The sequence below is a fragment of the Hyperolius riggenbachi genome, chromosome 12 (assembly GCF_040937935.1).
Source record: "Hyperolius riggenbachi isolate aHypRig1 chromosome 12, aHypRig1.pri, whole genome shotgun sequence".
NCBI classification, from domain to species: domain Eukaryota; kingdom Metazoa; phylum Chordata; class Amphibia; order Anura; family Hyperoliidae; genus Hyperolius; species Hyperolius riggenbachi.
Window position 1 is genome coordinate 110,234,605 of NC_090657.1, and position 72,089 is coordinate 110,306,693.

Consider the following 72,089-nt stretch of genomic DNA (forward strand, 5'->3'; position numbering starts at 1 on the left):
TGCAGAAACAGCTTGCTGGTTAACCCCTGTGATTCCAGGCGCTCTAGCATGTATTATAAGCAATGTAGATGTTCACCAGCAACAGGCCTGAAGTGGACATGCAATGAGCAAAACCTCTCTGGAGCTCTCTCTCTTCATACTACACTACTACACTAAAGCCTCATTCACAATGACGATTTTCAGTGTGGAAAACTGCAAATGTTTTACCAATAACAAAACTGTCCTTTGCACCTAAATAGAAACCCACTTGGCCTGTCCAAATGTGAGTGTTAAGAGGGTAGTATGTTTGACAGTGGCTTTGATGACCATAATATGATGTGATGAAGTGATTTTGTTGTGGTAAGCACTCTCAGCCATTGAGTGAATACAGCTGCTGATGGTATTATTATTATTATTATTATTAAGTATTTATATAGCGCTGACATATTACGCAGCGCTGTACAGTGTATATATATATATTGTCTTGTCACTAACTGTCCCTCAAAGGAGCTCACAATCTAATCCCTACCATTGCCATATGTCTATATTATGTAGTGTAAGTGCTGTAGTCTAGGGCCAATTTTATGGGGAGCCAATTAACTTATCTGTATGTTTTTGGAATGTGGGAGGAAACCGGAGTGCCCGGAGGAAACCCACGCAGACACGGAGAGAACATACAAACTCTTTGCAGATAGTGCCCTGGCTGGGATTCGAACCAGGGACCCTGCACTGCAAGGCGAGAGAGCTAACCACTACGCCACCGTGCTGCCCATTGGGCACTGAAGTTCACTGCACAGTACGAGTACAAGGTTTAGCTGCTTCATTACCACAGACAGCCTACACAACCACTATATGCAGCTTTCCAGATGCTTACCAAACTATCAAGAAAAAGTAATAATGTACACTTGTACAGAGGCCAATCATATAGTAAAATGCACTAAAACTGTTTAACCACTTAAGGACCACAGACCTAGTGACCAGGCTATTTTTTTTTACAAATTAGGCCACTGCAGCTTTAAGGGCTCTCTGCAGGGCAGTACAACTCAGCACACGAGTGACTCCCCCCCCCCCCCTCTTCTGCCACCGCACGCGGAGATGTGCGTGCATAGGATCGCACGATCACCTGCAAAACCCCGACCCAGGACTTCACACCAATTGTCGTGGAGCGGTCCTGGGGCTGCCGCCGCGTTCACGCCAATTGGTGTGGTGCAGTTGGCAAGGAGTTAAAAAGGGATGTAGTGGTGGACTTATTTCCCTAAAGAAGACACGATTTTGTTGAATTTCAGACAAAAATTTATTTTATCTGACTACTCCACAGTGCAATGCATTTTGCAGGTGTGACCCGCTTCATCAGGCAAAATAGGGAGTAACTGGAACAAGTGTAATTCAAACCAAACACCTCCGTCACTTTATATATATATCTCAAAACGTTCCTCTTCAAAACAGTGTTCTCTCTGAGCTCTCACTTATCACCTAGTAATAAATATCCATCACTTCCAGCCACCATCTCCCTTGTCTACTGTCAGGCCCGTTTCTAGGGCCGTGCGGCCCGTGCGGGCGCCCTAGGCGCCGAAGGAGTTGTGGGCGCTGTAATGGAGGGGGGAGTCAGCCGCGGGGAGGGCAGCCCGACCTCTCCCTCCCTTCCTTTCCGTGGGCCGCCCTCCGTGCTCCCCCCTCCGAGTCTGACTGCAGGGAAGGGAAGCGCTGTGTAGGGAGGGCAGTCACCTCCCTGGTTCCAATCGCCACCGGTCTCCTCTTCTCTTCATAGCCGCTGATACACACACTGCTTCCTGTTTAGCCGGAAGTAGCGTGTGTATCAGCGGCTGTGACGAGAAGACAGAAGATGAGACCGGCGGCGATTGGAACCAGGGAGGTGAGTTGCTCTCCCTAGACAGCGCTTCCCTGCAGTCAGACTCGGAGGGGGGAGCACGGAGGGCGGCCCGTGGAGAGGAAGGGAGGGAGAGGTTGGGCCGCCCTCCCTGTGGCTGACTCCCCCCTCCATACTGGGGGGCAGCTACCTATCTAACCTATACTGGGGGGCACCTATCTAATCTAAACACACTGGGGGGGGGGGGGCACCTACCTAATCTAACCTATACTGGTGGGCAACTATCTAATCTAACCTATACTGGGGGGCACCTACCTAATCTAACCACACTGGGGGGCACCTACCTAATTTAACCACACTGGGGGGCACCTACCTAATCTAACCACACTGGGGGGCACCTACCTAATCTAACCTATACTGGGGGGCGCCTACCTAATCTAATCACACTGGGGGGCCCCTACCTAATCTAACCACACTGGGGGGCACCTACCTAATCTAACCTATACTGGAGGGCCCCTACCTATCTAACCTGTATTGGGGGCACCTACCTACCTAGCCTATACTGGTGGCAACTATACTGGCTACCTATATTGGAGGCACCTACCTAACTAACCTATACTGGGGGCACCTACCTATCTAACCTAAGCTGGGGGCAACTATTCTGACTCCCTATATTAGAGGCACCCACCTAGCTAACCTGTACTGGGGGCACCTACCTATCTAACCTATACCGGGGGCACCTGCCTATCTAACCTATACTGGGGGCAACTATACCGGCTACCTATACTGGAGGCGCCGAAGGAGTTGTGGGCGCTGTAATGTAGGGGGGAGTCAGCCGCGGGGAGAACAGCCCGACCTCTCCCTCCCTTCCTCTCCGCGGGCCGCCATCCGTGCTCCCTCCTCCGAGTCTGACTGCAGGGAAGGGAAGCGGTGTGTGCGGAGGTCTCCTCTTCTCTTCATAGCCGCAGATACACACATTGCTTCCTGTTTAGCCGGAAGCAGCGTGTGTATCAGCGGCTGTGAGGAGAAGACAGAAGATGAGACCGGCGGCGATTGGAGACAGGGAGGTGAGTTGCCCTCCATAGACAGCGCTTCCCTGCAGTCAGACTCGGAGGGGGGAGCACGGAGGGCGGCCCGCGGAGAGGAAGGGAGGGAGAGGTCGGGCTGCCCTCCCCGTGGCTGACTCCCCCCTCCATACTGGGGGGCAGCTACCTATCTAACCTATACTGGGGGGCACCTACCTAATCTAACCACACTGGGGGGGCACCTACCTAATCTAACCTATACTGGGGGCAGGGGCGTAGCTACAATTCACTGGGCCCCATAGCAAATTTTGTGGTTGCCCCCCCGACTTAATCGACCCCACCCCATTCTTCCCAAGCCCAACTAACCCTCCCTAAATCCACAACCAAAGATGTGAATGAGTACTTTATCTCCCTGCCAATGGTTCCCTTTGTGTCCCTGTAGCTTTCTCCTCAGTAGCCTGGTAATTCCCTTGTTCTTCTAGAGTATCATCTCCCCGCCAGTGGTCCTCCTGTGCCCCAATGCATTTGGGTGCTGCAATAGCTCTCATGTTAATAGCTGTGAATAGTGGCTACAACAGGAAATATTGGCGGCCGGAAAAAAAATAGTGGGTGCTTCACAGTGGGGGCCAGTGGTGCCCGCTATTTGTAGTTGCCACTTTAGAGGTGACTGCTATTTTTTTTTTAGATGCCCAATTTTCCTGTTATAGCCAATATTAGCAGATCAGCACACATTGCAGCTAGTCTACTATCAGTACAGACACAGAGTAACAGCTTATACTGTATATCCTGGAGATCGCAGAGATCAGCACACGCTCCAGCTAGTTTACTATCAGTACAGGCTCAGAGTAACAGCTTATACTTGAAGTAGCAGAGATCAATACACACTGCAGCTAGTTTACTACCAGTACAGGTACAGCGTAGCAACTTATACTGTACATACAGGAGATAGCAGAGATCAGCACACCCTGCAGCTATTTTACTGTACATACTGGAGATAGCAGAGATCAGCACACCCTGCAGCTATTTTACTATCAGTACAGGCACAGAGTAACAGCTTATAATGAACATACTGGAGGTAGCAGGGATCAGCAGACACTGCAGCTAGTTTACTATCAGTACAGGCTGAGAGTAACAGCTCAGCTTATACTGGATGTAGCAGAGATCAATACACACTGCAACTGGTTTACTATCACACAGGCACAGGGTATCAGCTTATACTGTACATACTGGAAATAGCAGAGATCAGTGCACACTGCAGCTAGTTTACTATCAGTACAGGCACAAAGTACCAGCTTATACTGCACATACTGTAGGTGGCATGGATAAGCACACACTGGAGCTAAAATTGCTATCAGTACAGACACAGAGTATGTAAGCTATTACTCTGTACCTGTACTGATAGTAATCTAGCTGCAGTGTGTGCTGATCTCTGCTACCTAAAGCTCCGTCTACACGGGGCTGATGCGGCTCGATTGATAAGATCCAACAGGTCCGATTTCGCTGCCGCCGATTCCCTGCTCGTTCCCCACGAGCGGACAATGGCAGGGAATCGAGCGGAAGATAAGCAACGCCGGCAGGGACGAGGCGGATCAAATCAGATGCACGCACGGGCGAGCGGGGACGTGGAAGAGGCGATCCGGCGGCTAATCGAGCTGCTGGATCGCTACGTGTAGACCCGTACAATGTTCATATTGGAGGTAGCAGAGATCAGCACACAGAGCAGCTAATTTACTTTCAGTACAGGCATAGAGTATCAACCATCAGTAATACTGGAGGTGTCAGTAATAGTATATAGTATAGTGCATATATTAGATCTGTGCCCCCCAGACTCCTTTCCACCACAGTATAATAGCTAAATGTGTCTTCTACCCCCCCAAATACACACACAGTATAATAGATCTGCAAGACCACCCCAGTATGTAGCTAGATGTGTCCCCTGACACCCCCCCCCCCCCCAAAAAAAACCTCACACACTCTCTTTCTAGTAGCTAGATGTGTCCCAGCCCCCCCCCCCCCCCCCCCCCGCCCCAGTATAACATCTAACACACACAGCTAGAAGAGTATCCCCCTCCCAGCTCTTCCACCACCTCCCAGCATTACTGAGATGCAAAGTGTTTGGGGGGACAGGCAGGCAGCACTCACCTTCTCGTTGTTGCAGGGGCTGCAGGTCCCTCTCTCTTCTCTGTAGTGTAACTACTCTGCACTTCCTGCTTCTGACATCGGGCACTAGAGACCAAACGGAGGAGCAGGAAGTTCAGAGTAGCTACACTACACAGGAGACTGAGGACCTGCATCGCCTGGAACAAGGTAGAGGTGAGTGAGTACCTGCCTGCCTGCTGCCACTGCTGCAGTGGGAGAGCTGCAGCTGTCAGCCTGTGTGCAATAGTAGTAGGCTGATAGCCAGTGGTCCCTGCAACTCATACTTACAGGCTTGCAGTCTGTGGACCCTTCAAGGCAGCCCTAGGCAACAGCAGTGCAACACTCATCTTCTCTGGCACGGAGCTGCGGAGGTCGGACTGGGCGGGCGACATAGCATGGCATCACTTCTGTACTGCAGTAGCGGTACCCAGCTACTTCTTCCTGGCCAGCCCTGAACTAAAGATTAATTGTCGGGTGGCCAGGGAGTATTCATGCGCCGGCAGTAGGATGGTGGGAAAATAGTCCCCCCTCACCATCCTGCTGTTTGAAGTTGTGAGGGAGTCTGGGGGGCGGGCAGGTGGCAGATGCTTAAAGAGAACCTGTACTGAGTAAAAATATTTAAAATAAACACATGAGGTAACTTCAAATGAACATTGCATAGTTACCTTGCCATCAGTTCCTCTCAGAAGCTCACCATTTTCTTCTGACAATACTCCCTTCCAGTTCTGACAATATTTTGTCAGATCTGAAATATATCAGTTGCTGTCAGTAAAATATCAGTTGCTGTCAGTTATAGCTGAGAGGAAAACTGATGTACCAGGTAAGGTCTATGTTTCCCTATGGCTCAAGTGGGCGATGTTACAGTTTAACTGTGTGCTGACCAGGAAGCTGTTATGGGGTAATGGCCAGTTTCAAAATGGAGGACGGAAAATTCCATTGATCACAGAGGACAAATAGGACGCGGGACAGGAGAAAGACACTGAGGAGTAGACTACATGGAAGGTAAGTATGACTTGTGTATAGTTATTTTGACTTTTAATTTTCAGTTCAGGTTTTCTTTAAGGCGGGGGGGGGGGGGGGAGAAGGAATAATAAATTATATTTTATTTATAAAAAAGTAGTGACCTGCCGCAGGGACTGCCCCCCCCCCTGGCTACGGGCCCCATAGCAGCCGCTCTGGCTGCTATAGTTATCTCTACGCCACTGCTGGGGGCACCTATCTAATCTACCACCCTGGGGGGGGGGGGGGGGGGCACCGACCTAATCTAACCACACTGGGGGGCACCTACCTAATTTAACCACACTGGGGGGCACCTACCTAATCTAACCTATACTGGGGGGCACCTACCTAATCTAACCACACAGGGGAGCACCTACCTAATCTAACCACACTGGGGGGCACCTACCTAATCTAACCTATACTGGATGGCCCCTACCTATCTAACCTGTATTGGGGGCACCTATCTACCTAGCCTATACTGGTGGCAACTATACTGGCTACCTATATTGGAGGCACCTACCTAACTAACCTATACTGGGGGCACCTACCTATCTAACCTAGGTTGGGGGCAACTATTCTGACTCCCTATATTAGAGGCACCCACCTAGCTAACCTGTACTGGGGGCACCTACCTATCTAACCTATACCGGGGGCACCTGCCTATCTAACCTATACTGGGGGCAACTATACCAGCTACCTATACTGGAGGCACCTACCTGGCTAACCTATACTGGGGGCAACTATACTGGGGCACCTATGCCTGGCTACCTATACTATGCCTAGCTACCTATACTGGGGGGACCTATAGCTGGCTACTCATACTGAGTGCAACTAGACCTGGCTAACCTACACTGCGGGCATGTATACCTGGCTCCGCGGGGGGGGCACAATTTTAACCCTCGCCCTGGGTGCATTTTAGCCTAGAAACTGCCCTGGCTACTGTACCCCATATTCTTACATTCTAAAGCCCCATTCACACATTAAACCTTTGTCACACATAACTTGACAGGATATAAAAGGAGAATCCAAGAGAAGCTGAATCGCTAAGAAGTAAAGATGTGGAGGAGTACACCATTGTGCGAAACACTGCACTGGTTTATTGGAGGGGTAAAAAAAAAAAAGGATACTTTCCTATAAGAGAGAAGCCTTTGGATCCTGAGAAGCCATCCTCCAGGCGACCATTGCCACTCGTGGACCTCCACAACTGCGCTCCTCTCTATGCACAAGCACAGCCACACCTGCACAGTAAGCTGGAGCCGCTCATGATACTAAGCATGCACAGCTGTGCTCACGCAGATGCAGCAGGACCACACGTGTGTATGAAGAAAAGCACAGTCATGATCTTATGCTGGGCATACACAGACAGTTTATGCGCCGGTATTGAGCCAGTGGCTCGATGCCGGCGCATCACCACTCGTCTGCGCGGATCAATTCCCGCTCGTCCCTGCGGGCGCTGCTAACCAGCCGCTCGTTTCTTCCCACTGCGCTCGATACCGGCGGGGTATCGGACAGGTTGAATATTATCAATCGAGCCATCAGCGGCTCAATTGATAATATAAAACGTGCCGTGTATGCCCAGCATTATGCTGGGAATACACCATACAATTTTCTGTTAGATTTTCTGTTAGATTTACTTGCCAGATAGGATGTTGGAAATGATCTATCTAACCATCTATCTGCCTAGCAATTAAGCATTGTTCTACTCAGCAGGAGATAACCAGAAGACAATGCACCAGAGGTAATGACCAGTTTCTACACAAAATAATTAATTATGCATTCTAACAGAAAATCATAACAGAAAAATCTAACAGAAGAATCTAACAGAAAATTGTATGGTGTATTGCCAGCAGGTCCTGGGCAGCTGGGGTGGTTGGCAGGAGAGTGTGGGAAGCTTCTGAAGAATCCAGAGGCTTCCCTCTTCTTAGATAAGGATCTGTTATTTGACCCGAGGTTCACAGTTAAGGGGTCCATACACTTAACGATTTTCCCGCCGATATACAGCAGATTCGATCTGCTTTGAAATCGTTGCGCAAACGCTGACCGAACGATCGATTTCCGTCTGAAATCGATCGTTCCCGTCGATCCATCTATGCGGAAGATTTCGCTCGATCGCCGGCGGGTCAGGAGTGCGTCGATATCGGCGTTCGAATGTCCGACGACCGACTCTAGCGGCAATACGTTACCTGTTCCGCCGGCGCATGTCCCCGCTCTCTCCGCTGTCCCTTCACCGCGCTGGGCTCCGGCTGGCTTCACATACTTCCTGTCCCGACAGGAAGTTTAAACAGTAGAGCGCCCTCTACTGTTTAAACTTCCCCCGGCAGGAAGTAAAGTGAAGCTGGAGCCGAGCGTGGAGAAAAGAGAGCGGAGAAGAGAGAGTAGAGAACGGGGGAATCACGCCGGCCGGATCGGGTAATGTATGCGGGGGGGGGGGGGGGAGGGGGCGGTGGCAGCTCCACAGATTGTGAATCGGGTTCATAGTGAAATCGATTCAAAATCTGTTTGCAGTGTAGGCAGCCAATCGATCCCTCTTTGATCAGACTCGATCACAGAGGGATCTATCTACTGGTCGATCTTGTGGCAATCGACCAGTGTATGGCAGCCTTTAGATGTAATGAGATGGAGTGTAAAACTGTCCTGTGATCTGACAATGCACAATTTGAAAACAAAAAGGAAGAACCAAGAGCCCCAAATGGTGCAATAACGTTAGTATGTAAATCATTTTGTTTAAAAGAAAATTACTCACAAAGGTGGGTTGCCTCCACTAGCAACCACTGTATGTGCATATAGGGAAATTATCTTGTCCCCACTCAAGCTAAGAAGTCATTCTCCATAGACAAAAGAGGGGCTTATAATCGTCCTGACACTTCTAAAGGGACTCCTTTTTGTACTTTGCCTGTGGAAATGGACGTGAGACCCACGAAACACGTGGGAGATTTTTATTGGAGAAAGGAATAAGTGAATAAAAATTTCTATTGATTCAATACTGTTGTGTCAACTGTGGGGAGGTAAGTCCACCCTTACCTCTGCCTTTTAAATGTTTTTTAAACATTTTATTCTTTGTTGGCACCTCTGTTTTTAACACAATTCACAATTTAGGGCGCGTTTCCACTTATGCGGAAACCGCCGCGAATCCGCAGAGTTTCCCCGCAGGCGAATAGTGCTGGGAAACTCTGCCATTAGGTGCAATTGTAACGCCGGCCGAAGCGCTACCGCTAGCGATTCGGCCGGCTTTTCCATCCGAATCGGCACGGGAGGCTGCGGATCCCATAGCCGTGCATGGCACGGCTGATGGGATTCGTTTGCTTTCCCCGCAGACCCAGAAGAGCCAGCTTGTGTCTAGCAGATGCGCGCCGCTCAAGTGGAATCGTGCCCTTAAGGTTTTTTTTTTTTTAAATCATTTGAAATATTTTTTTCTTAACTCTTCTGAGTTCAAAAGGCAAAAAGTAATCCACCTCGTCAATGCTCAGTTAAAAACAATATCTGGGATGGTATCTACTATAAGTGTACTAAATAACACATGACATGAGTATATTGCACAACTGTGAAGGCATCATTTATGCAGAATGAAATATAGCTCTCTCATCAGCCCTAGAGAAAGCTGCTCCACCAATATTCCGCCGCAACCGCCCCCCTAACCCCCAGCCCTGGCGCACTACCCATACTCGCAACCTCCGGAGGGAAACACTTGCCACTGAACGGAAATGGAGGAAAACTCGACTTAACCAGGATTTCCTATAGTACAAGACTAACCTGCTGCAGTTCCACACTGCCCTTGCTCATGCGAAGCAGGAATGCTTTACCAAGCTCATCGGAGCACAATTTTCCAATCCCCGGCGTCTTTTTGCCACTTTCAATTCCCTGCTTAAACCCACCCCCACACCCTCCATTTCCTCCCTCTCTGCCACAGATTTAGCCACCCACTTCACCAACAAAATAGTCTCCATCCGTCAGGAAATATTGAATCTTCAATCTTCACCTCCCACCCCCTCCCAACAAACTCCTCCTCCACCCTATCCTCCCCTCACCTCCTTCACTCCTACTACCACTGAGGAAGTCAAGCACCTACTGCAGACTTCCCATACCACTACCTCCCCCCTTGACCCCATCCCTTCTGATTTACATCAGCCTCACTTCACGGATTTGGCCCCAGTCCCCATTACCCTGTTTAACCTCTCCCTATCCACAGGCACCTTCCCCTCAGACTTCAAGCAGGCCACAGTATTGCCCCTGCTCAAAAAACCGTCCCTCGACCCCTCGCTACCCTCCAACTACCGCCCTATCCCCCTCCTCCCCTTTGCCTCAAAACTCCTTGAGCGTCTTGTTCACAAACGCCTGACCCAGTACCTCAATGCCAACTCACTGCTAGACCCACTGCAATCTGGATTTCGGCCTGCCCACTCAACCGAAACTGCTCTCATCAAAGTGGTCAATGACCTTGCCTTAGCTAAAGCTGAAGGTAAATACTCCATTCTCCTCCTCCTTGACCTTTCTGCAGCTTTTGACACAGTAGATCATCCCCTACTCCTCCAGTCCATGGGCATTCACGACCTCACCCTGACCTGGTTTTCATCCTACCTCTCCAACCACTCCTTCACGACCTCCTTCAATGAGTCCTCGTCCACCCCCAACCACCTCTCGGTGGGAGTCCCCCAAGGCTTGGTCCTTCGTCCCCTACTGTTCTCCCTATACACATCCTCCATTGGCAAGGTTATCTCCTCCATGGGTTTTAACTATCATCTGTATGCAGAAGACCCCCAAATCTACCTCCACACCCCTGACATCTCGACCACTACCATGGACAAGGTGTCCTCCTGCCTATCAGCCATCTCCTCCTGGATGTCCGCTAGGTTTCTGAAACTAAATCTAGACAAAAGGGAATTTATGATCTTCCCACCCCAGCTATCCCTGAACCTCCCAGATGTGCATGTCACTGTTAACCACACTACCATTCGTCCTACCTCTCAAGCCCGATGTCTGGGTATCACCCTGGACTCCGAACTCTCCTTCACTCCCCACATCCAAAACCTCACAAAGCCCTGCAACTTCCACCTTTGTAACATCTGTAAGATTCGCCCTTTTCTGACCTCTGCCATCACCAAACTCCTCATCTATGCCCTCATAATTTCCTGCCTCAACTACTGTAATGCCCTTCTGTCTGGTCTCCCTATGACCCGAATAGCCCCACTGCAGTCCATCATGAATGCGGCAGCCAGAATTATCCACTCCTCCCATCGCTCCACCAGGGCGGCTCCCAACCGTGAATCCCTCCACTGGCTTCCTATCCAGTCCAGAATCAGATTCAAGATATTGTGTGTGACCTACAAATCTGTCCACAAAACCTGTCCAACCTACATTTCTGATCTTACTCAGGGGTACACACCTAGCCGCTTACTCCGTTCCTCCAATGAACTTCGCCTGACCGCCCCCCGCATCACACAGTCCCATGCACGCCTCCAGGACTTCTCAAGAGCTGCTCCAACACTTTGGAACTCTCTACCTCCACCCATTAGGGCAGCCTCCTCCTTCAACATCTTCAAGAAGGCCCTCAAAACTCACCTTTTCACTCTGGCCTACCACCCCTCACAATTGCTCTAAACCCACAACGGAACTCTGGTCCCTACCTTTCGTGTCTCTACCTCTCCTTCTAGATTGTAAGCCTTTGGGCAGGGTCCTCCTCCTTTTGTGTCCTACCTGATCATGCACACTGTGAACCCATGTTATGCACTTGAGTGAACCTAACTTGCCTAATCTCCATGCTCCATCCAGTGACTGACTAAGCATTACCTTATGCTCATACTGTGCTGTGCGATCTAGTTTTCTTGTATTCCTGTATTGTCATATTGCTGTATGTCACCCCTAAATATTGACTGTAACCTAAATTAATGTTCAGCGCTGCATAATATGTTGGCGCTTTATAAATACAATAAATAATAATAATAATAATACATAGGTTTTAGAGCAACCTGTGTGGTCATCCAGATGACGTCTTTTTCAGGGAAGGCATTGCTAACATCAGGAACACAATGCCAAATGGTATTTTACATGTACTAAATGGCTCTGTAGTAAAGTCCAAGTGGTAAACTGGACTGCCTGTAGTCCACATCAGTCACCAATCAAAAGCATCTGCTACACCTGTGGTCTTCCACAGTCAAAACAGGGGAAATAAATGTCTAAAATTTGTATTGACCATTCGTTGTTACATGGGGAAATGCACTTGTATTTGGTCCTTGTGTTATTGTTTTACAGTATAACTTTGTTTAATAAAACATCTGAAATATAAAACATCTTTAACATTATAAATTGAGAAATCTGACAAAACCGTTTGCAAAACCATCTGGCAGAACCGTTATCCAGGTGTACAATTCCAGGCTAACCGTCAGCGTTCACCAGCTTCATGTTAGGTGCGAACAGTACAGGCCGTCCACGCCTGCCATATACTCTACCATAGGGCAATTTTTTGCCCTTCACCCTGAAGTCTGGTGGGATAGGACAGGACAATCAGACCTGATCACCATCTGGTAACACTTGATAAAGGCCTTCCGGCCGAAACGTTGTGTCTTTTTCTACTATGGTGAAATAAATTATTGCTATAATTGCACAAAATCCAGGTGGAGACCCAGTCATCATTTTTCTTCTGCTGATTCCCATCTGGGCCACTCCTCCCCTTACAAAAGGCATGATCCCAGTTACCATTTTCACTATAGTCAGTGTAGGGAGAGGAACTGCTGCTGTAGATTAGAGATGGCCTGAACGGTTCCCCGGCAAACGGTTTCCGGCGAACTTCCGGGGTTCGCGATCGCAGAGGACTGCAAACTTTACCGGAAGTTCGATTCGCCCGCATAGTGCATCATGAGGGTCAACTTTGACCCTCTACATCACAGTCAGCAAGCACATTGTAGCCAATCAGGCTACACTCCCTCCTGGAGCCACTCCCCCCTTATAAAAGGCAGGCAGCGTCAGCCATTTTACTCACTCGTGTGCCTGCGGTAATTAGAGAAGGGAAAGCTGCTGCAGACTCTCATAGGGAAAGATTAGTTAGGCTCTTGTAGGCTTGTTAGCTTGCTCCTTGCTGATTCTTATTGCTAAAAAAGCACCCCTCAACAGCTCTTTTGAGAGCTAATCTAGTTCTTGTGATCTATTTTTGTGTGTGTGTGTGTGTCCCACTGACACTTGTGTTGCATAGACAGCCTTGGTAATTCCTACTGTGTGTGCCACTGCCAGGCCCAGCACAATTAGTGACTACTACCTGTGTGTGTGGCAGGTGCACATTGTAATACCCACTGCATATACCTACCTGTTGTTTACTGTGCACCCACCCACCTACATGAGCGCACGCAGTGTCACTGTGCCTGTCCGGTACCTGTCTGTGTGTGACAGGTGCAAATTGTAATACCCATCACTGCATATACCTACTACCTGTTGTTCACTTCAGTGCACCCACCTACCTACGTGACCGCACGCAGTGTCACTGTGCCTGTCCGGTACCTGTCTGTGTGTGACAGGTGCACATTTGTAATACCGGTCATTGCACAGTTGTTCACAGTACCTGTGTGACCGCACGCTGTGTAATATACCACTCCGAGCATACCTGTTAACTGCACTTGTATGACAGCTGCACATTGTATTGTAATTGTATTGTAATACCAGTCACTGCATACCTTTCACTGCATCTGTGACTGCACATTGTATTTTACCTGGCAGTCAGTGCATACCTTTCACTTGAATGGACGGCAGACTTGCCCTCCATAACAGATTCTCGTTAAAGATAGTAAACTCAATCAGTGTCATATACAGCAGAGCCTCGAAAGTCCTCCTGTATTGTTATTTTTTGTCACTTGGACTTGCATGCCATGCCTGCTGCCTTCCTTGGATGTGTGGTGGTAGCCGTTTCTCAGGCCCCAAATCCGAACCGGAATCGAACCCTGACTTCCAAGACGCTTTCTCTAACAATGGTATAGAAAGAACCATCGACAGTATGAGCAGCAATGGACTACTGGGTGCGCAGGCTTGACCTGTGGCCAGAGCTGTCCCAATTTGCCATCCAACTTCTGTCTTGCCCTGCCTCAAGCGTCCTGTCAGAAAGGACCTTCAGTGCAGCTGGAGGTATTGTCACTGAGAAGAGAAGTCGCCTAAGTCACAAAAGTGTTCAGTACCTCACCTTTATCAAAATGAATGAGGCATGGATCCCGGAGGGCTACTGCCCGCCCGAATACTAAGTCAGTCCCCACACACAGCATCCCTGCCTGCTTTTGCAGCAGTTCACGTCCGCGAACCCAAAATCTGAGGTTAGAGCCATCTCTAGTTGCTGACCCTACATCACCTTGGTGTTAGAAAAGTCATCTGTCATCAATCTGGTGTCTGCAATGAAAATTGGGCAGATTGACTCACATGCCTTGCGTGGCACATATATTAAACCTGATTTGCAACATTTTGTGGACAAGTATCCCAGATTTCAGGACATCCTGAAGCTTGCCAGGAAAGTGGCTGGACATTTCCGATGATCCTACAAGGCCATGGCTCGCCTTGCTAAGATTCAGTGGCAATTTAAAATGCCAATGAAGCGCCTTGTTTGCAACAGCCCCACAAGATGGAATTCAACATTGCTCATGTTGCATCATCTGTACCAGAAGAAATGTGCTGTTAATGAGTACCTGTGTGCACTGGCTAGTAGAACAGTCTCTGGGGAGATGGGTTATTTTTACCTGACGCAATGGGTGCTCATCCACAACACCTGCAGACTGCTGCGTCTTTTTGAGGAGAGCACTAATCTGGTCATTCGCACCACCAGTGACATCATGCCTCACATCTTTTTTTTCTGGAGCATGCCGTGCGCCATGTCCTTGACCAGGATGTGGATGAACTGGAGCATGAAGAGGAGTTTGTGCTGTCGCCACTTTAAGTGGGGCCAATGTCATTGCCTGTACATGGGCAGAGGAAGGAGTCTGAAGGTGAGCCAGAGGAGGAAGATGATGGCTGTGGTGGTGAGGGAAAGCAAGAGGAGCAGGCTTCTTAGGGGGCTGCTCACCTTTCAGGGAACCGTGGTCTTGTCCATGGCTGGGGTGAACAAACTGAGGTGGAGGAAATTGCCCTGGATGAGGAACATGAGCTGGAATCCGCTGATCAAAACCTCCTTAGAATGGGGCAGTTCATGCTGTTGTGTCTGAGAAAGGACACCCGTATTAAATCTATGAAGGACAGGGACCTGTACTGGGTGTCAACTTTATTAGACCCTCGGTAGAAACAGAAAATGTGAGACGTGCTACCAGACTCTTCAAGGATGGCCAAAATTCAGCAGTTCCACACCATGCTGAGACAGATGCTGTATTCCGCTTTTCAGGGTGGTAGCGCAGCAAGAGCGATTTCTAGCCAAACCGGTGCCAGGAACACTTCCACCGCATGCAAGAACAACATTCATGTTGATGGTGATGTGTCAATCATGTCTGATATGAGATCCTTCTTCTGCACATAGCCTCGACACAGTGCTTCTGGATCCACTCTCAGGATAGTCGTCGACCAACAGGTATCTGACTACCTCTGGACTTCTGGGTGCGTAGGCTTGACCTGTGGCCAGAGCTGTCGCAATTTGCCATGGAGTTGTAGGCTTGCCCTGCCTTAAAGGAATCATCAGGCAAAAAAAAAAAATCAGCGTTACTCACCTGGGGCTTTCTCTAGCCCCTTGCAGCCGACTGTCCTACGCTGACCGCTGCGCTCTCCGCCGCCGTCCCGGGCTCCCTGCACGATGCAGAGGACGACCTCGAAGTCGTCCTTACTGCGCCTGCATGAAGCGCCCCTGTCAATCATGGCCACTTTGTCTGCGGCGCACTGTGAAAGCGCAGAACTACTGCGCCTGCGCAGTGCGCCGCGGACAACATGACCATGATTGACAGCAGCGCTTCACACAGGCAGGGAGCCCAGGACAGCAGCGGAGAGCGCAGCAGTCAGCGTGAGACAGTCGGCTGCAAGGGGCTGGGGAAAGCCCCAGGTGAGTAACGCTGATTTTTTTTTTTGTCTGACGATTCCTTAAGTCTATCTGGACGGATATATCCGTCCAGATAGACTGTGCTGCTGCTGCCTGAGGCACGCGCTCTCGCCATCTGCTGTTAGTCCCCAGATCAATGAATGGGAATATAGTTCCCATTCATCGATCTAAGTCCCCCGCAGAAAAACCGACAGTCTCTTATCAGAGGCCACAGTCTTTCTGCAAAAAAAAAGTTTCCTGTCCTCTTTCTCGTTCCTGGAAGAAAGATCGTTCGCTTCCATGACTTTTTGACTGCAAATAGTAAACTACACCCACATACATTTTTTATTAAATAATTACATAATATTACATTTAAAATTAGCTGTTTACCTCCCACACCAAAAATTACATTTTTAATAAAAAAATAAATAGAAAAAAAAATACAATTAAAAAAACAACAACAAAAAACAACAACATAAATAGTTCCCTAAGGGTCTGAACTTTTTATATATGCATGTCAAGTGTAAATAGTGTAAGTGTAAATAGTGATGGACGCAAATTGAAAAAATGCACTTTTATTTCCAAATAAAATATTGGCACCATAAATTGTGATAGGGACATAATTTAAATGGTGTAATAACGGGGACAAATGGGCAAATAAAATACATGAGTTTTAATTACGGTAGCATGTATTAATTTCAAACTATAATGAACAAAAACTGAGAAATAATGATTTTTTTCCATTTCTTTCTTAATCTTCCTGTTGAAATGGATTTAGAAAAAAATAATTCTTAGCAAAATGTACCACCCAAAGAAAGCCTAATTAGTGGCAGAAAAACAAGATATAGATCAATTAATTGTGATAAGTAGAAAGTAGTTATTGGTGAATGAATGGGATGTGAAAGTTGCTTGGATTCATAAGGTGAACAACACTGTAGGCTGAAGTGGTTAAGCGTCCTGTCAGAAAGGGCATTTAGGCCGGGTTCACATTGCACCTGTTCCGGGACGGGTCCGACAAAACGGATCCGTTCTCTGTTCCATACGTTAAGTTTTGTTCACGTTTTACAACCATTTTGCATACGTTCTGTTCCGGTACAGTGTGAACGAAAACATATGGAAAATGGACAATGGGGAAGCGAAACCGGGTTGGCTAGGGTGGGGTTTGGAGAGGGGGATGGTTTCAGTAGTTGTTTTTATCTATTGAGTTGTAGTTCTTTGTTCATTTGGAGACAAGGACCTCAGGAGAGTACATTCTCGATTTTGGTGTGCTGTACTGTGGAACCATGAGGCCACCGAATCTCTTGTTCCAATTCCACTTTTGGCTCACTGTGGCAACAGTGGCGGTGGCATTGTACTATGCCAGGCGGAGGACCATTATGAGGAGAAGAAGGTGGTGGGTGAATCCACTGCTAATCGAAAGGGAACAAAAATGACAGTTTGCCCTACTGTACTACGATCTACGTAGGCACCCAGACAAGTTCTTCAAGTACTGCCGGATGTCTATGGCTCTGTAAGTATATATTTTTGTACCTATGCAACAAGCATACCACTCACTATATTGTGTACAGCAATGAATACCCCCTTTTTTCACCCAGGTTTGATCGACTGCTAGCAATCATGAGGATTGATTTGCAGAAGTCCGACACCCAATTGCATAAGTCCGTGACCCCTGAGGAACAGTTGCTGCTAACTCTGAGGTATGCCATATTGTTATTTGTCATACTATATCGTTATGCAAGGAAAGACCATACTGCAATGTCAAAACAATGTTATTTTTATTTAGCTGTACCATACAACCGACAGTTTACAACATAAGCAAGGAATTGGCAACGTCAGACAATAGCACATTGCTTTACAAACCTGCCACCAAGGACCATCAACAGTCCAGGCTTTGCCAGCTGCAAGCCTGCAGCTGTGCCAAAGAGGCATGGTTCAAGGCCTGACCTGTTGTCAGTCCTTGGTGGCAGGTAGTGATGCTCAAATACCCCTTTTTAAAATTCGAGTTTGGTCGAATTCGAATAGTAAATTATTCGAGGTCAGTCGAATATTCGAGTCAAATAATTTTTACTATTTGATTCGACCTCGGACTTCGAGCTCACTATTCGAGTCGGTATTCGAGCTCATTATTCGAGCTGACTATTCGAATTGGCCTTAAATAGCTTCCAACACTTGTTTTGAGGGTGAATGATGCAAGAAACATCTTTTTTTCCAAGTAACAACAGCAAGTGATTATGTGGGGATGTTCCTTTAAAAAAAAAAAGGTGAAAAGAGAAGTTGTGTCCAGAATTTTGTTCAGTACTGTATATACTTCTTCTTCTTCTTCTTCTTCTTCTTCTTCTTCTTCTTCATCTTCTTCTTCTATATCTTCTTCTATATCTTCTTCTTCTTCTATATTGTCTTCTTCATCTTCTTCATCTTCTTCTTCATCTTCTTCTCCTCCTCCTCCTCCTCCTCCTCCTCCTCCTCCTCCTCCTCCTCCTCCTCTTCCTCCTCCTCCTCCTCCTTCTTCTTCTTCTTCTTCTTCTTCTTCTTCGTCTTCTTCTTCACTTATTTCTCTTTTCAATTTTTTTTTAAAGAAATGCAGCTATTTTTGAGCGTAACAAATAGCTGGTGGCGCACGCATGTTGGAAGCGCCATTGTATGTGCTCCCTGGCAGTGGAAACACACAGACAGCAGGAGGTAAATTCAGCAGCAGGAGGAGGAGGATGAGTGTGTGGCAGCAGGCAGTCAATGAGGCAGGCAGCGTGATATAATAGCCCTGGTACCTAGCGGTGATACCAGGGCTGTAAATAAACACAGCAGGCAGGAGGTCCCAGTCAGCGGTCGTGCAGCCCACATCGTGTCCAATACACAACTGGGACAACACAGTTTTCAACCCGGGCACCTCAGAAAAATTAAACCTTTTTTTTTTTTAATGGTTTTTTGGTTTTGTTTGTACAACCAATTACACAGATATATAGCTATTGTTTGACGTAATAGCTGGTGGCAGAGTGGCAGCAGAATGTAATTCTGTGTACCCTGGCAGTGGGAAACACAGACCGACAGCAGCAGTAGCAGGAGGAATGGAGGAGTAATGTGAGCAGCTATTGTTTGACGTAATAGCTGGTGGCAGTGTGGCAGCAGAAGGTAATTCTGTGTACCCTGGCAGTGGGAAACACAGACAGACAGCAGCAGCAGGAGGAATGGAGGAGTAGTGTGAGTGTGGCAGCAGGCAGGCAGCGTGACATAATAGCCCTGGTACCTAGCGGTGATAACAGGGCTGTAAATAAACACAACAGGAGGTCCCAGACAGCGGTCGTGCAGCCCACATCGTGTCCAATACACAACTGGGACAACACAGTTTTCAACCCGGGCACCTCAGAAAAATTAAACCTTTTTTTTTTTTTTTTTAATGGTTTTTTGGTTTTGTTTGTACAACCAATTACACAGATATATAGCTATTGTTTGACGTAATAGCTGGTGGCAGTGTGGCAGCAGAATGTAATTCTGTGTACCCTGGCAGTGGGAAACACAGACCGACAGCAGCAGCAGCAGGAGGAATGAAGGAGTAATGTGAGCAGCTATTGTTTGACGTAATAGCTGGTGGCAGAGTGGCAGCAGAAGGTAATTCTGTGTACCCTGGCAGTGGGAAACACAGACAGACAGCAGCAGCAGGAGGAATGGAGGAGTAGTGTGAGTGTGGCAGCAGGCAGGCAGCGTGACATAATAGCCCTGGTACCTAGCGGTGATACCAGGGCTGTAAATAAACACAACAGGAGGTCCCAGACAGCGGTCGTGCAGCCCACATCGTATCCAATACACAACTGGGACAACACAGTTTTCAACCCGGGCACCTCAGAAAAATTAAACCTTTTTTTTTTTTTTAATGGTTTTTTGGTTTTGTTTGTAAAACCAATTACACAGATATATAGCTATTGTTTGACGTAATAGCTGGTGGCAGAGTGGCAGCAGAATGTAATTCTGTGTACCCTGGCAGTGGGAAACACAGACCGACAGCAGCAGCAGCAGGAGGAATGGAGGAGAAATGTGAGCAGCTATTGTTTGACGTAATAGCTGGTGGCAGAGTGGCAGCAGAAGGTAATTCTGTGTACTCTGGCAGTGGGAAACACAGACAGACAGCAGCAGCAGGAGGAATGGAGGAGTAGTGTGAGTGTGGCAGCAGGCAGGCAGCGTGACATAATACAAAAAACAAAAAAAGAGAGGGTGTACTAGTCAGGTGTATCCTTAAGATGCAGGTACCAGCACTGGTGAAAGGAACTAAAAAACAACAGAGGGACAAAAACCAGTATATACTGCTCAAAAAACTGCACTTTATTAACTAAATTTAAAAGGACACACACATATCATTGCATTGATGTAGGGAATAGCCTAACATACTGCGGATAGAAGTATTGAAAAATGCAATACTAGGTGCTGCAACTGTCCAAGACAGTGGATAGAATCCCAAATTGAATAGCAATTCCTAGAATGAAAATTGGTGCCATGCGCCTGCCAACTAGATTTAAAGGTATAATAAACTCCTGGCAATAATAAACACTCCCATATAAAGAGGACAATAGCCCAAGCTGTTAAATATGGTTGCCCATATAAATCCAGGCAATGTTTGGGGGCCTTGGTGACGCCCTGACTGGATTCCCGTGAGGAGACCTAATATTATTACGCACACAATATGGTCAGTAACCACTCACAGGGGGCAGAACTGGGCGTGCCCAAATTGTCCCCATATAGTGCTATATATTGAAAGACCCTGGTAACGCCCAAATTAAATCCCGCGAGGAGACCCAGGTATAGTAACACACAATAAGGTCAATAACCACTCACGAGGGGCAAAGATGGGCGTGACCAAGATGGTCCAATCTAGAGTGCTGATGATAAATTGAAATCACTCCCCCATGCAGGGACACATATACCGGACTATGAAATCATGAATTCCCACAGATCTAAAACAAAGAGGGTCTTGGTGACACCCAAATTAAATTCCCGTGAGGAGACCTGAGAATTACCACACAATAAGGTCATAACCACTCACAGGGAGCCCGGATAGGTGTGACCAATATGGTCCAATTATCATATTGCCAGTTTAAACATTATAGGCAGGATAAAGCCATATTTCATAATCATAATAGGAGTATTGAGGACACCAATACTAAACACTGTGAGGATGGCAATGTGAGGAAACCAATGTGGTGAACCGCTGTAGGTTATAGCCACTCACAGGAAGATAGAACGGTGTGATCAATATGATCTAATGAGCTATTCATAGAATAGATGGGAGCCGATTGACTGATAACATTGCATAGCAACTAACCAAAAACACATAAGGTTTGCCAATAAGGAGGTCGCCAATAGAAGACTAATATTTGCATAAGTCTCCCTGTATTGCCATGAAAAAGAGGATTGAATCCGGTAAACATAAGTTCAGTCACAATGCAATTACTTGGATAGTAGAAAAAATATATTGTCTCCATGCTACCGCCCAGAGGGCTCCATGATGTATTGTAAGCTGGAGATTCCAAGTCCAAGGTCGCTGTGAATAAATTCCAGATATATGAAGCAATATCAGGGGTACAGTTATCCAGAGAAAAGCATATTCTGTTGGTGCATCCCGTTACTGGAATATGCAGAAAACCCTGAACATTATTGTTTGCGTTCAAGCTGCCAGCAGGGCTATATTTGATTGGTAAGTGCTACCGTTACAGCAATCATTAATTATGGCATATTGTAGTGACTTAAGCCAGTATATTTTGAGTGGCTGCAGAGTCCTAGTCACGTCAACCCGCCAATGCTGTGGCACAATATATCAAACGCCGCAATCCAGCGGATAGATGCAAAGTCACGGTGTTGTAATCAATAGCCCATGCTTGTTAAAAGTTTTCACTTATCTGATCCGATGGTGTGGCTTGAATTCGCAAGCTGTATATGGTAGGTGGCAGTTCAGGATAAGTCTATTATGGCAACCGGAGGGAACTCCCGCATAGAATGATGGCGACCACGCGGAGCTCCCGCATACCGTAATGGCAGCGGTCTGTTGCGTTCAGTCAGCGGCTCCCAACAAGATACTGCGTAGCATGACGTCTACGCGTTTCGCCCCGCCCACCGGAGCTTCGTCAGGACGTGCTACGTCTTCACGTCAACTGTAACAATCTCCCTCAATTTATACCACCCCGTCTAACTGGCAAATTTCCAAGAAGACTCCATCTAGTGGTGGAGATATAGTAACAGCTCACAAAGTATTTTAGAGACATCTTGTGGTCTAGAACAAACACTACAATAGAAATTAAATAAAGCTGGTAACAATAGGCATATATAGACAATGGCACTATTATGGATCTGATCTCAGCCATACAACCATATAAGTAGACTAATTGTACATATTACATAGTGACTTTTTCCAGGAACACTATTGGGGTCATATCAGCATTTGTGCTATCTATTGTATGATACTCATTTCAAGAACACCTTTAAATTTAAATCCACATTTAGCCCCAAAGGAACCAAGGTTTTGAGCTGATAGATCCAAAAGCTTTCTTTTTTAATTAGTTGGGCTTTCATGTTACGGTATCTCATACCAGGATCTAGGCGATAAATAGCCTTGAATTTCAAACCAGTTGGATCAGAATTGTGGAACTCAGCAAAGTGGGAAGCTATAGGTGTTTTATCTCTTTTCTCCTCCTTCGCTGAGTCCACTATAGCCCGTACGTGTTCTTGTATTCTGGTCCGTAGTTCTCTTTCTGTTTTGCCCACATAATGCTTATTGCAGGGACAAGTCATCTGGTATACAACATATGTACTTAAACAATCAACAGGGCTCCTGATACTGTAGATTTTATCTCCTGTGGAATTAGAAAAAGTATCAGTTCTGTCTACATATTGGCAAACAGAACATTTCCTACAAGGTGTCATTCCATTCCGTTTTTTAAAAAAAGGAGAAGTTTTTTCACTTTTATATTCAGATTGAGTGAGAATGGCCGCCAAGTTTTTATTGCGTCTTGCTGTAAGTAAGGGGCGTGGGCCTATTATTTCAGCTATTTTTGCATCATTTAGCAGAATAGGCCAGAAACGTTGCAAAGTGTCCCTAAACTTGTTCCAATGAGGGCCATATGTGGCAACAAGTCTAGGACAGAACTGTACATTAGTACGCGATTTTTTTATTAGGAGGTCATCTCGATCAGTTTTAAGGGCCCTATAATAAGCGGATTTCAAAAGTTTGTTAGGATAGCCTCTGGCTTTCAATCTCAACTTTAAGTCTAACGCCTCCTTTTTAAAAGTATCAGTGTTACTACAGTTTCTCCTGAGGCGCAGAAATTGCCCTATCGGAACCGCAGACTTTTGTGAAGGTAAGTGGGCACTCTGATAGTGTAAAAGTGTATTCCCAGCCGTGGGTTTTCGAAATGTGGATGTTGAAATGCCGTCATCCTCCCGCCTGACACGGACATCTAGAAATTCTAACTCTTTCTCACTGGACTTATAAGTCAGAAAGATATTATAAGTATTACAGTTCAAACGGGATACAAAATCATCCAAGTCATCGGCCGACCCTGTCCAAAGCAAAAACACATCGTCCACATAGCGTAGCCAGAGGGCGGCATGCTCCCGATACGCCCGGTCCACATAGACCACCTCCTCCTCCCATGCGCCCAAATGGAGACAGGCGTATGATGGGGAGCAGGCCGCCCCCATGGCCACGCCCCGCCGCTGTCGATAGTATCGATGATTAAACGTAAAAAAATTATTCATCAAGATAAATTGTAACAATGTGTCCACAAAGTCATTGTGGGCATCCTGGTCTGGATAAAACCGGGTCATGAACTTTTTAACTGCCCGTCTTCCCACATCATTTGGAATGGATGTGAAAAGGGACTCCACATCCAAACTTACCAAAATCGCCTGTTTGGGTATGGTTACAGATTTAAGCTTATGCAGGAGCTGCATAGTGTCTAGGACGAAAGATGGCAGCATCTCGACCATGGGCTGCAGTTTTTTATCAACGTATTGTGCTATTTTTTCAGTTGGGGAATTTATAGCGGCAATAATTGGGCGTCCTGGAGGGCACGTCGGGTTTTTATGAATCTTTGGCTGTATGTAGATAGTCGGGACGACATATTGATCGACTCTTAGAGCTTTAAGTTCTACTTCAGTGAGAACATTGTCCAGGTATCCCCACTCAAGCCGAACGTTCAATTCAGCCTTCAACTGGGGAAATGGATTGATCCTGACCGGTTCGTAACAATCCAGATCTGCCAATTGCCGATTAATCTCTTTTAAATACATTTCCTTTGGCATCAAGACTATATTTCCGCCCTTGTCACTTTTTTTAATTATTATATCTTTAAGATTCTTCAACTTATTAAGGGATTTGCGTTCACTTGGTGACAAGTTATCTGGGATGGGGTCCTGTGTTTGCCAGGTCTCAATTTCTTTCATGACACATTCGTTGAACAGTGTGACATATTTGTTTTTTGACATAGATGGCATGTATTCAGAAACTGGTTTCATATTAGTATGAAGGGGGAAGCTGTGTTCAAAACCCATCTCCTCTTCCTCCATCCCCTCAATTATCTCAAAATCATCAACGTCGGTGTACCCCATATGCTCACCTGTCAAGCCCAGAGTTGTGGTGTCTCCATATTCAACCTTGAGGCGATTTTGGTAAGTTTGGATGTGGAGTCCCTTTTCACATCCATTCCAAATGATGTGGGAAGACGGGCAGTTAAAAAGTTCATGACCCGGTTTTATCCAGACCAGGATGCCCACAATGACTTTGTGGACACATTGTTACAATTTATCTTGATGAATAATTTTTTTACGTTTAATCATCGATACTATCGACAGCGGCGGGGCGTGGCCATGGGGGCGGCCTGCTCCCCATCATACGCCTGTCTCCATTTGGGCGCATGGGAGGAGGAGGTGGTCTATGTGGACCGGGCGTATCGGGAGCATGCCGCCCTCTGGCTACGCTATGTGGACGATGTGTTTTTGCTTTGGACAGGGTCGGCCGATGACTTGGATGATTTTGTATCCCGTTTGAACTGTAATACTTATAATATCTTTCTGACTTATAAGTCCAGTGAGAAAGAGTTAGAATTTCTAGATGTCCGTGTCAGGCGGGAGGATGACGGCATTTCAACATCCACATTTCGAAAACCCACGGCTGGGAATACACTTTTACACTATCAGAGTGCCCACTTACCTTCACAAAAGTCTGCGGTTCCGATAGGGCAATTTCTGCGCCTCAGGAGAAACTGTAGTAACACTGATACTTTTAAAAAGGAGGCGTTAGACTTAAAGTTGAGATTGAAAGCCAGAGGCTATCCTAACAAACTTTTGAAATCCGCTTATTATAGGGCCCTTAAAACTGATCGAGATGACCTCCTAATAAAAAAATCGCGTATTAATGTACAGTTCTGTCCTAGACTTGTTGCCACATATGGCCCTCATTGGAACAAGTTTAGGGACACTTTGCAACGTTTCTGGCCTATTCTGCTAAATGATGCAAAAATAGCTGAAATAATAGGCCCACGCCCCTTACTTACAGCAAGACACAATAAAAACTTGGCGGCCATTCTCACTCAATCTGAATATAAAAGTGAAAAAACTTCTCCTTTTTTTAAAAAACGGAATGGAATGACACCTTGTAGGAAATGTTCTGTTTGCCAATATGTAGACAGAACTGATACTTTTTCTAATTCCACAGGAGATAAAATCTACAGTATCAGGGGCCCTGTTGATTGTTTAAGTACATATGTTGTATACCAGATGACTTGTCCCTGCAATAAGCATTATGTGGGCAAAACAGAAAGAGAACTACGGACCAGAATACAAGAACACGTACGGGCTATAGTGGACTCAGCGAAGGAGGAGAAAAGAGATAAAACACCTATAGCTTCCCACTTTGCTGAGTTCCACAATTCTGATCCAACTGGTTTGAAATTCAAGGCTATTTATCGCCTAGATCCTGGTATGAGATACCGTAACATGAAAGCCCAACTAATTAAAAAAGAAAGCTTTTGGATCTATCAGCTCAAAACCTTGGTTCCTTTGGGGCTAAATGTGGATTTAAATTTAAAGGTGTTCTTGAAATGAGTATCATACAATAGATAGCACAAATGCTGATATGACCCCAATAGTGTTCCTGGAAAAAGTCACTATGTAATATGTACAATTAGTCTACTTATATGGTTGTATGGCTGAGATCAGATCCATAATAGTGCCATTGTCTATATATGCCTATTGTTACCAGCTTTATTTAATTTCTATTGTAGTGTTTGTTCTAGACCACAAGATGTCTCTAAAATACTTTGTGAGCTGTTACTATATCTCCACCACTAGATGGAGTCTTCTTGGAAATTTGCCAGTTAGACGGGGTGGTATAAATTGAGGGAGATTGTTACAGTTGACGTGAAGACGTAGCACGTCCTGACGAAGCTCCGGTGGGCGGGGCGAAACGCGTAGACGTCATGCTACGCAGTATCTTGTTGGGAGCCGCTGACTGAACGCAACAGACCGCTGCCATTACGGTATGCGGGAGCTCCGCGTGGTCGCCATCATTCTATGCGGGAGTTCCCTCCGGTTGCCATAATAGACTTATCCTGAACTGCCACCTACCATATACAGCTTGCGAATTCAAGCCACACCATCGGATCAGATAAGTGAAAACTTTTAACAAGCATGGGCTATTGATTACAACACCGTGACTTTGCATCTATCCGCTGGATTGCGGCGTTTGATATATTGTGCCACAGCATTGGCGGGTTGACGTGACTAGGACTCTGCAGCCACTCAAAATATACTGGCTTAAGTCACTACAATATGCCATAATTAATGATTGCTGTAACGGTAGCACTTACCAATCAAATATAGCCCTGCTGGCAGCTTGAACGCAAACAATAATGTTCAGGGTTTTCTGCATATTCCAGTAACGGGATGCACCAACAGAATATGCTTTTCTCTGGATAACTGTACCCCTGATATTGCTTCATATATCTGGAATTTATTCACAGCGACCTTGGACTTGGAATCTCCAGCTTACGATACATCATGGAGCCCTCTGGGCGGTAGCATGGAGACAATATATTTTTTCTACTATCCAAGTAATTGCATTGTGACTGAACTTATGTTTACCGGATTCAATCCTCTTTTTCATGGCAATACAGGGAGACTTATGCAAATATTAGTCTTCTATTGGCGACCTCCTTATTGGCAAACCTTATGTGTTTTTGGTTAGTTGCTATGCAATGTTATCAGTCAATCGGCTCCCATCTATTCTATGAATAGCTCATTAGATCATATTGATCACACCGTTCTATCTTCCTGTGAGTGGCTATAACCTACAGCGGTTCACCACATTGGTTTCCTCACATTGCCATACTCACAGTGTTTAGTATTGGTGTCCTCAATACTCCTATTATGATTATGAAATATGGCTTTATCCTGCCTATAATGTTTAAACTGGCAATATGATAATTGGACCATATTGGTCACACCTATCCGGGCTCCCTGTGAGTGGTTATGACCTTATTGTGTGGTAATTCTCAGGTCTCCTCACGGGAATTTAATTTGGGTGTCACCAAGACCCTCTTTGTTTTAGATCTGTGGGAATTCATGATTTCATAGTCCGGTATATGTGTCCCTGCATGGGGGAGTGATTTCAATTTATCATCAGCACTCTAGATTGGACCATCTTGGTCACGCCCATCTTTGCCCCTCGTGAGTGGTTATTGACCTTATTGTGTGTTACTATACCTGGGTCTCCTCGCGGGATTTAATTTGGGCGTTACCAGGGTCTTTCAATATATAGCACTATATGGGGACAATTTGGGCACGCCCAGTTCTGCCCCCTGTGAGTGGTTACTGACCATATTGTGTGCGTAATAATATTAGGTCTCCTCACGGGAATCCAGTCAGGGCGTCACCAAGGCCCCCAAACATTGCCTGGATTTATATGGGCAACCATATTAAACAGCTTGGGCTATTGTCTTCTTTATATGGGAGTGTTTATTATTGCCAGGAGTTTATTATACCTTTAAATCTAGTTGGCAGGCGCATGGCGCCAATTTTCATTCTAGGAATTGCTATTCAATTTGGGATTCTATCCACTGTCTTGGACAGTTGCAGCACCTAGTATTGCATTTTTCAATACTTCTATCCGCAGTATGTTAGGCTATTCCCTACATCAATGCAATGATATGTGTGTGTCCTTTTAAATTTAGTTAATAAAGTGCAGTTTTTTGAGCAGTATATACTGGTTTTTGTCCCTCTGTTGTTTTTTAGCGTGACATAATAGCCCTGGTACCTAGCGGTGATACCAGGGCTGTAAATAAACACAACAGGAGGTCCCAGACAGCGGTCGTGCAGCCCACATCGTGTCCAATACACAACTGGGACAACACAGTTTTCAACCCGGGCACCTCAGAAAAATTAAACCTTTTTTTTTTTTTTTTTAATGTTTTTTGGTTTTGTTTGTACAACCAATTACACAGATATATAGCTATTGTTTGACGTAATAGCTGGTGGCAGAGTGGCAGCAGAATGTAATTCTGTGTACCCTGTCAGTGGGAAACACAGACAGACAGCAGAAGGGCAGTACACAGCAGCCCACTGTAGGTGTAAAATGTGTGGCTGCAGGCGACGTAATAGTCAAACTGAACCAGGCTGGCTTAGTGAGCAGGAGCCAGGAGGTGGTAAAGGGTGGTAAGGCACATTAACGATGGTTCTTAGCCAGTTCATGTCCCCCTCTCGCCGACAACAGGGGCCAGGAACTCGCCTTCCACCCACGCCTGGTTCATCTTGAGAAACGTCAGTCTGTCCACAGACTTGTGAGACAGACGTGAGCGTTTCTCGGTGACCACGCCACCAGCTGCACTGAAGCAGCGCTCGGACAGCACGCTGGAAGGGGGGCAGGACAGCACTTCCAGGGCGTACTGCGCCAGCTCGCTCCAGATCTCCAGGCGCTTGACCCAATACTCCATGGGATCAACAGGGGCATCGCTGTCAAGCCCGCTGTAAGACCCCATGTAGTCAGCCACCATGCGGGTCAGGCGCTGGCTGTGACCGGAGGAGGATGCTGCTGCATCATGCACCTCCTCTCTAGTCACTGCTGCCGGAGCCTCTACAGTCCTGTAGAGCTCGTGGCTGAGAGACAGCAGGTCTGTGGGGCGCTTGCTGCTGGATGCAGGCACCTGCTGCTGCCTCTGTGCTGGCTGCTGGACAGTGGGGGTGGAAGGCTGGGGGAAGGCTTCCTCCAAGCGCTCAACAAGGGCCTGCTGCAAGCTCCTTATTTGTTGCGCTGGGTCTCCTCCTGCAGGCGGCAGGAACTGGCTCAACTTCCCCTTGAGGCGTGGGTCCAACATCATGCTGATCCAGATGTCCTCCCTCTGCTTCATCTGGATCACCCTGGGGTCCTTGCGCAGGCACGCCAGCATGTGCGCTGCCATTGGGAAGAGGCGGGCCACATGTGCTGGCACATCGACGGCAGTGCTGTCCTCCTCATCCTCCTCCTCTGCCGCCTCATCCTCTCTCCACCCCCGCACCAACTCAGCTGCGCTGTGCTGATCCCCCTCATCAGCAGCAAGGTCAGGGACCTCCACCAAGTCCTCCTCCCCCTCAGAGGTGGACTGTGCAGCTGCTTGCCGCTCCTGCTGGTCCAAGGCTGCCGCTCCCTGTTCCAGCAAAGCATCGAGGGCCCTGTTCAGCAGACAAACCAGGGGCACCCACTCGCAGACCATAGCATGGTCCCTGCTCACCATGTTAGTGGCCTGCAGAAAGGGAGCCAGCACTAAGCACACCTGCTGCATGTGCCTCCAGTCATCATCGGGGACGATGGACGGGATGTTGCTGGTCTTGTCCCTTCTCTGAGCGGCGGAAACAGTGGCCAGGGCAAGGTACTGGTTGACAGCGTGCTTCTGTTCAACCAGACGCTCCAAAATCGCCAGGGTGGAGTTCCAGCGAGTCGGAACGTCAAGGATCAGCCGATGGCGTGGCAGCTCCAGCTCCTTTTGCACGTCTTCCAGGCTCGCACAGGCTGCAGCCGAGCGCCGGAAGTGACGCACAATGTTCCTTGCCGTTTCCAGCAGTTCGCCCATCCCCTGGTAGGTGCGCAAGAACTTTTGCACCACCAGGTTCAGCACGTGGGCAAGACAGGGGATGTGGGTCAGGTTTCCCCTGTCTATTGCGGCAACCAGATTGGCCCCATTGTCGGCCACCACCTCTCCGACTCTGAGGCCTCTGGGGGTCAGCCAAATCCTCTCCTGCTCCTGGAGTTTGGCCAACACATAGGTTGCCGTCAGCTTGGTCTTCCCAAGGCTGACCAAGTGCAGCAGCGCTTGGCAGTGGCGGGCCTTCACGCTGCTGCTGAGGCAGGGGGTTTGGCCAGGTGTGCCGGAGGATGGCAGAGGAACGGAGGAACCTGCTGCAGTTCCCCTGACCCTGCGGGGGGGCACCACCCACTGTGTTGCTGCTGCTGTGCCCGCTGCTGCTCTCCCATCCTCACCCCCTTCCACCAAGCTGACCCAGTGGACAGTGAAAGACAGGTAGCGGCCTGTCCCGAAGCGGCTGCTCCAGGAGTCCATGGTGACGTGGACCCTTTCACCAACCGCGTGCTCCAGCCCTCGCTCCACATTGGCCATCACAAAGCGGTGCAGTGCAGGAATGGCCTTGCGGGCGAAGAAGTGTCTGCTGGGGAGCTGCCAGTCTGGGGCTGCACAAGCAAGCAGCGCACGCATGTCGCTCCCCTCCTGCACAAGCGTGTACGGCAGGAGTTGGGAGCACATGGCCCGTGCCAGCAAGCCGTTCAGCTGCCGCACGCGACGGCTGCTGGGAGGCAGAGCCCTAACCACCCCCTGGAAGGACTCGCTCAAAAGGCTCTGGCGTGGCCTTTTGCTGGCACGGGAATCAGCAGACACAGCAGAGGAGGCCACTGAGGACTGGCTGCCAGAACAGGCCTCAGTGTCGGCGGCAGGAGTTGCAGAGGGGGGAGGAGCAGTGCGTTTCCGCACTCCTGCTGGTGCTGCTGGAGGAGCAGGAGGGCGGGTGGCTGCTGTTGCTGCTGCTGCTGCTGAAGGCTGTGCAGTGATGGGTGTGGTGCCACTGCCAGCACCAGATGCCTTCAGCCTCTGGAACTCCTCATGCTGGTGGAAATGTTTCGCAGCAAGGTGGTTGATGAGCGAGCTGGTGCTGAACTTTAAGGGGTCTGCACCTCTGCTCAACTTCCGCTGACAGTGGTTGCAAGTGGCGTACTTGCTGTACACTGTGGGCATGGTGAAAAAACGCCAGATTGGTGACAAAAACGACCCCCTACGGCATGGAACCGCTGCTGCCTGTCTCCCTGTGGTGGTTGGGGGGGGGGGGGGGGGCTTGGGTGCGGCTGGTGGTGGTACTGGCAGATGCTGCTGCTGCTGCTGCTGAGCCTGAGACACCAGCAGGCTGTGGGACCTGCCTACTGCTGCCAATGCTTGCAATGATGCGCCTCCTTGCAAGGCCCACAAGCGCATCCTCCTCCTCCTCCTCAGAGCTGCTGAGGACGACATCCCCAGTGGCTATGGGAGGAATGTTAGCCACTGACGCTGCTGCTGCGGAACTGTGCATGGTGGCGCGGCCGCGCCCGTGGCTTGCCACAATGCTGCTCCCTCTCCTCCTGATTCCCTTGCTGCCCTTCCCCTTGCCCAAACTGCGCTGGCTGCCACTTCCAGACATCTTCGATGTTTTGGGCGTAAACACAAAAGTTTTTGAAAAGGGCGGGTGAAAAGTGGGGTACTTTAATGGAGTGGGTTGGTGGGTGAGGTGACTGAGTGAGTGTCCCGACTCCCTAGTACAGTAAGTAAGTAGTAACAGTCAGGAAGTACAACTAGCAGTTACAATAATCAGTAGTAATCACAAGGAAATAGAGTGTGTGTACACTACAGACAGTGAGTGCACGCACGCGCAAACACGCGCAGGAGCTGGCCTATGAACAGAGAGTGAGTGAGTGTCCCTAGTACAGTAAGTAAGTAGTAACAGTCAGGAAGTACAACTAGAAGTTACAATAATCAGTAGTAATCACAAGGAAATAGAGTGTGTGTACACTACAGACAGTGAGTGCACGCACGCGCACACACGTGCAGGAGCTAGCCTATGAACAGTGACTGAGTGAGTGTCCCTACTACAGTAAGTAAGTAGTAACTGTCAGGAAGTAGAATTTACAATAATCAATCAGTAATCAGAAGGAAATAGAGTGTGTGTACAGTACACAGACAGTGAGTGCACACACACACACGCAGGAGCTAGTAGCCTATGAACAGTGACAGTGAGTGTCCTAGTACAGTTACAGTATATAACTATTCAGAAGGAAATAGAGTGTGTGTACAGTACACAGACAGTGAGTGCACGCACACGCAGGAGCTAGCCTATGAACAGTGACAGTCAGTGAGTGTCCTAGTACAGTTACAGTATATAACTATTCAGAAGGAAATAGAGTGTGTGTACAGTACACAGACAGTGAGTGCACGCACACGCAGGAGCTAGCCTATGAACAGTGACAGTCAGTGAGTGTCCTAGTACAGTTACAGTATATAACTATTCAGAAGGAAATAGAGTGTGTGTACAGTACACAGACAGTGAGTGAGTGCACACACACGCAGGAGCTAGCCTATGAACAGTGACAGTCAGTGAGTGTCCTAGTACAGTTACAGTATATAACTATTCAGAAGGAAATAGAGTGTGTGTACAGTACACAGACAGTGAGTGAGTGCACGCACACGCAGGAGCTAGCCTATGAACAGTGACAGTCAGTGAGTGTCCTAGTACAGTTACAGTATATAACTATTCAGAAGGAAATAGAGTGTGTGTACAGTACACAGACAGTGAGTGAGTGCACGCACACGCAGGAGCTAGCCTATGAACAGTGACAGTCAGTGAGTGTCCTAGTACAGTTACAGTATATAACTATTCAGAAGGAAATAGAGTGTGTGTACAGTACACAGACAGTGAGTGCACGCACACGCAGGAGCTAGTAGCCTATGAACAGTGACAGTCAGTGAGTGTCCTAGTACAGTTACAGTATATAACTATTCAGAAGGAAATAAAGTGTGTGTACAGTACACAGACAGTGAGTGCACGCACACGCAGGAGCTAGCCTATGAACAGTGACAGTCAGTGAGTGTCCTAGTACAGTTACAGTATATAACTATTCAGAAGGAAATAGAGTGTGTGTACAGTACACAGACAGTGAGTGCACGCACACGCAGGAGCTAGTAGCCTATGAACAGTGACAGTCAGTGAGTGTCCTAGTACAGTTACAGTATATAACTATTCAGAAGGAAATAAAGTGTGTGTACAGTACACAGACAGTGAGTGCACGCACACGCAGGAGCTAGCCTATGAACAGTGACAGTCAGTGAGTGTCCTAGTACAGTTACAGTATATAACTATTCAGAAGGAAATAGAGTGTGTGTACAGTACACAGACAGTGAGTGAGTGCACGCACACGCAGGAGCTAGCCTATGAACAGTGACAGTCAGTGAGTGTCCTAGTACACAGGGCCGGATTTCTGGCAAGGCCACATAGGCCATGGCCTAGGGCACCAGAAGTTTAGGGGCGGCTCAGTGAGGGGCAGGAAAGCTGTTCTATGCAGTCATCCCTATCTACAAGAACAGCTTTAACCTTTGAACTCTCTGTCCTGTACTTGTGCCGTCCCTGCAAGACCTGTAAGCTCTATCCTGCAGGTATACATCAGTCTAACTCTCATGGTAACGCAATGGGTCCATCATTAATGAGATGCCAAGCATAACATAACATTTCAAAACATAACTTCTAATCTATACACGTATTACTAAAATAGCTATTGTCTGTGACACCAATGATGGAAAGTAAGGTGAATTCTCATTGGGGCACAGAGAGATAACAACCATACAGATGGTATAGTTGGCCTTGGGCGGTAAAAAGTACAAATCCGGCCCTGCTAGTACAGTTACAGTATATAACTATTCAGAAGGAAATAGAGTGTGTGTACAGTACACAGACAGTGAGTGCAAGCACACGCAGGAGCTAGTAGCCTATGAACAGTGATAGTGAGTGTCCTAGTACAGTTACAGTATATAACTATTCAGAAGGAAATAGAGTGTGTGTACACAGACAGTGAGTGCAAGCACACGCAGGAGCTAGTAGCCTATGAACAGTGACAGTGAGTGTCCTAGTACAGTTACAGTATATAACTACAATACAAAATACAATCACTAAGTAGTAAAGGACAGCAGAAATACTGTCTAATACTATATAATACTGTCTAATACTGTCTAATACTAATGAGAAATAAACTAACAGAGGACAGGAGGACAGCTGCCCACACAGGCAGGCCCTGAGGCCTAAAGCTGTAAGCCTGCAGCAGCTGGCCTGTCTCTATGTAACATAAAAGCTACTAACTAAAATACAATGTCTATCTAACTAACAACAATATAGGTGTGTATAGGAGGTGTATGTGAGCAAAAACGCTAGGTAAATGACCACAATAGAGCTCTTGCTAAGCCAAAGCACAAAGGAGCAACTCTCTCTCTATGCAAGTCTCAGGCAAGGACGGAGAAACGGAACATGGCGGCCGCTATTTATAGGGTAGGGGCTGGCCAGGGTCCCCCTCTGTGATTGGCTGCCGTCAGAGGGCCTGGGAGCCCTCTGATTGGCTCTAAGGACATCAATCTGGGCTATGACGCTATTCGAGCTCGGTATTCGAGCTCGAATAGCGCCGTTTGCTCGAATAGCTCGAATAGTGAATGGGCTATTCGCGTTTACTCGAATAGCCCATTCGAATAGCTGCAGCTATTCGGAGCTCGAATACCGAGCTCGAATAGCTGAAAAAGAGCTCGAATATTCGAGCTACTCGAATATTCGAGCTCTGCTGAGCACCACTGGTGGCAGGTTCGGAAAGCAGTGTGCCATGTGCTGTACAGTACAATTTCTCTAAAATTACCTTATCAAACTTTACAAAAAAGTGCAAAAACTTCCAACATGGAAGTCCAAGACATAATGTGTTTGTTCCTACAGCAAGAAGCCTTGGGTATACTATTGCCACTGGCAAGGTAGCACAATTGCACATTGCTTTACAAACCTGCCATTAAGGACCATCAACAGTCAACACAATTATGATTACTTACCTTCTGGGCTCGATGTACTTTCGCAGAAAGCTCAATTGGGCCGTGTAGCAATAGGGAACTCTGCGTGAAGAGCCACGTCCACTCCTCTGTTCCGCTTTAAGTTCTTTGCTGAAATTATCTCTGATGCTTCGCCACTTAGTCTTGTATTTTTCAACTGAAAGGTATAAATAATAAAAATATATTACAATCAGCAAATGACGTACACTAACATATTTTTCTTTATTCCTGTCTAGGTTTCTGGCGACAGGTCAGAGCTATTCCTCCCTCCATCTGACCTTTCACATGGGAAAAAGCATGATCTCATACATCGTCACCCGGACTTGCAAAGCCATCTGGGAAAAACTTTGTCCCCAATACATGCCGGTCCCTGACAGGAAAAAATGGAAAGAAGTGGCGGAGCGGTTTTGGACCCGCTGCAATTTCCCAAATTGTATTGGGGCTATCGATGGCTAGCATATCCGGATGCAGAAACATCCGGAAACAGAGGATGAGTGGCAGCTCCTATTACAATTACAAAAGTATTTCAGCATCGTACTACTTGCCGTGACAGATGCTGATTACAAATTTGTATACATCGATGTGTGGTCATTCGGCAGTGCAAGTGACTCTGCAATCTTTCAAAACTCACGAATGTACAGACGATTGCAGGAAGACAAACTTGACCTCCTTGGTGACAATCCTTGGCCTGGGACTGCTTCCCCCAGCTACCCTTTCATTTTCATCGGGGATGAGGCCTTTGCGTTATCCCAAGATGTCATGAGGCCCTACGGACAGAGAGGGCTGACTCACCGACAGAGGATTTTCAACTATCGGTTGAGTCGTGCCTGACGTATGGTAAAGTGCACGTTTGGCATCATGGCCAACAAGTGGCGAATATTTCACACACCCATCCAGTTGAAACCGGACAATGCCATTTGTGTGGTCAAGGCCGCGTTCATTCTACACAACTACGTCCGGCAGGAGGAAGGTTATAACATCGACCACCTAGACCAAGACTACCTTCCACGGATGCGCAGATATGCCACCAGGGTAGTGCACAGGCATTGAACAACCGTGACAAGCTGTCAGAATTCTTCCTGACACCACAGGGACTGGTAGCTTGGCAGGAACGGTTCATTTAGTTTTGTTGGTTATTATTGTTACGGGGGTGGGGGGGGAGTGGTCGGTAGAGAGGGGGAGGGGAGGCGGGGAGGGGACTTGGTTGTGGGGTTATGTTTCTATTTTGTTTGCTGTGGTTTTCAATGACTGTTTTTAGTTTTCACATGATTTGAGGGTTTTTTTTGTTTAAACAAGGTGCCCCTTCTACTCCCACACCTGACACATACAGGTACTAAATGGCAAAACTAATTACCTTTTCTGTTCTTCCTGGGTGCAGACAATTTGTCGAATTCCGGGCAGTACTGGCAAGCAATTTTCTCCCAAATTTTTCGGGTCTTGTTGTGGTTTGGATAGTCTGGGTGCCCCTTATCATAGAGTTGAGGGTGTTTTTCCACAACCACTATCAGGTCCTCCACACTGAATTAGCGAGTGGTGTAGCTTCCAGCAGCCATGCAGTGGATGGGTGATGTGGCTTGCAATGGGCCTATGTTGCAGTGTGCCTATGCAGCAGACAGACAGCCTGGAACCTGCTGTCTGGCGTGGTGTGCATCGATCTGTGCCCCGGAAGTAGAAAAATTCAAAACAGGAAGTGATCTTGTGGTACGATTCAGGTACGTTTTCTAGCCAATGGGATCAGTATTGTCCGTTTTCCATTGAGATACATTGCATATGTTCAGCGTTCAGGTCCGTGTCAGTTCCGTGAAAATGGTACAGGTCGGGAACGTCCGATCAGTTTAGCAGAACATAGGAAGCGGATCCTTTTTATAATACCAATGTGAACTTTCCCATTGAAATGTATTGCATCCGTATACAGATACGCTTCTCCGCTCCGCTTAACACTCCATTTTTTGTGCAATGTGAACCAGCCCTTAGTGCAGCTGGAGGGACTATGACAGACAAGCGAAGTCTCCTACCCCAAAGCAGCGTTGGTTACTTGCACCTTATAAAAATTAACGAGTCATGGATACCACAGGGTTACATTACTGACTTGTAATATGGTCCTAATTTGATTGAATGTTACCCATTATTACCCTGTCGGCTGTCGTATGCCAGCTACTTCAGGCCTCATGTCTGCCCTGGCCACAGGCACAGCTTTCCTGCTCTGTCCGCCACCACCCAGTATGTTGTTTGGTCTTACTTCAAATGGCTTTACTCCAAAACAAATTTCAAATGTTTAGGCAGGTAACTGCTCAATTTTTCTGGCTTCACCTTATGTGGCTGCTATTTCAAATGTTTAGGCAGGTAACTGCTCAATTTTTCAGGCAATGCCTAGTGTGGCTGCTATTTTTAATTCTAATTTTCCTCTGAGGTGATATCAGTTAGTTAGTGTGTCCTTTAAAAAATAAATAAATAAATACAGTGTCATGGACATAATTGAATACAAAGAAGAAATTCCTGTAATCTCCCATGATGCAACGGGACACCTCATGTCTAAGCAGGATGCAACAAGAGGAGTAGAGACAACAGACGCCTGACTCACACGACATGATTGCCTGTCAGGTGTACACACGGTTAGCTAGTACCTTCACTTAAAGAAACACTGAAGCCGGTTTAAAAATGTCTTTTTCCCTTTTATTAATGTGAGGCATGTTTGCCCCTGTTAAAACGCTGCTATCCCTCGGCAGAATGAGGGGTCTTTACCCCCCAAATCCCCCCTGCAAAATCCACGACTTTCTTGGTCGTGGATTTTTCTGCTCATGGAGGCAGAGCTTCTGGCTGCAGCTCTGCCTCCATGCGCGTCTATCAGCTGGTGGTTCTCCGCCTCTCCCCCGCCCCTCTCAGTGAAGGAAGACTGAGAGGGGCGGGGAGAGGCGGCGATCCACGCTAATAGACGCGTGGAGAGGCAGAGCTGCTGCTGAAAGCTCCGCCTCTACAGGAAGTGCTCCCCGAGGGGATTTGGGGGGTAAAGACCCCTCGTTCTGCCGCGGGATAGCGGCATTTTAACAGAGGTAAACATGCCTCACATACTGTAAATAAAAGGGAAAAAGCCATTTTCAGAGTCTCTTTAACTTTACATTTTTTTTCTGTGTAAAACTTTGTGTTCCTGCATACTCCAGCGAGAGACGCATTACTTATTTTGTATTGCGAGAAACAAAACCATGTGAAATGTTTTATTATTATTTAATGATACATTGTTTAACCATTTGTGGACCAGACAGTTCTGGCCACTTTAAGACCAGAGCAGTCTGTGCAACTTTCACCCAGTGTGATTCTGGAAAATTGTATACTTACCTTCAGGCAATGTTCCTTTCCTGGCAATACTCCATGGTAGCATGACATATGGGCAATTCCCTTCCTGCAACTGCCAGATAGGACCACCCTGACTATAAAAGGGAAGCTCCACCCATAGACAGCACTCCTTAACCACTTGAGGACCATGGGCTTTACCCCCCTTAAGGACCAGGCACTTTTTTTTCATTCAGACCACTGCAGCTTTCACGGTTTATTGCTCGCTCATACAACCTACCACCTAAATGAATTTTGGCTCCTTTTCTTGTCACTAATAAAGCTTTCTTTTGGTGCTATTTGATTGCTGCTGCGATTTTTACTTTTTATTATATTCATCAAAAAAGACATGAATTTTGACAAAAAAATGATTTTTTTAACTTTCCGTGCTGACATTTTTCAAATAAAGTAAAATTTCTGTATACATGCAGCGTAAAAAATGTGGACAAACATGTTTTTGATTAAAAAAAAAAAACATTCAACCTATATTTATTGGTTTGGGTAAAAGTTATAGCGTTTACAAACTATGGTGCAAAAAGTGAATTTTCCCATTTTCCAGCATCTCTGCCTTTTCTGACCAACTGACATGTTTCATGAGGGGCTAGAATTCCAGGATAGTATAAATACCCCCAAATTACCCCATTTTGGAAAGTAGACACTTCATGGTAATTAGAGAGGAGCATAGTGAGTCCGTGGCAGATTTCATTTTTTTTTGGTCGCAAGTTAGAAGAAATGGAAACTTTTTTTTTTGTCACAAAGTGTCATTTTCCGCTTACTTGTGACAAAAAAATAGTATCTTCTATGAACTCACTATGCCTCTCAGTGAATACTTTGGGATGTCTTTGGGGTGTGTTTACTGTCCTGACATTTTGGGGGGTGCTAAATTGTAAGCACCCCTGTAAAGCCTAAAGGTGCTCATTGGACTTTGGGCCCCTTAGCGCAGTTAGGCTGCAAAAAAGTGCCACACATGTGGTATTGCCGTACTCAGGAGAAGTAGTATAAAGTGTTTTGGGGTGTATTTTTATACATACCCATGCTGGGTGGGAGAAATATCTCTGTAAATGACAATTGTTTGATTTTTTTAACACACAATTGTCCATTTACAGATATATTTCTCCCACTCAGCATGGGTATGTGTAAAAATACACCCCAAAACACATTATACTGCTTCTCCTGAGTACGGCGATACCACATGTGTGGCACTTTTTTGCACCCTAACTGCGCTAAGGGGCCCAAAGTCCAATGAGTACCTTTAGGATTTCACAGGTCATTTTTGTTTCAAGACTCCTCCTCACGGTTTAGGGCCCCTAAAATGCCAGGGCAGTATAGGAACCCCACTAATGACCCCATTTTAGAAAGAAGACACCCCAAGGTATTCCGTTAGGAGTATGGCGAGTTCATAGAAGATTTTATTTTTTGTCGCAAGTTAGCGGAAATTGATTTTAATTGTTTTTTTTCACAAAGTGTCATTTTCCGCTAATTTGTGACAAAAAATAAAATCTTCTATGAACTCACCATACTCCTAACGGAATACCTTTGGGTGTCTTTTTTCTAGAATGGGGTCATTTGTGGGGTTCCTATACTGCCCTGACATTTTAGGGGCCCTAAACCGTGAGGAGTAGTCTTGAAACCAAATGTCGCAAAATGACCTGTGAAATCCTAAAGGTACTCATTGGATTTTGGGCCCCTTAGCGTACTTGGGGTGTAAAAAAGTGCCACACATGTGCTACCGCCGTACTCAGGAGAAGTAGTATAATGTGTTTTGGGGTGTATTTTTACACATACCCATGCTGGGTGGGAGAAATATCTCTGTAAATGACAATTGTTTGATTTTTTTTACACACGATTGTCCATTTACAGAGAGATTTCTCCCACCCAGCATGGGTATGTGTAAAAATACACCCCAAAACACATTATACTACTTTTCCTGAGTACGGCGGTACCACATGTGTGACACTTTTTTGCAGCCTAGGTGCGCTAAGGGGCCCAACGTCCTATTCACAGGTCATTTTGAGGCATTTGTTTTCTAGACTACTCCTCACGGTTTAGGGCACCTAAAATGCCAGGGCAGTATAGGAACCCCACAAGTGACCCCATTTTAGAAAGAAGACACCCCAAGGTATTCCGTTAGGTGTATGGCGAGTTCATAGAAGATTTTATTTTTTGTCACAAGTTAGTGAAAAATGACACTTTGTGAAAAAAAAACAATAAAAATCAATTTCCGCTAACTTTTGACAAAAATAAAATCTTCTATGAACTTGTCATACACCTAACAGAATACCTTGGGGTGTCTTTTTTTTTTTCTAAAATGGGGTCACTTGTGGGGTTCCTATACCGCCCTGGCATTTTACGGGCCCAAAACCGTGAGTAGTCTGGAAACCATATGTCTCAAAATGACTGTTCAGGGGTATAAGCATCTGCAAATTTTGATGACAAGTGGTCTATGAGGGGGCGAATTTTGTGGAACCGGTCATAAGCAGGGTGGCCTTTTAGATGACAGGTTGTATTGGGCCTGATCTGATGGATAGGAGTGCGAGGGGGGTGACAGGAGGTGATTGATGGGTGTCTCAGGGGGTGGTTAGAGGGGAAAATAGATGCAATCAATGCACTGGGGAGGTGATCGGAAGGGGGTCTGAGGGGGATCTGAGGGTTTGGCCGAGTGATCAGGAGCCCACACGAGGCAAATTAGGGCCTGATCTGATGGGTAGGTGTGCTAGGGGTTGACAGGAGGTGATTGATGGGTGTCTCAAGGTGTGATTAGAGGGGGGAATAGATGCAAGTAATGCACTGGCGAGGTGATCAGGGCTGGGGTCTGAGGGCGTTCTGAGGGTGTGGGCGGGTGATTGAGTGCCCTAGGGGCAGATAGGGGTCTAATCTGATAGGTAGCAGTGACAGGGGGTGATTGATGGGTAATTAGTGGGTGTTTAGGGTAGAGAACAGATGTAAACACTGCACTTGGGAGGTGATCGGACGTCGGATCTGCGGGCGATCTATTGGTGTGGGTGGGTGATCAGATTGCCCGCAAGGGGCAGGTTAGGGGCTGATTGATGGGTGGCAGTGACAGGGGGTGATTGATTGGTGGCAGTGACAGGGGGTGATTGATGGGTGATTAAGACGCGATCGTACTGCCCATGCCCCTACAAGGACCACCGCCTCTGTGCATGCGGCGGTCCTTGCAGGGTCCACTTTCCGGCTGCCTCTGTGCGTTGGGCGGTCGGGAAGTGGTTAACTCGGACGAGCTGCCTAAAAGAGGGTGGGAATGTATGCTGCCATGGAGTATTGCTAGGAAAGGAAAATTGCCTGAAGGTAAGTATACAATTTTCCAGATTCCCTGGCAACTCCATGGCAGCATGACATATGGGCAATAACTAGAAAAGAAAACACGAGGGAGGGTATCTGCATCAAACAGTTTTAGTTTAATCACAGCAAAGATATCTGATACAGAAAATATTTACAAGGACTGTCCAGCGGCTAAGGAAATAACTGTCTTTCCAAAAGAAGCTGTTGACAAGCATGCAGGCCCTATCTTGTAATGCTTTATAAAAGTATTCGTTAAAGGCCAATTGGCCGCTCTAGTGATACCTTTCCCAGAGACGCCCATGAGGCTGACATACCCCTGGTAGAGTGAGCCGACACAATCTCTGGCGGTGACAGATTTTTTGCTTTATATGCCTTCTGGATTGTACAAACTATCCACCTGGCTATAGTTCTTATAGAGGCTTCTTTTCCCTTGTTTGGCCCTGAAGGTAGAACAAATAACTTTTCTGACGTTCTAAAGGTGTTCAGTAATAAACAAATAGGTCTTTACTGCTGAGACCGGATCTAGCGGATGTAGAACCTCTGGGTTTAGAGGATCTCTAAAAGAAGGTAATGTCCACTCCTGATTCAAATGAAAATAGGAGGAAACTTTTGGCTGAAAGGCTTCCACCGGGTTTAAGGTTATCCGATCCTCAAAAAAGGACAGGAATGGTTCTTTCCAACTTAAGGCTTGAATTTCGGCGGCTATGGCTATTAGAAAAGCTGTTTTCAATGTTAAATTGTATAAGGAACATTTTTCCGTTGGAAGGAAAGGTGAACCAGACAAAAAAGTCAAGGACTAGTGGAAAGTCCCACTGCGAAAACCTAGGTTTCCTAGGAGGTCTTAACTTTAGGGCAGCCTTGAAGAGCTGTTTAACCAATGCATTCGCTGACCAAGGGACCCCTAAAACTGCAGATAATGCTGAAATATGAGAGCGGAAGGTATTGTATGCAAGGCCTAACTCCAAACCTCTTTGCAGAAACTGAATATTGGAAACATTCGGTGTTAGGGGATCGAATGAGGAAAGATTGGAAAACTACAAACTTTCTCCAAACGTTGTCATACACCTAGAGTTGAGCTGAAATTTTCGTAATTTCGCATTACTAAAATTACGCATGCGAAATTTGCGATTACGATGCGAAATTACAGTAGCGTAATTGCCATTAAAATCGTAATTGAAAATACCGTAAGCGTAATTTTCAACGCGTAATTTCGCGTTTCGTTCATGCCGTAATTTCGCATTAAACGCTACCGTAATTTCGCGTTAAACCGTAACGCTCCGTATAATATAAAAAAGCCGCCGACTTTAAGGGTTAATAGCAAAGCCCCCTTAAATGCTAAGAGCCTCAAATTTGGAGAATATATTAAGGAGATCAGGAGGAATAAGAGGAAATTTTTTTTTTCAAAAAGACCTTATAGTTTTTGAGAAAATCGATGTTAAAGTTTCAAAGGAAAAATGTAAACATTTAAAAACCCGCCGAATTTAACGGTTAATAGCAAAGCCTGCTTAAAGTTTAGGAACACCAAATTCCCAGGGTATATTAAGGGGAACAGTGGGAATAAGAGGAAAATTTTTTTTTTCAAAAAGACCTTATAGTTTTTGAGAAAATCGATTTTTAAGTTTCAAGGGCGAAAATGTCTTTTAAATGCAGAAAATGTCAGTTTTTTTTGCACAGGTAACAATAGTGTATTATTTTCATAGATTCCCCCAAGTGGGAAGAGTTTTACTTACTTCGTTCTGAGTGTGGGAAATATTAAAAAAAAACGACGTGGGGTCCCCCCTCCCAGACCTCTTTAACCCCTTGTCCCCCATGCAGGCTGGGATAGCCAGAATGCGGAGCACCGGCCGCGTGGGGCTCCGCACCCTGACTATACCAGCCCGCATGGTCCATGGATTGGGGGGTCTCGGAAGGGGAGGGGCAGCCAAGCTTTCCCCTCCCCCTCCGAGCCCTTGTCCAATCCAAGGACAAGGGGCTCTTCTCCACCTCCGATGGGCGGTGGAGGTGGAGGCCGCGATTTCCTGGGGGGGAGGTTCATGGTGGAATCTGGGAGTCCCCTTTAAAAAGGGGTCCCCCAGATGCCCACCCCCCCTCCCAGGAGAAATGAGTATAGAGGTACTTGTACCCCTTACCCATTTCCTTTAAGAGTTAAAAGTAAATAAACACAAACACTTAGAAAAAGTATTTTAATTGAACAAAAAACATAACCACGAAAAAAGTCCTTTAATATTCTTAATTAACCATTAATACTTACCTGTCCCTTTAAATAAATGATCCCTCGAAATAGCCTCGGAAATGTTCTATCAGTTACAATGTAACAAAGTTATTACAATGTAACAACTTTGTTACATTGTAACTACGCCGCACCCGACGTCACTCGCCGCCGCCGCATACGCGTCTGCGCTGCACACATTCCCGACAGAGCTCTGAGCTATATAGCTCAGAGCTCTGAGAAGCATCTTTGTATTTTGGCTCCAAGGAGCCCCATTGGTCCTTGGCAGACCAATGGGGTTCCTTCAAATCAAAAGGAACCCCATTGGTCTGCTAAGGACCAATGGGGCTCCTTGGAGCCCAAATACAAAGATGCTTCTCAGAGCTCTGAGCTATATAGCTCAGAGCTCTGTCGGTCCGTGCAGGACGCTAAGTCCCCGCAGCTCCCGCTGCCCTCCCCGCCTCTCCCACATGTCACCCACATGTCACTCACATGTGGGTGACATGTGGGTGACAGATGTGGGCGGGGTGGACAGCGGGAGCTGCGGGGACTTAGCGTCCTGCACGGACCCGACAGAGCTCTGAGCTATATAGCTCAGAGCTCTGAGAAGCATCTTTGTATTTGGGCTCCAAGGAGCCCCATTGGTCCTTAGCAGACCAATGGGGTTCCTTTTGATTTGAAGGAACCCCATTGGTCTGCTAAGGACCAATGGGGCTCCTTGGAGCCAAAATACAAAGATGCTTCTCAGAGCTCTGAGCTATATAGCTCAGAGCTCTGTCGGGAATGTGTGCAGGCTCAGGGCCGGCCTTAGGTTTCACAGCGCCCTGAGCGTAACCAGATTTTGGTGCCCCCCCCCCCACATTTATCCTCTTCGCGTGTGAGCACACACACACATAATGGGGGGGAGGGGGGGGCAGATCCCTCCTTTAGTGTATATAGGCTTAGGCTACTAGTCTTGCAGTCGCAGATCGCTTTTAGTGTATTTAGGCAGCAGATCCTCCCCGACCCCCCCCCCCCATTAGTGTATCTACTCTAGCAGCATAAGCATATTCCCCCCTTTAGCGTAGGGAGGTTGGGGAGCCTTACTTCTTGCTGGTCAGTCTTCTCTTCTTACTGTCTGCAGAGCAGTCTGCAGACTTAGTGTCAGTGTAGGTGACAGGATCCTGGGAGCAGGAGAGGACTCGTCGTCACTCAGGACATGCTGCACGCTTCTCTGCAGCAGCCTGAGGCTCAGCGCGCCTCCGTCCATCCTGATTCTGACATATAGCTATAAGTCCCCCCAGTATAGGTAGCCAGGCATAGGTTACCCAGTAAAGGTAGCCAGCTATAGATCCCCCCCAGTATACAGTAGGTTAGCCAGGTAGGTGCCCACAGTATAGGTAGCCAGTATACTTGCCCCAGTATAGGTTAGGTAGGCATTTGTCCCAGCTATAGGTTAGATAGGTAGGTGCCCCCAGTACAGGTTAGATAGGTAGGTGCCCCCAGTGTATAGGTTAGATAGGTAGGTACCTGCAATATAGGTTAGATAGGTAACTGCCCCAGTATAGGTTAGATAGGTAGGTACCCGCAATATAGGTTAGATAGGTAGCTGCCCCCAGTATAGATTAGATAGGTAGCTGCCCCAGTATAGATTAGATAGGTAGGTGCCCCCAGTATTGGCTAGATAGGTAGCTGCCCCCAGTATAGATTAGATAGGTAGCTGCCCCCAGTATAGGTTAGATAGGTAGGTACCCGCAATAAAGGTTAGATAGGTAGCTGCCCCCCAGTATAGGTTAGATAGGTAGCTGCCCCCAGTATAGGTTAGATAGGTAGGTGCCCCCAGTATAGATTAGATAGGTAGGTGCCCCCAGTATAGATTAGATAGGTAGCTGCCCCCAGTATAGGTTAGATAGATAGGTGCCCCCAGTATAGATTAGATAGGTAGCTGCCCCCAGTATAGGTTAGATAGATAGGTGCCCCCAGTATAGATTAGATAGGTAGCTGCCCCCAGTATAGATTAGATAGGTAGCTGCCCCCAGTATTGGCTAGATTGGTAGCTGCCCCCAGTAAAGATTCGATAGGTAGCTGCCCCCCAGTATAGGTTAGATAGGTATCTGCCCCCAGTATAGGTTAGATAGGTAGCTGCCCCCAGTATAGATTAGATAGGTAGCTGCCCCCAGTATAGATTAGATAGGTAGCTGCCCCCAGTATAGATTAGATAAGTAGCTGCCCCCAGTATAGATTAGATAGGTAGCTGCCCCCAGTATAGGTTAGATAGGTAAATGCCCCCAGTATAAGTTGGATAGGTAGCTGCCCCCAGTATAGGTTAGATAGGTAGCTGCCCCCAGTATAGGTTAGATAGGTAGCTGCCCCCAGTATAGGTTAGATAGGTAGCTGCCCCCCCAGTATAGATTAGATAGGTAGCTGCTCCCCAGTATAGAATAGATAGGTAGCTGCCCCCAGTATAGGTTAGATAGGTAGCTGCCCCCAGTATAGATTAGATAGGTAGCTGCCCCCAGTATAGGTTAGATAGGTAGCTGCCCCCAGTATAGGTTAGATAGGTAGCTGCCCCCAGTATAGATTAGATAGGTAGCTGCCCCCCAGTATAGATTAGATAGGTAGCTGCCCCCAGTATAGATTAGATAGGTAGCTGCCCCCCAGTATAGGTTAGATAGGTAGCTGCCCTCCAGTATAGATTAGATAGGTAGCTGCCCCCCAGTATAGGTTAGATAGGTAGCTGCCCCCCAGTATAGATTAGATAGGTAGCTGCCCCCCAGTATAGATAGGTAGCTGCCCCCCCAGTATAGGTTAGATAGGTAGTTGCCCCCCAAGTATAGGTTAGATAGGTAGCTGCCCCCAGTATAGATTAGATAGGTAGCTGCCCCCCAGTATAGGTTAGATAGTTAGCTGCCCCCCAGTATAGGTTAGATAGTTAGCTGCCCCCAGTATAGATTAGAGTAGGTAGGTAGGTAGGTAGGTAGGTAGGTAGGTAGGTGCCCCCCAGTATAGGTTAGATAGGTAGCTGCCCCCCAGTATAGATTAGATAGGTAGCTGCCCCCCAGTATAGATAGGTAGCTGCCCCCCCCAGTATAGGTTAGATAGGTAGTTGCCCCCAAGTATAGGTTAGATAGGTAGCTGCCCCCAGTATAGATTAGATAGGTAGCTGCCCCCCAGTATAGGTTAGATAGTTAGCTGCCCCCCAGTATAGGTTAGATAGTTAGCTGCCCCCAGTATAGATTAGAGTAGGTAGGTAGGTAGGTAGGTGCCCCCCCCCCCTCATACTGGAGGTGGAGCCGCGGGGAGGGCAGCCCGACCTCTCCCTCCCTTCCTCTCCGGGCCGCCCTCCGTGCTCCTCCCTCCGATGCAGACTCGGCAAGTTATGAACAGAGAACTCACCTCCCTGGTTCCGATCGCTGGCGCCTCTCACTTCCCGCTGTTCGCCTCTTCTACATAGCCGCTGATGCACACTAAACTTCCTGCTTCGCAGGAAGTTTAGTGTGTATCAGTAACTAATGTAGAAGAGGCGAACAGCGGGAAGTGAGAGGCGCCGGCGATCGGAACCAGGAAGGTGAGTTCTCTGTGCATAACTTGCCGAGTCTGCATCGGAGGGGGGAGCACGGAGGGCGGCCCGGAGAGGAAGGGAGGGAGAGGTCGGGCTGCCCTCCCCGCGGCTCCCCCCTCCATCACGGCGGCCACATGTTTGCTCCCCAGCAGCGGCACCAGGGGGCGGAGCGAGACGGACCCAGACGGGGCCGCAGCAGCCACATGCAGCCAGGTGGCAGGAGCGCCCCCTGGAAGCCGGCGCCCTGAGCGATCGCTCCGGTCGCTCAGGTCAAAGGCCGGCCCTGTGTGCAGCGCAGACGCGTATGCGGCGGCGGCGAGTGACGTCGGGTGCGGCGTAGTTACAATGTAACAAAGTTGTTACATTGTAATAACTTTGTTACATTGTAACTGATAGAACATTTCCGAGGCTATTTCGAGGGATCATTTATTTAAAGGGACAGGTAAGTATTAATGGTTAATTAAGAATATTAAAGGACTTTTTTCGTGGTTATGTTTTTTGTTCAATTAAAATACTTTTTCTAAGTGTTTGTGTGTTTATTTACTTTTAACTCTTAAAGGAAATGGGTAAGGGGTACAAGTACCTCTATACTCATTTCTCCTGGGAGGGGGGGTGGGCATCTGGGGGACCCCTTTTTAAAGGGGACTCCCAGATTCCACCATGAACCTCCCCCCCAGGAAATCGCGGCCTCCACCTCCACCGCCCATCGGAGGTGGAGAAGAGCCCCTTGTCCTTGGATTGGACAAGGGCTCGGAGGGGGAGGGGAAAGCTTGGCTGCCCCTCCCCTTCCGAGACCCCCCAATCCATGGACCATGCGGGCTGGTATAGTCAGGGTGCGGAGCCCCACGCGGCCGGTGCTCCGCATTCTGGCTATCCCAGCCTGCATGGGGGACAAGGGGTTAAAGAGGTCTGGGAGGGGGGACCCCACGTCGTTTTTTTTTAATATTTCCCACACTCAGAACAAAGTAAGTAAAACTCTTCCCACTTGGGGGAATCTATGAAAATAATACACTATTGTTACCTGTGCAAAAAAAACTGACATTTTCTGCATTTAAAAGACATTTTCGCCCTTGAAACTTAAAAATCGATTTTCTCAAAAACTATAAGGTCTTTTTGAAAAAAAAAATTTTCCTCTTATTCCCACTGTTCCCCTTAATATACCCTGGGAATTTGGTGTTCCTAAACTTTAAGCAGGCTTTGCTATTAACCGTTAAAGTCGGCGGGTTTTTAAATGTTTACATTTTTCCTTTGAAACTTTAACATCGATTTTCTCAAAAACTATAAGGTCTTTTTGAAAAAAAAATTTCCTCTTATTCCTCCTGATCTCCTTAATATATTCTCCAAATTTGAGGCTCTTAGCATTTAAGGGGGCTTTGCTATTAACCCTTAAAGTCGGCGGCTACCTAACATTGATACATGCGTCAACTTTTCCGCTTCGGGAGCATGACCATACGCATTAATTTCGTAATAGCCGTTGCAATGCGAAAATTACGCGAAAATTACGCTTACGCGAAATTTCGCAAAATCCTTCTTCATTACGATTATGTACTTACGGCCATAAACGTAATTACACTAATTACGCGAAATTTCGCGAAATCGTAATTACTCCATTACGCTCATCTCTACATACACCGAGATTGTTGTAGGCTTTCTTGCCGAGAGTAGAGTCTGAACAACTTCCTGAGTGCATCCCTGATCTACAAGTCTTTGTTTTTCAATCTCCAAACTGTGAGGTTCAATCTGCCTGGATTCGGATGGAAGAAACCGTTCTGTATTAGCAAACCTGGAGTCAGAGGGAGAGGCATTGGATGATCCACTACCAGGGATTCCAGGAGCGTGTACCACGGCCTTCTCGGCCAGTTGGGCAGTACAGCTAGTATTTCCCCCCATGAGGTCAAAACTTTCTGAAGGAATCTGAAGATGAGAGGAGTTGGGGGAAAGGCATAAGCTTTCTGAAAAGACCAATTCTGCATCAAGGCATCCGTCGCTACCGCTTCCTTCTCCGGAAAACGTGAAAAGAAGTTCTGAAGTTTCCTGCTGGTAGTGGTCGCAAATAGGTCTATTTGGGGTAAACCCCATTTTTCTACTATGAGATGAAAAATTCTGGGGTTGAGAGACCACTCGTTGTTGCAAATGTTCCTCCTAGACAAGGAGTCGGCTTGAACATTCTCTATCCCCGGAATGTAGACTGCTGATAAATCTGTTAGATTTTGTTGAGCTAAACTCATTATTGGACACAGTTCTCTCATCAAAGAATCGCTGTGCGTCCCACCTTGCCTCTTGATGTAGGATACTGCTGCTTTGTTGTCTAGACGCAACATTACCGGCTTTGCTGATATTTGTGGTAAAAAGGCTTTCAAAGCTAGGTGGGCAGCACTGAGCTCTATGATGTTCGAAACTATATGATGCATAGGTGAACTCCACGTGCCTTGAGCTACCCAATCTTTCATGATGGCTCCCCAACCGAGAGCACTGGCGTCTGAAGTTATCGTCAGCCATGGTGGGGGTGTTAGTGTGTAGCAGTTTTGTAGATTGGACCGGTTTTTCCACCAATCCAGTGTTTGCCGCACTCTGCGTGGGATGAAAATTTTCACATTCAGATGACAAGATTTCCATTGTTTCAGGAAATTGAGTTGAAACATTCTGAGGTGACAATGTGCCCACTTGACCATGGGTAGCGTGGACAACATCAGACCTAACACTCTCATGCACTGTCTGGCTGTTAAAGTTGAATGTTTCCGAATTAAAGTCATCCTCTGAATAATCAAGTCTTGCTGTTCTACAGGAAGGGACACCGTATCTCTGATTGTAGAAAATTGGGCTCCTAGGAAAACTAGGTTTTGTGATGGATCTAGATGACTTTTTTTGAAGTTCAGTATCCAGCCGAATTCGGTTAGTTTGTTTATTACTGTCTCGATGCTTTATCAACTGAGCTCTTGTTCTGGCTAGAATGAGAATGTCGTCCAGATAGTGTAACAGCCTTACTCCTTCCTGCCTGAGTAAGGTGACCAGTGAAAGCAGCACCTGGGAGAAAATCCTCGGAGAAGTGGCTAGGCCAAAGGGAAGACAGCAGAACTGGAGATGGATGTCTCCCACGAGAAAGTGCAAGAACTTTTGAAACGAAGGAGCGACAGGAACGTGAAAATACGCATCCTTCAGGTCGACGGAGCACATCCAATCTCCAGCTCTGACTGTTTTCACCACTGTTTGAAGTGATTCCATTTTGAACTTCGGTATGTCTATGAACCTGTTGAGCGACTTCAGATCTATGACAGGTCGCCAATCTTTTGTCTTCTTTAGCACGAGAAAAAGGGGAGAGTAGTAGCCTTCGTACAACTCTTCTAACGGAACTGGAATTGCTGCTCCACATGAAACCAGACTCTGGATGTATTCTTGAAGAATCTTTATTTTTTGAGGGTTTTTGGGAATCCTTGTTTCCATTATTCGTGGCAAAGTCGGTATTTCTTTGAAGGACCACCTGTGACCGTTTGATACGACTTAGTTGACCCAAGGATCTCTCACTTTTCCCGCCCAAACTGAAGCATATAGGGAAAGTCTTGCCCCTACCTGTACAGTTTGGACTGGCAACCCGTGAAAAGGATTTTGCATTATTAGTCGTAGTAGAGGGAGCTCTGATCTTTGTAGACTTTGTAAAGTTAGCTTGAGTACCCCTCCAGTTTCTGTTATACTGTTTCGTAGGTACATAACTCCTGGTCTGCTTGTACCTTTGAGAATTTTGTTGCTTTTGCTGATTCCATTTGAACCTTCTAAACTTCCTGTCCTGGGGTAATAGACCAGTCTTACCCCCGGTTACCCTTGAGATAGCAGTCTCAATTTTAGGGCCGAACAAGTTTTTTCCGTCGTAAGGAATCCTAGACCAGGTTAATTTGGTTGAAGAGTCCGCCGCCCAAGATTTCAACCATAGAGTTCTTTTACCTAAAACAGAAGAGCATAGATCTGCTTGAACTCTTTATTATATCTAAGGAGGCCCCATGAAGTCAGCCGTGCAACGATGAAAACAGCGTTGGGAACAGTGAGAGCGAGCGGGCAGAGCCACTACAGTGAACAAAATTTACGCCCTGGCAGAAATACCAGCACACAATCAGGGCGCAGATTTCAATAACCACCGTCTGTTAATTTGTACATATTTGTTTTGTTCTTCTCCTCACATTACACTAAGTCCTCATGCAAATGTGAGAAGCTGAACTCTGCTGACCTATGCTGTAAATTGCCTTCAGACACTTTTCGTTTGTAAGCATTGTTCTTTCAGTAAAGTTGTGATCTTTCTTTCAGGCCTATTTGAGGACTAGCGTTCTTATCGGTAGGGAAGGAAGGATGGTGTGGCTGTAAAGTGGAGTCGTTGGCAACATGGGACATTGAGTTGAAATGATAGGTCCAGGGCCGGCCCGCTCATGAGGCGGGGTGAAACATTTGCCTCAGGTGGAATTTCTGGGGGGGGGGGGGGCGGCACCCGCCTGTCTATGGGTGCGGGGTGCCACCCGCCGAGCTGGAGGGGTAGCGGGCAGAAAGGGGGTAATGGGTCTAGTAGTGGGGAGGGGGGTCAGACCCCCCCCCTCCCTCGAGGCAAGGGAGGGGGGGTCCGACCCAGGCGAGGGAGGGGGGGTCCGACCCCCCTCCCCACTACTAGGCCCAATACCCCCTTTCTGCCCGCTACCCCTCCAGCTCGGCGGCCCATAATTTTGCAAAGGCATGCATTTACGGGTCTCTGCAACAGTGGATGAACATAGTTTTAGGCAGGTACCTGTGGCGGCCATTTTAAAGACCTTTATTTGAAAAATCTAGAAACGAAATGTGATTTTCGGCCTCTGCGTAAAATACATATTTTTTGCAGAACATTACACCCTTGATCCCCCTCTGCCATACCACTGTCTGGGTTTTTGTACATTTTTTTTTAAAGAAACTGTGGCTGCAGAGATGCCCTAAAGGTTTCAGAGGTGTGCCTGCCATTAAAGTCAATGGCGCTTTGCAAACATTCATGGTATCTTTCACGAACATGGAATCATGATATTTGGACATCCCTACTGTTAAGCTGTAGAAATCCTACATCAGGTAAAAATCTGACAATATTTATCTTTTAAGACTACAACACTGTGACCCACACTAATTAATTAAATGAAATCAACTTTCTCCTAAGTTTTCTCCTAGTTGATATTTTCACACACTATTAATAAAATGCATTTTCTACCTCCCACCTCTTGTCCCCCCCCCCTCCCCCAATTCCTTTAAATTGTAAGCTCACAAGGGCAGGGCTCTCCTTTTTAGAGACATAACAACAGAGGTTGTTTAGGTGATACCTGTTTGGGTGATCAAATAATGACTAACTGTACAAGATTTTTTTGCAAGCTTTCAAAACTTTAAAGAAAACCTGTAACAGAAAAGAGTGCCCCTGAGGTGTACTTACCTCGGGAGGGAGAAGCCTCTGCATCCTATCGAGGCTTCCCCCATCCTCCTCCGTCCCACAGTGGTCTCGCTGGGCCCCTCCGAATGGCAGGCATGTAAATATTTGCCTTTCTGGCTAGAGTGCAGGCGCAGTAGCGGCTCTCGACTCGGGATCAGGCGGACCCGATTGGGATTGGCTATTTTCTTCTTAGTCCATCGGGGAGCCGCTACTGCGCCTGCACTGGAGATGGGGAAGGTAAATATTGCACCTCAGCTTGACAAATTGTCGTCTGTGGCTTCGGAGGGGCCCAGTGAGACCATGGTGGGACGTAGGAGGACGGGGAAGCCTCGATAGGATCCAGAGGCTTCCCTCTCCCAGGGTAAGTATCCCCCAGGGGCACTTTTTTTTGTTAAAGAGTATCTTTAAGTTTCTTCTTCAGCATGATACAGAGCTGGTCATGTCTTGAGCTCTATTGACTAAACTACATATATTCTGCTGTTGATCTGCGGCAAATACCTGGAACTGTGCAGAAGTAATTGGCTGTTTCCCACGATAGCAGCGCTGTGCTCTGTGCAAAATCTGGTGGTTGAAACAGTGGATGGTCCGCACATTGCTCCTCAAGACTGTGCATCAGTTTTATTCTGGATGACTAATATGTGAGATGTAGTGCATTGAAGTGGCAGTGTGAACACACACTGAAGATGACTTTTTTGTCCTCGTGGCATATCTACTGAAGTTTTTGATCAGTGAACTGTGAAGTTATATGCCTGTTTCAGTGTGGTGCTAGACATTTTTTTTTCTTTAGTGGGTCCTGGACATACTATTTAGGTTGCCAGAGTGTGTAAGGATGCGTGTGGTGTCAGCTGACAAGGCAGTTATACATGGCCGTGTATTTAAGGGGGGATAAGGGTTTTTCTATGTGATTGTTTATATAGTTCTTTTCAATAAACTTTTTGATAACTGTATGCAGATGCTTCCCTTAGATATTTTTGCATGATACAGAGCTGGATCAGAACCGTACAAAAGTAAAGTTGAATTCAGAGGCTTATATTAGTGATGGTCAAGTAGATGCAAATAAGTTCGAGCTGATGCAAATTTATGCAACTTTTTAGGCAAACTTATGCAGCGTGAAAATGAACCATTCAAATCCTGCTGAGGTAAAAATGGGTTCATTTTCAAGCTGCATAGATTTGCATAAAAATTTGCATAAATTTGCATCAACTCGAAGTCATTTGCAACTACTTGACCATCACTAGCTTATATATGATTTTCTAGGGTATACAGCAATTTGACAGCATGTTACAGATCTCATCAAAGTTTCAGATTGCTGTATACCCTAGAAAATCATATATACACCTCTCTATGTGACATTATTTTTGTACGGTTCTGATCGAGTTCTGTATCATGCCTGAAGAAAAAACTCAAAGTGAATCTGTAACAAAGCAGCCCCTGATGGTACTTACCTCGGGAGGGTGAAGCCACTGAATCCTAAAGAGGCATCTTCCGTCCTCTTCACCCTCCGGGATCCAGTACTGCCAGCGCCATAAAAATCAGCCGGCAAACTTGTCGGCTGTTACGCGGTAGCAGCTTCAATATTTATCTACCGTGCTCCTGCGCAGGCACAGTCGTGGCTTTCTGATAGGCTCTGGTGAAAATAGCAGAGCCCAATCGGGTCCACTCTACTGCACAGGCGCTAGTCGCCTGTGCAGCAGAGCAGACCCAATCGGGCTTTACTATATCTGCTTGGGCCCATCGGAAAGCTGTTACTGTGTCTGCACAGTAGAGCAGAAGGTAAATATTTGCATGGCTGAAATTCGCTGTCCTGGATCCTGGAGGGTGAAGAGAACCGATGAAGCCTCATTAGGATCCAGAGGCTTCCTCCTCACGAGGTAAGTACCCTCCAGGCTCTATAGGACCCAGTGCCTTCCCTCTCCTTAGGTCCCTTACACACTCCAATGAGTTCTGGGTAACCATGAGCTTGCTGGTTAGTCTGTACCTCTCCTTAGGTAAGTATCCATTTGTTTTTTATTTTTGCTTCAGACTCACTCTAAATGTAAGTACACAAGCACACAGATCAGCACCGTGACAGTGTCAATATTTTCGATTCAAAATTTGCTTTTATGTGTGATGTCTTAATTTTTGCGTGAACTGATCCTCTGTTTTAATTATGAAGCAGTGATGACATCATTTTGTAAAACATCTGTCATTACGTGTCTGTTCCTATGTTGTGGTTGTTCCTTCTCAGCAGAAATTTGGAAAGGAAATTAGAGACATTCAGTGGGTAGGTCTGTATCCCTAAAGTCGGAAAGCAGCGCTCCAGGAAGCAATCCAAACACACATACAGAAAATGTAAAATGCCTTGTAATGCATCAACAGTTTACATGCTACCGTTAATAATTATCTCAAGCACCTTACAAATCTATTGGAAATTTGTATCACATGGCTCTTGGCTGTTGACATCTACAGAGAAATGTTTAGCTGTAAAGTTACTTATACACACTGGATGGCTATCTAACAATGCCTTACGAAAACCACAATTTAACTAACTGTTAGCATGAGTGTGTAATGTCTAGGCCCTTACCCATCTCACAATTTTTCCAACAATTTTCTCAACAACTGGCGATTTTTTTGAGCGACAATCGATCTTGGGACATCGGTACAGGATCGCAAACACGCGACCGTCGCTTAGCGTCGCGTGGTGAAAACAACTGTCACGGCGGATTGGATTTTTAAGATCCCTGACTCCTGCGTAAAGTTCCCCTTTCACTTAAAGTTTCATTCGCGATCGTCATGTAACATCGCACATACCCGCCGGCCGGAAGATGGATCGGGGGAGCACTTGTCGTCAGGGAGAGGTAGCTGGATCAATCTTCCTGCATCGTTAGGTGAGTGAGTACATAGCTTTAGAATGTAGTGGCAACTGTTAAAGAGGAGCTGTTAGGTATAAGGTCTCAGAGAAAATAAACACATATATCAGTAGCTAAAGATTGGCTGTACTTACATTACATATGCATTTCACTGTCCATGTTTGTACTTCACATAATTTTTATATAGTATTTGCAGAGAATAATGCTCCTGACAGCTCATGGCAGGTTCCATGTTTGTCTGTCTCCTATGAAGCCAAATGTGTCGTCATGTCCTGCCTGCTTCCTGATGATTCCACTCTCACAAACGCTGGTAATGAATAACACTACTGTGCAGTGAATAATAATTAGCCATGTGGCTAGGAACAATAGCGGACTCCTGCAGTGTACTCTGCCGGAGATGTATTAGTGCTGTGAGCTAGACTGTTACATGCTGTTGAAACTTGAGCCTCACTAGCAGCCAGGGGAGGGCCCCAGAATGCTTTGCAGTATCTGTTATTCGGCTTGCGTCCTCCTTAGGAGCCTGGGAATACGGAGCCTTGCTGTCAGCAAACATCTAAAGTAAGAGAGATTTTTAACTGCAGTATTGCCTTTTTGGCTTCCTTCTAAACTGTTTAACACAGGAGAATAGAGGTTTAAATTAGCTTTTGCAGCCTGACAGTTACTCTTTAAAGGAAGGTAGGGATCACCATGAAATAGCGGCCCATGCAACTTATACCCATACCTAATTACTCCTAATACAGTGTGAGATGCAAAAGATCTCTTCAGCACAAACTATGCTACAGTGCATTCAGCAGATTTACGCAATTTATGTAGTGAGTTACACAAATTCCATAATTTGCTTCATAAGTGCAACAATTACATTTGTTAAATAACACAGTAATGATGCATGTGTATAACAGGTTTCCCAACTTGCTTAATTAGGTACATAAACTGCGTAAATCGTGTAAAACGTTACATGAACTGTCTGCAAACATCAAGTTTACCAAATTTACCCCAAAGAGAGAGGTGTAATTTGCAACACTGTATCTTTTTTTACATCAAAGTACAAGATATATATTTTTATTTTTTTTACATTGAGTTTTAAGCTCTCATTAAAATATTTAAATAAAATCGAAAATTCCATGATATGCCTTCTATTTTTGCATTTAACATGGTACAGCATGGATAAGCCAGTAGCACCTCTTCCCTGCAAGGTCCCTAGGTTGAGTTGTACGCTCACCGTCTACTCTTTGGAAGTCATATCTATATTCTAATATTATTTGGTAATAGGGAATTCTCATTATTTATTACTTTTCTAGGATATTGCCTAGCCAAATTTCAGTTGCTATCGATGTGTGTGTATAATGTCTAATACTGTAACTGCTAACAAGTAGCTTTAACCATTGCCCATCACTGGCTACAGAAATCTGGGGAGCAGAAAATTACTATTATAGTTACAGTAGTTGTGGACCTTTCCTCCATGTTTGGTGAATCTGAAATAATGTACTTTAGAGAAACATTTCCAGCATATGCGCAGAGTTATTATACATTACTACTAGTAGAAGATTTTGCTTATTCATGTCACTAGTTTATAATCTTACCACTAATGACAAGATATGTAAACAAAAATACATTTTTGAAAGTTAACCCATTGTGTACCAGCAGTCTCTGGCCCCTTAAAGGGAACCTGAACTAAGTAAAATTATTTAAAATAAACATTATCTACCTGCAAATGAATAACATGCTTACCTCACTGTCAGTTCCTTTCAGAAGCTCACCATTTTCTTCCACACACCATACATTTTTTTAAATATCTGATCAATTTAAGAATTGCAATTAATGTTTTTGACTGATTGTAACATTTCAAAATTATGACCAATGTACCACACACCTATGTTCAATTTTTCCTCAATTATGATAAAAATGATTGGAAACTCTGAGAAAATTGCTAGGGTGTGTATATGAATAAATTGACAATCCAATACACACCATACAATCTTTAGTAGTAATTGAAGAGAAATATCTGGCATTCCGGATCGATTTAAATCGAAAAAAACGGGAAATCCGATCGGATTTTTCAGTTGAATGAATAAAAAAGCTTTCGCTTTTTTCGAAAGATACAATCGTTTTTATCGAATTACTGTAAAATCGGATTATTTTATTGTATCGTGTGTGGCCACCTTTACAGTGATCACTTCCAGTTCTAACAAGATTTTGTCAGAACTCAAATATACCAGTTGCTGTCAGTTACATATCAGCTGCTGTCAGTTACAACTGAATGTGCAAGGTAATGTCTATGTTTCCCTATGGCTCAAATGGGCGATATTACAGTTTAACAGTGTGCTGACCAGGAAGCTGGTATGGGGTAATGGCCATTTTCAAAATGGAGGACGGAGAATTCCATCGATTACGGTGGAAAAACTGTACGCAGGAGTGGAGAAAGAGATTGATGAGTAGACTACATGGGAGGTAATTATAATGTGTTTATGTTTATTTTGACTTTTAATTTTCAATTCAGGTACTCTTTAACTACTTGCCGACTGCTCCACGCCAATTGGCGTGAGCAGTGAGGCAGCCCCAGGACTGCTCCACGCCGATCGGCGTGAACAGCCGTCTATGGGGCTAGCAGGAGATCGTGCGCACACTGCGCGTGCATCTCCTTCTCGGGGGCGGAGCTCCGCCCCGCTTTCAGTCTCCGAGCACTCGACCGCCGCTCGGGAGGCTTAGACGGCGAAACCGCCGTCTAATAGGGTAGTACAGCGCTGCAATCAGCAGCAGTGCTGTATCCCCCTGGGACATTAGAGAGCGATCGTCATGATTGGCTGGCTACGGGGAGAGATGGAGGGAGGGAGGGTGGGGAGATAATAAAAAGAAAAAAACAATATTTATTATAAAAAATAAAGCAATAAATATTTATTTAAAAAAAACCCAAAAACAACATCCTGGGAGGCGATCAGACCCAACCAACAGAGAGCTTTGTTGGTGGGGAGAAAAAAGGAGGGGGGGGGGGGAATCACTTGTGTGTTGTGTTGTACGGCCCCGCAGCTTTGCCTTAAAGCTGCAGTGGCCTATTTTACTAAAACTGGCCGGGTCACTAGGGGGTTTAACACTGTGGTCCTTAAAGGAGTCATCAGGGGAAAAAGTGTAAAATATGTGGTACTTACCAGGGGCTTCCTCCAGCTCCTAGCTCCCAGGACGTCCCTCGCCGCAGCTCTGCCCGCAGCCGTTCGCTGCAGGTCCATCCCGGTCCCCGGCGATGATGTCAGATCGACCTCCAGGTCGCTCTGTACTGCGCCTGCGCGAGCGGCGCTGTCAATCACCGCCACGTGGGCCGGAGCGGACTGCGCAGGCGCAGTACTACTTAAAGAGGAACTCCATTGAAAATAATGTCAATTTAGTCAGTGTTTGCCCATTGTAAAATCTTTACTCTCCCTGATTTACATTCTGACACTTATCACAAGGTGACATTTTTACTGCTGGCAGGTGATGTCAGTGGAAGGAAATGCTGCTTGTTTTTTGGTAGATGGAAACAGTTGTTATTTCCCAAAATGCAACAAGACTCCCACAATGTGATGTCCGAACCATGGTCCTGATATCCCACTGTGGGAGGGGTTTCACCACAATATCAGCCATACAGCGCCCTCTGATGATCCGTTTGTGAAAAGGAAAAGATTTCTCATGTTAAAGGGGGTATCAGCTACTGATTGGGATGAAGTTCAATTCTTGGTTACGCTTTCTCTTTAAGCCTTTTGGACGTAGCTGCTACGTTCAAAAGGCTGCTTCCCCGCTGCTGCGCACTCCCATGGCTGATCACTCTGCCGCCCGTAAGCCTGGAGATCAGTGAATGGGAACACAGTTAATATTCATTGATCTAAGTCCCGTTGGAACGACCACTGGCTTCTATGAGAAGCCGCGATTTCTATGAGAAGCCGCGATCATTCTAAGTGACACATCCTCTCTTCACTTCCTGTAAGCGTACATGGTACACTCACAGGACACCTGTAAGAAAAATGACTGAGGCCATCTTGTGGCCAAATAGTAAAACTACATCTACTTACATTTTTTTTTAATGTGCAGACCCACGCTTGCATTTGAAATGGATGGCGAATGAATGGGAGGTGAAAATTTGCTGTGATGTATAAGGTTAAAAAACACTGAAAGCTGAAGTGGTTAAAGAGACTCTGAAGTGAGTCTAAATACCCTTTTTTAACTTATAGTTATATTCATCACTATAACCCCTGCTAAAACGCCACTATCCCGAGGCAAAAACGTCACTGACGAATTGCCACACATACCCGCCGCTCTCCCATCGCCACAGGCTACTCTCTCTGCGCCGGTCAGGAGCTGCTTTCAATGGCTCCTGACCCTGTCCATCAATGTAAGCCAATGGGATTGACTCCCAGTGGTCACATGGTCAAGAGAGCGGCTCACAGAGCTCTGCTATCATATAGATGGCAGGGCGAGTGAACTGCAGCGGGGAGAGAGTGGCGCCCTCGGTGGTAAAGCGTGGCGGGGAAGTTGAAATATACATCCTGTCAGAGCCACGCAGCCACCTGCAGGACATAGATTTCAAAAGCGCAGGAGATTTGGGCGCAACCGGCGCCACCATAGGCTGTAATAGGAATTACGGCTATAGCGGTGCACACTGAGTAACTTCGGCGCCGTGAGAAGACAGAGCAGAAATTACATTTAAAACACTGTAATTCGGCCTCCAGCAATAGCTGGAAGCCGAATGACATCATTCCCCACTATCCACGTGGATCTAGAGGGGGAATAGTATTTAACGCCTCCGGGAACTTGTGCAGCAGCAGGATAAGCCGTTCCGGCTGTATCCTGCGCCCAAGTCTCCCGGCGGCCAATTCATATGTATGCCAGCTGCAAAATGAAGACCATCAAAAAGAAGAACATAAAGACTTGAATACATTTGACCAGAAATTTCTTAGTTACCTCCAAAATGTTTTATAGGAGTGTAAAAATGTGGGGATCATTTGGTGCTTCAGTGCATTGGTAACTTGCTATAACAGAGGGAAGTGAATTCAGAAGCCCTACTGAAGGACAATTTCCAGATATTAGCTCATAACTTGAAGCTCAAGAGGAGTTGGGTTCTATAAGAATACACCAGTGGCTGGATAGTGTACTGGTTAAGGGCTCTGCCTTTGACATGGGAGACCAGGGTTCGAATCCTGGCTAGGTCAAGTACCTATTCAGTAAGGAGTTCAAGGCAAGACTCCCTTACACTGCAGGGTGGCCTCTTGAGCGCGTCCTAGTGGCTGCAGCTCTTGAGCGCTTTGAGTCCAACAGGAGAAAAGCGCTATACAAATGTTCGGATTATTATATTATTATTATTATTACCTGACCACAGAACAAAAGCAACTAAACCTTTAAATGGTTGAAATAACACAAAATGCTGGTTGTAATGATCGCTGCTGCAGCAGCTATTACTGGAAGTATTAGTGCTGCAGCTCAGGCAGTTCTGATCTATTTCCATGCAAGTTGCATAGCTTTGTCTGTCTTTCCCTGCTGTCAGCTTGTGACTGATTATCATTCACCTGTGTGGGAATCTGCATGTCTGCTCCCATTGGATGACCTCAGTATAAAGATCTGCTTCCTGCAGGGTTTCCTTGGGTTTTCATAGCTTCAGCTTAAGCCTGTCTTGCTGTCGCTTTAGCCCCCGATCGTGTTTCTTGTTAAAGATACTTTGCTGGTCTTTGCATCATATATTGGTTCATTGCCAATATATATGCATACCAGCACGTTTATTATTTTCCTTGTATTTGTGTTACGTTGATATATCAGTGTTGCTGATATATACGTACACGAACTGTTTATTTCCTGTGTTCAGTTAGTCAGTTTTCCAGCACGTTTTGGTAGTTTGCGCGTACCGTGAACACCCGTGCTGAGCTAGTTATCCTGTTCCTGGTCCTGTTTGTGGATTGCGTTCATCTCTGCGAAGAGATAACGAATCCTTCTGAATCCTGTTCTGTTACCGTTTGTGGATTGCGTTCATCTCTGCGAAGAGATAGCGAATCCTTCTGAGTCCTGTTCCCTGTGTTACTCCATTCCTAGTCAGCGTTCCTGCTTATGTCATATATCGGTTCATTGCCGATATATACATATGTTAGTCAGACGTTACAAATAGTTTCATTGATAGCTGTAATTGTAATACGCTAGGAAAACATACTTATTGTATATTTATCTGTGTTACGTTCTTCTATCTCAATCCTGCTATTTCCTGACCATCCTGTCCTGTCTTTGTGAGGCACGCCATCGCCGCATCGCATTGGCTGCCTCATTCCAGTCTGTCTGGTTTTGGACGCTTGCTGTCGCTAAGTAGCCGCTAGCTAGCAAGCGTTCATTCTGTCTACCTGTCCTGATCTCCTCAGTTCTGATTTGTGCGCTCAGCGCTACTTTGCGCTGAGACGTTATAACGAAAGCATTGTTTGTGGCTGTCAGATCTGCACCGGCTCTGTGCGCCACAATCTCCTATTGGAGTCAGTCCTCCCCTCCACTATACTAGGGATAGCCTGTTTCCTGGTGCTAGTGTGTGTACCTCCTCCACGCCAGCTCATGCGTTGCATGCTGACTGTGGAGAATACACCACCAAGCCTCACATTATGAAAACCCCATTACCAATCCCCATTGTGGGGGGGATTCCCAGAAAGTATGACACTGTTAATTATGGTTCCTGTTCCTTTAAGAAATTTGAAGAACTTAGCTCTGAAACAGAAAATGAGTTTTTCTCTGAATGTGCCAGGTTCCTGACCAATCCTGATCTCCAAGCGACTCCTGTTTCAACCTGGGCACTCCAACTAAGTTATATTTTGTTTAAAGGGGAATTATTCCAGTGGGCATTTGATGTTCTCAATCATTCCGATTTGAAAGATAGACCGCTGGAATTTCTAGCGTTTGTGATCCATAACTGGTTGCGCATAGATCCATTGCCTTTTCCTCTTAATGAACTCCTGGCAGCAGGCCAATCAGCTGCTCCTTCAATTGCTTGCAAGAATGAGCAGCAAGCAGAAAGTGTTACTGATAATTTTCCTGCAGCTTTGAATAAATCACCAAAAACCGCAAGGTCAAAGGCAAAACGCAAACGTTCTAAGAAACGTGTCCAATCTGCAGAATCGTTATCCTTAGCGACTGAGACCTATAATGAGATTCTGCCATTAACAGATAATGAAATGCAATTGTCTTTCAGGGGAGTTAAATGGACTTATGAAACTACTAATGAACTTTCCTCACTGGCTAGGGAAAATAAAGATTTTTGTTTAAAAGAATTATCTGAGTATGATTATGATGAGATATTACAGAGTATTGAACAAATCAACTTATTTGTGAACCAAGGGAAGTTTGCATACACTACAGTTCAACACTTGCTACAGGTATTGGAAATTCTTAAGAATAAGGAATCTGCCAATCACCTGCTAATTAACCCTATACATGTGCCTGCCACAATCATATCTGCAGACTGTGATCAGCCTAAATGTTTCGCTGTTAAGTATGCATGGGATCCTCCATTCGAGAGGGGAGAGATGGAAGCCCTGGTCTGTGAATGGAAGAATGATTCAAGTTCATTTTGTCAATTTTACAGTGCAAAAAGTGAAATGGTATTAAACGCATGCATTAAGTCAGCCTATAACCTAATAGAGGCTGGTGTGTGTAGGTATGACTGTGTGGCTCCCTTGATTGATGTGTGGGAACTGATTTTGGATGATTTTTATGTGACTCCGAATTCGCAAATTTGGCGTTCTGACCCGCCTGCTTCAGCACCTTTGGCTGATTCAGCAGGTGATTCGGAGCTCTTTTTGTGTGAAATTGAAGTTCCTGCAATTCCACCCTGTACCAGGGATAACTCAGTGTTACTTCCCAGTAAAACAGAAGCCACTGATACATTCTTAACCTTGCCCTGCGCAAATTTCTCAGCAGAGAATCCAGAGGTCCTGCTGACTTCCGAGTCCAGTCTAGCCAGTACTCATGACTCTTTGTTTAGTGAAACAGACACCAGAAAAATCTTGCCTGTCTCTGCAAACACTTCTGCAGAAATTACCTGTGTTAATAAAGTTCAACTCCTGTCTGATCCAGCAGATGCCAGTAGGTGCACTGCATCAGTTTCCGAGTCCCAGCAATCCTGTCTAGTAAACTCAGAACCCCAGCATCTGAATTTTCCAATTTTACAAATGAATGGTGATTCAGATGCGCAAACATTGTGTCTTGATCTTCCTGTTTCTACACCTCGCTCTAGTTTCGTGAATAGCTCAGAGCATCTGCTATGTGAACCTGAAATCGCAGAATTATTACCTTGTTCAGAAAATTTTCCAATAAATTTGCCCTGTACCATGAATTGTGCAGTAGATCTCTCCAATGAAACTCAGGTCACAGAATCATTATGCTGTCCAGCAGGTGCTTCCATGGTTTTGCCCTGCAATATGGACTGTTCAGTGATCCTGTCCAGTGAAGCTGTGGTCGCAGAGTCTTATGCTTCACCCAGTACTTTGGATACTTTAAACCCTCTAGCAGAGGAGGCTGAAGCACTGCTTACCTCAGTTGGTGTTGCAGTAATATTCACTTGTCTAGCAGCTGTTTTGGAATTAAAGTCTGCTCTAATAAAACTTGATGAATTTCTGCCCAGCAAAGCAGAAGCCATTGAAATATTGTCCTCGTCAGCAAGTGTGTCAGATTCCTTGCCCTGTACACAGTCTGATTTAACCAATGTTGAGTCCCTCTCCAGTGTTCTAACAGCCGAGGAACTCCAGCCCTGTCCTCTGAATGTTTCAGAAGTCTTGCCCTGTAACATGGATAATTCTGATTCTCTGGTCAAAATAATAGAAATCTCAGAATTTCAGTCCGGTCTGATGAGTGTTCCTGAAACCCAGCCCTGTATCCTGAAAGATTCTGGTTCTCTGGCCGCTGTGGCAGAGGTTCCAGAGTTCCCTTCCTGTCCAGGGAATTCCTCAGTTTTGCCTAGTCCAGTGGGGGCTGCTGCAATACTGACTTGTTCTGCAGCGCCTCATGAGCTCCAATCCAGTGTATTAAATGAGTCTCTGTCCAGTCCAGAGGTAGTTGTGGAGTCCCTGTCTGGTTCAGTGCATACATCAGAAGATTTGTCCTGTCTTGTTAGTGCCCCTGAATCTGATTTGTTACTGACTTTGCTGGAATCAGCGACATCTAAGTCTGATCCAGCATTCTCGTGTAAAAGTCCAGTAGTTGCGAAGTTTAGTCATGATGATTTTTTTTTGGCCAGTCCTGGTTTTGGTCCTGTCTTGGCTGACCCTGAGGCTCACAGTTCCTTGACATGCCCAGAGGTTTCTCTTGTGCCGGTGTGCCCAGATGTTCTTTGTGTGCCAGTATGCCCAAGTGTGTCTAAGGTGTTAGCGTGCTCTGATGCTTCCTTAGTGGGAACACGTTCTGATATTGCCAGTCTGCCTGCATGCCCAGAGATGGTTCTGGTCCCTGAAAGCCCTGATATTGATGTTTGTCCTTGTGGCCCTGACTCGGGAATTGCCCTAGGTTCCATAGGGGTTCTTGATAGTTCTCCATGTGAGCCTAAGGGGCATTCTGACCTATGGGGATCTCTTTGGAGCTTCAAGGTGTTCTGGGAGGTCTCTGAGAAAACTTGTCCTGGTGCCTTGGACTGGTTCAACAGTGGGTTTTGTGTTGGTAAAGACAGTACCGGTGGGCATTGCAAAGGCTTTGGCGTTTCTGAACTGTTCCTGGAAGGCGGTGGGTATCGCTCAGGGAGTTTCGGAGGGCTTTCTTCTGGAAATCATGGTTCTGATGGGTGTCACACTGGGGCTTGTAGTACTGATGGGCATGGTTCTGTAGGTTCTGGTTCTGATGGGTCCAGTCTTGTGGGGACTGATTCTGGAATTCGGTCTTGCCGGGCTGTCCCGGTCATCATGAATTATCAGTCAGACTGTTTTGTTGGAAATTTCAGTTTTGAAAAGCGTCTGGAATCCACTTTTAAAGGCGGGGGTACTGTAATGATCGCTGCTGCAGCAGCTATTACTGGAAGTATTAGTGCTGCAGCTCAGGCAGTTCTGATCTATTTCCATGCAAGTTGCATAGCTTTGTCTGTCTTTCCCTGCTGTCAGCTTGTGACTGATTATCATTCACCTGTGTGGGAATCTGCATGTCTGCTCCCATTGGATGACCTCAGTATAAAGATCTGCTTCCTGCAGGGTTTCCTTGGGTTTTCATAGCTTCAGCTTAAGCCTGTCTTGCTGTCGCTTTAGCCCCCGATCGTGTTTCTTGTTAAAGATACTTTGCTGGTCTTTGCATCATATATTGGTTCATTGCCAATATATATGCATACCAGCACGTTTATTATTTTCCTTGTATTTGTGTTACGTTGATATATCAGTGTTGCTGATATATACGTACACGAACTGTTTATTTCCTGTGTTCAGTTAGTCAGTTTTCCAGCACGTTTTGGTAGTTTGCGCGTACCGTGAACACCCGTGCTGAGCTAGTTATCCTGTTCCTGGTCCTGTTTGTGGATTGCGTTCATCTCTGCGAAGAGATAACGAATCCTTCTGAATCCTGTTCTGTTACCGTTTGTGGATTGCGTTCATCTCTGCGAAGAGATAGCGAATCCTTCTGAGTCCTGTTCCCTGTGTTACTCCATTCCTAGTCAGCGTTCCTGCTTATGTCATATATCGGTTCATTGCCGATATATACATATGTTAGTCAGACGTTACAAATAGTTTCATTGATAGCTGTAATTGTAATACGCTAGGAAAACATACTTATTGTATATTTATCTGTGTTACGTTCTTCTATCTCAATCCTGCTATTTCCTGACCATCCTGTCCTGTCTTTGTGAGGCACGCCATCGCCGCATCGCATTGGCTGCCTCATTCCAGTCTGTCTGGTTTTGGACGCTTGCTGTCGCTAAGTAGCCGCTAGCTAGCAAGCGTTCATTCTGTCTACCTGTCCTGATCTCCTCAGTTCTGATTTGTGCGCTCAGCGCTACTTTGCGCTGAGACGTTATAACGAAAGCATTGTTTGTGGCTGTCAGATCTGCACCGGCTCTGTGCGCCACAATCTCCTATTGGAGTCAGTCCTCCCCTCCACTATACTAGGGATAGCCTGTTTCCTGGTGCTAGTGTGTGTACCTCCTCCACGCCAGCTCATGCGTTGCATGCTGACTGTGGAGAATACACCACCAAGCCTCACACTGGTTTTGAGGCGAGTTAACCAAATTGCTGACTTTAACCTTACTGAATGGTTGTAAGGTTTAACCTGACTTAGTAATTGAAATGACTGTTCATAGTTGAAATTTCTTGAATGCTGCTGAATTAAAGAGGAACTGTAAGTATTTTTTTTTTTTACAAAGGAACAGAGAGTGTGTTATGAGGAGAAGAAGAAGAAAAAGAGAAAAAAATTATCCTCTTACCCTGTCAGTGTTGTGTAGAAAAAGTACCTAATGGAGCATGGGAGGAATCAGGTTTACTACTGGTGCGCAGGGCTAGGTCATTTTTTTCCCCATTCCCTTAGTTGAAGACAACACGCTTTTTTCCTTATATAGGTACGTACGTTTATCCAGATCTTTTAGGTCCCTGTTTCACACTGAAAATCGCTGCAAAATCACAGCTATTTTGCCACAATTGTGTTTGCAATGCTCATTCAGGCAGCAGTTATTGTTCCCTGAATGAGAATTGCAAATGCAATCGAATTTCAGTATGAACCAGACTGCTTTTCACTCTGTATTTTTCTATCATTTCTCTTCCCTCCACTAAGTTGTTTTGCTGAAACTGTGTGTGACCTTCCCAGTCATGCAACAAGGTGTCCTCCCGTAAATAAGGCACTGTACATGCGGTCTGTCCCTGGGAAATCAAGATGAAAGCTGGTCTAATTACGGAGCATCTTCTACATGGGGCTGGTCAGACATGCACCGCTGCCATGCCCCCCAAATATGTCTGATCCTGTGCTGCTGCTATTTCTCTGATCTCCACTAGGTTGCTATGCCGGGGCTGTGTTTGATCCTGTGCTGCTGCTATTTCTCTGCTCTCCATAGGCTGCTATGCCGGTGCTGTTTCTGATCCTGTGCTACTGCTATTTCTCCGCTCTCCTCTAGGTAGCTTTGATGGAGCTGTGTCTGAACCTCAACAGTATTTTATTATGATACTAATATTAAAGGCTTAATATCTCAGCACTCATAGCTCCTACACACTTCAAATTTTGAGAGCAGGAAGGAGACCCCCTCCTGCATCCTCAAACTACCTCTGTGCCAAAATGAAGCCCCCCCAACATGAGATGCTTTTACTGGGTTTTTTTTATACTGTTGTTTGTCAATCTAAATAAACATTAACCACTTAAGCTCTCAGTCGTTTTCACTTTATGCATCCGAGCAATGTTCACCTCCCATTCATTAGCCTATAACTTTATCACTACTTATCACAGTGAACTGATCTATATCTTGTTTTTTTCGCCACCAATTAGGCTTTCTTTGGGGGGTACATTTTGCTAAGAGCTACCTTACTGTAAATGCATTTTAACAGTAAGAATAAGAAAAAAAAAAGAGAAAATTCATTATTTGTCAGTTTTCGGCCATTATAGTTTTAAAATAAAACATGCCTCCATAATTAAAACCCACATATTGTATTTGCCCATATGTCACGGTTATTTCACCGTTTAAATTATGTCCCTATCACAATGTATCGTGACAATATTTTATTTGGAAATAAAAGAGCATTTTTTCCGTTTTGCATTCATCACTATTTACAAGCTTATAAAAAAATAGAGAGAAATATTTCATCTTTACATAGATATTTAAAAAGTTTAGACCCTTAGGTAAATATTTATGTGGTTTTTTTTATAGTAATGTTTTTTGTTTTTTTTTATTAAACATTTTATGTGGGCATTTTTGGGAGGGTGGGATATAAATAGTGTTTTATTTGGGGAAATATTTGTGTATTGTAATGTTTTTTTACTTTTACTTGTAGTTTTACTTTTTGGCCACAAGATGGCAATCTTGAGTTTGTTTACATGACGTCACTCTAAGCGTACAATGTACGCTTAGAGGGACAGAGCTTCAGAAAAAGCGTAGCTTCCGAGAGAAGCTATCGCTTTTTCAGCGGGGGAGAGGAATCAGTGATCGGGCACCATAGCCCGATACATTGATTCCTGGGCTACCGAATCCGCGGCCGGGAGTGCGCGTGCACATGCGAGATCGGCCGCGGGAGCACGCGGACGCGCACGTGGCCTCCTGGACGTAGGTACTACATCCTGGAGGCATAAATGGTTAAATTATCTTTTAATTACAATTCAGAACCATAATCCATGTCTGGATTTTTTTCTTCTGTCTTCAGTTATTCCTCGGTCTTGATTGCAGAATGGAAACCTGCCATCTTCACTTGTCACTTGGCCTTTATACAATGACTGTGAGCCCAGCAGATCTGAATTTCCTGCCAAGGCTTGCGACTGGTTCATTTGTCTAGACCAGTGGGAATCCTTAGTGGCAAGTTCAAATAAGCCTTGGTGAGCAATCTGAAGATTAGAGTGTTATTTAACTCAATAATATTATATTACTGATCTAATTTTCTTCAATAAAAATGATTGAGACATAATATATATTAATAGTAATCAGACTGTATCCAGTAAAACAAGAAAAATATTAAGTGAGGGAAGAGAAGCAGCAAAACATAGGTATTATGCAGAGCTTGTAAATGTAATACATGTTATAAATATAATTATGCTAATGAAGATAAAGGAATAAAATTTTTTTTTTTACTTTTCAGAGGTCATCATGTTAATGTCTGCTGTCTGGTGGAGGTCCTTCCACCAATCCCTCCCTAATGATCATGCTTATTAGCTGTGGAAATGTACATCTACACAGTGTTCTTTATCTAAAAAAGATGGGGGGGGGGGGGGCTCCAGGGGTTATGTGAATACCACTGTGAAATGTCCAGGGCACTGCTATAGGAGTCAAGGAATCAGGAATGTCTCCCCCAAGAACCCCTCTGCTTCATTTCCTTTCAAAGACTGCTGCAGGGAGGGAGGGAGGCTTAGAAGTACCCAGCATGACTATGACTGCACCTGGTACCTTACAGCATGACATCATTTACTCCCATTGTGCCCCTATTGGTGTTTTAAATATCAATAAGGGTGCAATGGAAGTAAATGTTAAACGTACTTCCACTTTACTTTTGTAATGTGACTGTCATAGTAAGTATATAATGAGCCTAATTTTCTGTCGCCCACAAAGGACAAGTGCATTACTTGCATTAACATTGCCAGATGACTGTGATCGCTGTTCTGTAGTATGTACCACAATTGCAGTTGTAAACTGGTGTGCCTAACAATTATGTGCAGGGATCCTGCGTTAAAAGAAACCTGAGATGCACAGGTGCAGAACACTTCTGTGGACAGGAGCGTGATGGGGCCACGCACATGGCTGAGCCACTCAGAGCAACCCTACTGGTGAGACTGAAATCTTTCTACCGGCGAAGATTTAAAGGGAAGGTTCAGGGAGGGGATTCAAAAATAAAAAATAAATTTCCACTTACCTGGGGCTTCCTCCAGCCCGTGGCAGGCAGGAGGTGCCCTCGCCGCCGCTCCGCAGGCTCCCGGTGGTCTCCGGTGCCCGACCCGACCTGGCCAGGCCGGCTGCCAGGTCGGGCTCTTCTGCGCTCCATTTCCTGGGACTTCTGCGTCCCACGACGGCGCACTGACGTCATCGGACGGCCGCCGGGCTGTACTGCGCATGCGCAGAACTACTGCGCATGCGCAGTACAGCCCGGCGGACGTCCGATGACGTCAGCGCGCCGTCGTGGGACGCAGAAGTCCCAGGAAATGGAGCGCAGAAGAGCCCGACCTGGCAGCCGGCCTGGCCAGGTCGGGTCGGGCACCGGAGACCACCGGGAGCCTGCGGAGCGGCGGCGAGGGCACCTCCTGCCTGCCACGGGCTGGAGGAAGCCCCAGGTAAGTGGAAATTTATTTTTATTTTTTGAATCCCCTCCCTGAACCTTCCCTTTAAGACAAATGGAGCCACCTGGGAGGATGGCAAGAGAGCCCACTAAAGTGAACCAGAGACGATGCACCCTTATGTATTTCACCATATATATCAGTAGGAACATTAGAGAAAACACCTACCCTGCTCTCTGTTTCATCTTTCACTGCTCAGCCTGCTTCTAATCAGCCCTGATAAAATCCCAGACTGAGTATTCAGTCTGGCTTTGCTCAGTCTACTGATACGCTTGGCGGATCCGTGGACTTAAGGCTCGTACACACGCCGTACTAAAGGCAACGACTGGTCCGTCGTCACCTCCCGCTGGACGGGTTTTCAGCAGACAGTACAGCGTATGTACAGTCTGTCGGCGGACTGATAAGGCTGTTTCTGAACGATCCGCCCGACGGATCGTTCAGAAACAGCCTTATCAGTCCGCCGACAGACTGTATACACGCTGTACTGTCTGCTGAAAACCCATCCAGCGGGAGGTGACGACGGACCCGTCGTTGCCTTTAGTATGGCGTGTGTACAAGCCTTAAAGTGGACCCAAATTAAAAATACAAGATTTCAGAAATAAAATCTATTTTCTAAATTATAATAATAAATAGCAGCCTTTTTTCAGCTGCATGATGACAAATATAAAATATTTTACATTTATTGGAGGAACCCCTCCCTTCCTTTCAAATTGCCAGGACAAAATCCAGCAAACTGGTGAAGTAGGTGGTGTCCAGCAATGGAGGAATTGCTAATGGCTGCCCCCAGTATAATCCTAGTTATGAAAAGAGGAGGGTGAAAAGCATGCACTGAAATGCTCATAGGCTTGAAGGAGTGTTTATTTATCTGTGTATGTGTCAGAGTGGTGCAACTAAATATTTTTAATAAAAAAAAAATGTTTGGTTTGGGTCCGCTTTAAGTCCACGGATCCGCCAAGCGTATCAGTCAAAACTGCTGCTATGAGTCAAACGATCATTTGTATGCTTGCCAAACTGTCGTTCAAACGACTGGTTTGAATGACAAGTCGTTTAGAAATATCAGACGTGTGTACGTACCGTAAGTCACCACCACTGCACCCTCAAGACAGAGCACTCACTGCTATTAGTTGACCCTCTATGAGAGTGGGTCTTCAACGCATTCAGGGAAATGAAGGCCTCTGCCTATCGTGAACATAGTAGCTCCTCCTCTTCACTTCTCAGTTATTGGTTTCATACCAGAATGCACCTCAAAATAAACCATTAGGCTCCATAGTGTAAAACCGTATGCCAACATTTATTGAAAATGGAACACTTACATGCTGTAGACTTTAAAAGATAGCGCTAAGTTTTAATGGGCTCAACCCTGATCGTGGGCCGTCTGTCTGGCTCTCAGCTGCGCCGTCAAGTGCCAGGCTAACCTAGCTTCTGTTCTGTGCGCTCCACACCGGTATGTGCAGACTTGGAGAACACAGAGCAGAAGCAAGGTTAACGAGAGATATC